The sequence below is a fragment of the Elaeis guineensis genome, chromosome 1, assembly GCF_000442705.2.
Source record: "Elaeis guineensis isolate ETL-2024a chromosome 1, EG11, whole genome shotgun sequence".
Lineage (NCBI taxonomy): Eukaryota > Viridiplantae > Streptophyta > Magnoliopsida > Arecales > Arecaceae > Elaeis > Elaeis guineensis.
In genome coordinates this window covers 175881044-175953132 of record NC_025993.2, presented here as the reverse complement: position 1 = coordinate 175953132, position 72089 = coordinate 175881044, and the positions used below count along the sequence as shown (strand labels likewise).

General features: G+C 36.6%; 1 protein-coding gene and 1 pseudogene across 2 annotated transcripts; both read right to left on the bottom strand.

Moving 5' to 3' along the window:
- Positions 1-17686: 17686 nt before the first annotated feature.
- On the bottom strand, positions 17687-24789 carry LOC140857433 (uncharacterized; annotated as a pseudogene).
- Positions 24790-29988: 5199 nt separating this feature from the next.
- On the bottom strand, positions 29989-64221 carry LOC105039769 (potassium transporter 7). 2 transcript variants are annotated; one of them, XM_010916033.3, is made up of 10 exons: positions 63759-64221; positions 63110-63338; positions 62779-63027; positions 62594-62644; positions 50686-50946; positions 44176-44228; positions 43966-44080; positions 43501-43755; positions 34148-34670; positions 29989-30859 (listed from the first exon to the last, which is right to left on the bottom strand). In XM_010916033.3, the coding sequence occupies exons 1-10, from the start codon at positions 64008-64010 to the stop codon at positions 30334-30336; spliced, it is 2514 nt and encodes an 837-aa protein (XP_010914335.1). In that variant the 5' UTR covers positions 64011-64221; the 3' UTR covers positions 29989-30333. The 2 variants fall into 2 exon arrangements, with proteins under 2 accessions (XP_010914335.1, XP_010914336.1); XM_010916034.3 differs by lacking the exon at positions 43501-43755.
- Positions 64222-72089: the final 7868 nt, after the last annotated feature.

The following is a 72089-nucleotide window of genomic DNA, read 5'->3' as shown; positions in this document are numbered from 1 at the left end:
TGATTTGGGTGGTCAAATAGTGGTGGCGTGAATGTCTAGTTCCCATTAGCAATGAGGTTATCAAAAGCTTCTGCCATAGTTATCTGCTTAAACGGCGACAAAGTATATTGGATAGATAATCTTTCCTTGATTGGCTGATTTAGCAACCAAGTATCATTCCAAAATGAGATTTGATTTTTGTTCCCTACTTTAAATTTCACCATCGTATCCTTTACTTTCTGTACACTTTTTCAAAATTCGGATGACCTCCAATTTTTGACTGACCCTAGCAAGATCAGTTAGTTGTTGTAGTGAGCAGACCTGATTAACAAACTCCATGGTTTTGTATAGCCTGATATTAGTTTCCACAACCATTTACAAAAAAACACCTAATTGAGAATCTTGAGGTTAAAGATGCCCATTCCTCCAACTTCTTTGGGGTGACATACTGAGGACCATTTTATAAGGCTTTGTCCTTGCTTGATCTTGTCTTTACCGCTCCATAAAAATGCTCTACATAATTTATCAATATGATTGATAATACTCATCGATAAAATGAATCTTGACATCCAGAAAATCACCGTTGGTGTGATAACAGCACTAAGTAATAATGCTCTTCCTGCTAAAGAGAGTAATTTGGCTTTCCATCTTGCTAGCTTCTTTGAGATCTTCTCTATCAATGGAGTCCAGTCACATGTTCTGAGTTTTCCTTTGGGCAATGGCATTCCTAGATATTTGAGTAGAAAATCTATAGTTTTGCTTCTAAGGATGCATGCTAATTGATTTCTGATTGATTGTGAGATGCCGATGCCCAAGACTGTGGATTTTTTAAAGTTGATTTTGAGCCCTGATAGTAACTCAAAAGAATAGAGAATAAATTTTAAAGACTTGGTATACCTTTTGTGTGCACCGCAGAAGATGAGCATGTCATCTATGAATTGAAGGTTCGGATAAAGACCTGTAGAGTTCCCTACTCCACTACCTTTTGTTAGTTGATTACTGGAAGCTATTTTTAATATTCAATCTAGGACGTCGACTACAAGGATAAAAAGTTATGGAGATAGTGGATCTCCCTGCCTCAACCCTCGATGGTGCATAATTAGTTTACCAGCTGATTTATTAATCAGAATTGAAGATTTCACAGTAGACACAATATCAAGAATCCATTTACGCCATCTGCTACCAAAACCTCTTGCACTCAAGAGATCCATTAGGAATGACCATTCCACATTATCAAATGCTTTCTTGAAGTCCAATTTGTATATAATCCCTTTTTGTTTCGACCTTGATACCTGTGATACAATCTCCTTTGCAGCTGCAAAATTATCAGCCAGTGTCCTTCCTTTTATGAATGCCGATTGGGAGGGTGAGATCAGACTCTCTAGCTTCCTCACAAGTCTGGATGAAAGGACTTTTGAAATAATCTTCACTATCCCATTCAACTGACTAATAGGGCGGTAGTCTTTTACGGTATAATTGACCTCTTTTTTGGGAATGAGGGTTATGTGAGAAATATTGATTCTGTCCATTGATGTTTGATGATTATAGAAATTTTGAAACACTTTCATTAGGTCCATTTTGATGATTTCCCAGCAATGCAGATAGAAGGCAAATGTGAATCCATCGGGTCTGAGTGATTTTTGAGAAGCAAGATTAAAAACTGCTACTTTGATTTCCTCCTTAGTGAAGGGAGCTTCCAATTCTTCAAGGTTGGGAGGTCCTTCAGGGTATATAACATCTTTCAACTCACAGTAACGCAGGGAGTTTCTGATGTACCGAGCACTCTCTTGAAATATTCTCGAAAATTGTTATGATCAATTGTTGATCAGTTATAACCTGATTCTGATCATGGAGTTCTAGGATCGAGTCCTTCCTCCTTCTATTGCTAGCCCAAGTGTGGAAGAATTTAGTATTTCAATCCTCATCATTGAGCCATTGAACACGTGTTATTTGTCTCCACAATATTTCTTCCTACTCGAGAATCTTGTCAAGCTCATCTTTCCATTGGACTCGATTTTCTAATTCTGCTGGGTAAAGGTTCCTTGATTCCTCTTGGATGTCTAGGAGATCAATCTTTTTCAGCAGTTCCTCCTTTCGCTGAGTGATGTTTCCAACTTCCTTACGATTCCAAGACTTTAGATTAGATTGAAGTTTTCAAAGTTTCAAAACCATAACTTCAATAGCATCTTCTGATTTCGGCCCTCTTTCCCACCATGCTTTGATCTTGTCCTCACATCCTAGGATTTTTAACCAAAAATTTTCAAAACAGAAAGGCTTGTTAGGAGGCTTTCCCTTCATTAGGTTGTTTGTTGGTAATAACAGAGGAATATGATCTGATATATGCCTCGTCCAGGTTTTGAGACTCGCCAGTGGAAATTGATGAAGCCAATCAATGCTCGCGAAGCAACGATCCAAAGTTGCTGGCGATGGTTCGTCCCTTAGATTAGACCATGTGAATTTCTTGTTGGAGAGGCCAATTTCTATCAACGCTTGGGAGTTGACGAAGTAATTTAAACCACTTGATGGTTTACATGTGCTACCGTTATCCTTACGATCTGATGAGAACCTCATGGCATTAAAGTCGCCAATTAAGACCCATGGGAGGATGTTGTTTTCTTGCAAAGAGTTGAGTTCAGCAAAGAGCAAGCAACGATCGTGCTAGTTGTGACATCCTTATACATTTAAAAGCATCGAAGTGAACCCTATGGTCTTACAGATTAGTTTAATTGTTAACGAGAAGCTGTCTCTATTAAGCAAATATCCTTCAAATGCCAAGTGATCCCAACAGGAAAGCAAACCTCCAGCTGAATTAGATGCATCTCTGGATACCTAGCTCTATAGACCTGCCCCACATATTGATTTTTGTAATTTCATATCTATTCTTTCCTGTTTAGTTTCCCGAAGACAAATAATAGAACACTTTGATCTTTTTATTGTGTCCTTGATGGCACGCTTCTTCTTTGGTTTACCAGATTCCCTTGTGTTCCAACTAAGAATCATTTGCATCCATTTCGATAAAAATGGTAATTAGTTGATCCAGGATGCGGATGATAACAAAATAAAATTTGCTTAGTAATCTTTGCAGCATAACAGCATATCTTGACTGTTAGTTTTCAAAATGAATACAAGTGAGAGACCCTTTCAGTCCAAAGTGTAGGGTTAAAATCAAAAGAGAAAAGGATAATTAGAGAGAGCAGTAGATGTTGCTGGCTGCCAAAATTCTCCTAGTTTCTTATGCTATTTTTAACCATATGCTCCTCATGGTAGATTGTATCCAAGACTTGGTGTGCCATCTTCCCACATCGTTGGAGTTCTAGTGACTTTAGTTTCTCCATTGAGTTTGTCGGTCCTCCTGGTCCAAGTAGAAGTCCATAATTCTTTTCCAGTTCATTAATCTGAGATGCCTGAGAGAGTTGATGAAAAGCACGTCTGCTGTAAAAAGAGAGTCTTCCACCAATCCCAGAGATTTTATCTTTTTTGACCACAGCCAGGCACTCCGTTTATAGGGAGAAGGTTCCATGCTTTTATCTTTTTGGATGACTGGAGATATATTTTGAAATTGATTTTTGTTGTACAATCGCTGTTGTAAGTAGTCAAGAATAAAAACCTACTCAAACTATATAGATGGGGTGAGTCGAGATCGTTTTCACAGAGATTTAGGATGATTATTTTTTTTAAGAAGAAATAAAAGAGAATTGATTGTAGAAAAATTAAAAAGAAATAGAATAACAAAAATTAAATTAAAAGTATAAATTAATTTGTGAAAAAAAATAAGATAGAGAAATAATCCAAAAATTTCAAATCCATCATGCAAATTAGATTTTTTTTTTTTATGTTGCAATATTAATTCTTGTGATTAGGGTATTAGTATAGCTTATCTCTAAAGGGTACGAACTGTATCAGTAGATTATGGCTCGTCCTATTAGAGTATAAACTATCTAAATTTAATTACAAGATATAAAGTTTAATCTAACATATCACGATCTATCTCTCCTAAGTACGTACCGTATCCAGGGATCACGGTACGTCAATAGAGGGTATAGTAGCCTAGATCAATACCTCAAAAAAATAAAAAAATATGAAATAAAAATATAATTTTATCATATAAAAATTAAATATAAGAAAAAAAATAAAAATTTATTTACAGGCTTCATCGTATTTCTAGATTGAAGGGATTTAGCCACGCATCAAGATCTCTAACTCTATATTCTCTTTTCTCTTGGATCCCTAAACCTTCCTTATTTTTTTTTAAAATTTTTATTTGCTTTTTCATTATTTTTTTTTTCTCTACTCTTATTTCTGGATCCCTTATTTATAGATAAATTTTTCATCTTTTTTTGATAGCAAAAGGAGTCCCAAAATTCTTAGAATTCGTATAATACCCGTATGATTAATTTCTGACCGTTCGATTATGTTTGGACCGCTCAGATCAGCCCAAAAATTATTAATCAAATCCTTATCAGGGTCATGAACCACCACAGCCGTCCGATCGTACATCTGATGAATTTTTGATCATTGATCAGCACCTGTTATCTCCTATCCACCATCGGAACGAACAACAGCCGTTGGATCAAACTTCGGTTTGAATTTCAACCGTTGGATCGCGCAAACTTTCCTCTTTTTCAACTAGCAACAAACACGGACCGTTGGATCTTGCTCAGAATTAATCTGGACCATCGGATCGTGAAAACTTTTCTTCATCCATCGTAGATCGTGTTGTGCACCACGAAGCTGTTTCGTGAACCGCGCCCTTGAATCCGTGGACCGAGCGGTCGGTCCACCGTGCACCGAAGATAATTTTCAATATTTTTTAGGGTATTTCACTTGATTTTTTACTCCAATTTTTGTATGTAAAATAAAAAAAATATGCATTAGATTCTTCAATAATTCTTCAATATTTTGATGCTTAAATTTGCTCAATTAACTTAATATCTATTTTTCATAAATATGCTCTAATTTTATATCTTTTTAAATTATTTATTTTTATAAAAAAATCTAATTTATTTATAAAATTAAATTTTTAAGAAGATGTTAGCACCATAAAATATCAAAAATATCTATAATAAATATAAAAATATGTCATTTATCACACCCTCCAACTTGAACTTTACTTATCCTAAAGTAAAAAAAAAATTAGAATTAAATATTATTTTACTTAAAGTTTTGAATTTCACCACTCAATTTTCAAAAAGACCACTGATGTTTAGTAGAGCATGAGTGAGATATGTCATTGGGATATTAATACTAATCAATGTGGGAGTTAAGCTAAGAATACTAAATTTTTTCTGAATTTTTCTAAATTATTTCTATCTTTATCTCCAAATCATTAACCTTTATATGAACAAGTATATTGTTACTTTCGTCCTTCATTTATTGATTTTTTTCTTTAATATTGTACCGCTATTGACTGTCTTAACCCCTTAAGCTTTCTGTTTGATCCATGTAGTGAGTTTTCGATCAATGAATCTCGAATCAAATGGCTTTAGGGCACTAGATATAGAATATCCCTCGAACCTACTTGCTCGAATCAAACATGCTACGAGTTAAAACTAGCTTTACAATAAAGCTTCTTTATCCTTCGTACCTTTTGATGTGAAACTTAATATTTGCTTAGGCAAAGAGGCCCGATTACTCAGTATGAAGTATTTAAATTTTTTTTTTAAATATGAAAAAATGTATAGTTACCTACATAAATCTATAGAAAGTAAACTCTTCTTCGATGCTGTTAGAAAAATTTAGAAATACTCAAAGAAAACTGTTTAAGTTCTAAACTTAACTCTTTATTGAGTTTTTTTAATACTTGATCCCTTAATATCTCACAAACTCTCTAATCTATACATCAAGTTTCTTTTAAAAATACTTGGTTTAACTCGATTCTTAAATATAATCAGGTACTTAAATGCTAAATACTTAACTTACTCGAGGATTTTTAAAAAAAAATTATATTATTCTCTCTCCCAATTTAATCGACATTATCCTTAATAGAGTAGACAAAATGAAAGGGTACATAAAAAGAGAAAGAAAAAGAGAGATGTCACCTGATCCAGAAGCCTTTTCAAAATTGGTTCTTCCCCTAACTTAGCCAATATTATCTTCAAATCCCTACAAAAGATACGAAGCAAGACTTGATTAACCTAAATAAAATATAAAAGAAAGCAAAAGCAAAAGCTGAAACTGAGTTGCCTCCCAAAAAGTACTAAGTTTATCATCTTCAGTCAGATCACATTTATTGACAGGTGCTTTCACACAGAGTGATCTATTATTTTAAAAAAAATAAAGATCAATTAAAATAAAATAAAAAAAAATTGGGTTGCCTTCTAAAAAATACTAAGTTTACCATCTTCAGCCAGCCATACTAATTCTACCTCACCTTGTATCAAATATTAGATTGACAAATTCAAATGGATAAGGTGGGTGAGGTGAATCAAGCAGGACATTAACCTCCTGGACTTGAATTTCTTTAATTGGTTCATTCAAAAAATTTATCCTTACAAGTGATTCGATAGATGGTTTTCATTGTGGATGAACTCTCTGATCACTAGATGGAGAAATTTCATAAACTATTTCTAATTCTTGATCTGACCAGAGATTACAGTCAAAATCTTCTTCTCCTAGGTCAATGGTCTCATAGATCTCATCCTAGATCAGGTTTACATCAATAAATTGGTCCCTCTTGTTTTCAAGGTTGAAAATATTAAGATCAATGGTCATGTTTTTAAATGAAAGCTTCATGAGTCCATTGCGGCAATTGATTAGAGCGTTGGTGGTTGCTAAGAATGGTCTTCCTAAGATTACTGAGATGTGACCTTTTAGATTAATCATTGGTTCAATCTCGAGGATCATAAAATCTATAGAATAAATAAAATTGCTGATCTTGATTAACACATCCTCTACAACTCCTTTGGAGACCCTCACTGATCGATCTGCCAATTGCAATATAATTTCGATAGGCTTTAATTCTCCTATCCCCAATTTTTCATAGACCAAATAAGGTAAGATGTTCACACTAGTTCCTAAGTCTAATAAGGCCGTATCAATGATGGTTTCTCCAATGACATAAGAGATTGTCGGCGATCTTGGATCTTTGTACTTAACAGGCATATGGCTCAACAGATATGAGCTCACACTGGCCACCAAGAAGGCTTTTTTGGGAATGTTGGTGATCTTCTTCTTTGTGCATAGGTCTTTGAGAAATTTGACGTATGTGAAAACTTGTTGGATCATATCTAGTAGAAGGATATTTACTTTCACTTATTTAAATATCTCTAAGATTTGATCCATATGGGCTGAGTGTTTGTTGGACCTAAGTCTATTGAGAAAAGGAACTACAAGATTGGTGGGTGATGTCTCGAATTGCTTAAATCTTGAGGTGGATTCTACAAGTGGCTTGGGTAGTTTGTTAATCTCTGTTGGCTCCTTAGATTTATCTGACTCCTTAAACTCGATCTGATCGGTCACTTGCTCATGAGATGGTTTAGACAATGGGTCATCTTGATCTTCAACTATACCGATATGGTTGTTTATTTATTTTTCAGACTTTAAGGTATGAATTACATTTAATTGGTTGATCTGGGCTCCTTGTTGTGGTCCTTGATTGTTCTGAGTTTTAGGATTAGCTTCGAGTTGACTCGATAGTTTATCTTTTTTCTTTCACTCACAGCCATGGCTAATTGACCTAATTGCATCTCTAAACGGGCAATAGCCTGGGTATTAGAAGTTAAAAGCTGGCCCGTGGTCTGTATGAAGTTATTTAGTGTAGTATTGGTGCTAGCAGTCGATTTTGCTAAGATTTCTAGACTCTTTTTTAGCGAGTTAAGCCTTTGATCATTACTGAAACCTGATGGGTTATTTGATGATTGAGTGGATCTGGAGTTGGGCTGAGTGAAGGCAGGTCTATTTGAGTTTGACCCTTGTGATCAAAAAAAATTGGGGTGATTCCTCAATCTTGAATTGTACGTTGGTGTGTAGGGGTCATTTGTGGATCTTTGATAGACTGCATTCATCTGTGCTACTTCGTTCTCGGCTGGACTCATCAAGAAAATACATCCTTCTGTTGTGTGGTCTGTGGCATTACACCCATTGCAGGTGGATGTTGCAACTTGGTTCACTTGGGTGTATCCCTTGAGTTTTAGGGCCTCTATCTTATGGATCAAAGATGCAAATTTAGTCTCTTCAATTAGAAAAGGTTGAACTTGATATACACCCTCTCTTGAAGGTATGAGTCTATCGGGTTTTCTAGTAATCTCCCATTGTAGACTTTTTTCTGCTAGGTTTTCTAGAAATTGTCAGATTTCTATAGGCTCTTTGTTCATGAATTGATCCTGACATATTGATTCTAACATGATTCTAGAGTTTGGGTCTAGTCCTTCATAAATGATTTGGCATAGCCTCCAAGTTTCTATTCCATAGTGTGGATATTGACTCAAAAGGTTCTTAAAACGATCAAAGTACTTTCCAAAAAGACTCATCGGGTAATTAATAAACTTGATTAATTTCATTCCTAAATTTGGCAGTCTTATGGTGTGGAAATTTTTTTTTCAGGAATACTTTAACAAAACTCTCCCATGATGCTATGGGTTGATTAGAAAGACTGTATAACTACTTTTTGACACTATCTTTGAGGGCAAAATTGATCAACCTAAGTTTTACAGCATCCTCAGTGAGCTATTGGAGCCGCATCGTGGTGCATACTTCTTCAAATTTTTTCATAAAAATATATGCATCCTCGATTTCGATGAATTTGGGAAGCATGTTTATGATCTGGAGTTTAATTTCAAAATTAGCATCAATTTGTGGTAGTCGGATACATGAGGGTTAGGTTGACCCAATTGGATAACAAAGGTCTTTAAGGATCCGAGGTTCATGTTCGGGTTCACCCATGGTGGGCTTAAGGTCTAGACTCGATACAAAGTTTGGATCTATTCTCATTAATCGATCAGATATCCTTGTCTTAGAAGAAATTTGAGAATTTTTAATTATTTTTATAAGTTTTTTCTTTAAAGAGAAGAGGAAAGAAAATAGATGAGAAGAGAATTCTAAAGATGAGAGCTTAAAGAGTCTTAAATCTAGAGATGATAGAGATGAGTGTTTTAATTAGGGTTAATATTTGTAGGTTAGTAATCAGGTTATGCAGTCAATCCTCGCTAAAGATAATCCTAGATCTAGATAGCTCCTAATTGCCAAGGTTGCCTTTGAGCACTCTAGGTAAAAGACTGGCCACTCAACTGGCCAGGTAAGTGTAAGGTTGGTGGAGGTCCGTCTGTTGCTTTCCTTAGATACCAATTGAGTTGGTCAGGTAAGCGAACGGAACTAATTAAATAACCATCTTCTTTCAGGATGTAGTCTCTGAACCACTTTTCTAAACACCAGTCAAACTGACTAACCCTAATTCGGTCCAACTCTTAGAAACCCTTGTCCTATTGAGCTCAAGAGTCCTTAGGGGCCAACGTTTAATTGATTTTAGATTAAGGTTTAAGTCAATGCAGTATGCAGGATGATGCTTTATGGGCCAAAGAAGGGTGATGAAATCTCCATCTTATCTTATTTAGAATTTGTGCCCTTAAGATGTTTTATGGAATTATGTAATGCAAGAAGAAAAGGTGGCCAAATTTGGTAGTTAGTCAAGAGTAAATTGATTTGTTTCACTTTTTAGATTTTGTGATTAAGTATCTAATTCCCTAAGTAGATTATGAGGTGTCAATGTAGAGATTTTTTTTTTTTGAAAGAAAGTAAGTATGATCAAGAAACTAAGCAAGTTAGAAAGCAAATAAAAAGAAACTAAGAATAAGACAAAAAAAATTTAATAAAAAAAATAATCATGCCTAAATCTCCAACAACGATGTTAAAATTTGATCACTGTCATAAGTGGTCAAGAATAAAAATCAAATCAAACTATATAGATAGGGTGAGTCGGGATCGTTTCCATAAAAATTTAGGATGATTATCTTTTTTTAAGAAGAAACAAGAGAGAATTAATTGTAGACGGATTAAAAAAAATAAAATAGTAAAAATTAAATTAAAAATATAAATTAATTTATGAAAAAAAATAAGTCAGAGAAATAATTTAGAAATTCTAAATCCATCATGCAAATTAGATTTATTTTATTTTTTATGTTGCAATATTAATTCTCGTGATTAGAGTATTAGTATAGCTTATCTCTAAGGGGTACGGACTGTATCAGTAGATTACGACTTGTCCTATTAGAGTATAACTATCTAAATTTAATTATAAGATATAAGATTTAATCTAACATACCATAATCTATCTCTCTTAGGCACGTACCATATCCAGAGATCACGGCATGTCAGTAGAGGGTATAGGCCGTGTAGGCTAGATCAATACCTCAGAAAAATAAAAAAATATAAAATAAAAATATAATTTTATTGCATAAAAATTAAATACAAAAAAAAAATAAAAATCTATTTACAAGCTTCGTCATATTCCTGAATTGAAGGAATTTAGCTACGCATCAAAATCTCTAGCTCTATATTCTCCTTTCTCTTACATCCCTATACCTCTCTTATTTTTTTTCTAATTTTTTCTTGCTTTTCCACTATTTTTTTTTTCTCTGCTCTTATTCTCTGATCTCCTATTTATAGGTAAATTTTTTATCTTTTTTTGATAGCAAAAGAAGTTTCAAAATCTTTAGAATTCGTATAATATCCGTATGATTAATTTCTGATTGTTAGATTGCGTTTGGACCGCCCAGATCAGCCTAAAAATCATTAATCAAATCCTTATCAGGGTCGAAAACCATCACAGCCGTCTGATCATGCATCTGATGAAATTTCGATGGTTGATCAGTGCCTGTTATCTCCTATCTACCGTCGGAACGAACAGCAGCCGTCAGATCAAACTCCAATATGAATTTCAGTCATTGGATCGCGCAAACTTTCCTCCTTTTCAACCAGCAACGAACACGGACTGTTGGATTTCACTCAAAATTAATCTGGACCGTCGAATTGCGAAAATTTTTTTCTGCCCATCGTAGACTGCATCGTGCACAGCGAAGCTGTTTCGTGGACCGCACCCCTGAATCCATGGACTGAGCGGTCAGTCCACCGTGCACCGAAAGTAATTTTTAATAAATTTTAAGATATTTTGCTTGATTTTTCGCTCCAATTTTTGTCTGAAAATAAAAAAAAATATACATTAAATTTTTCAATAATTTTTCAATATTTTGATGCTTAAATTTGCTCAATTAACTCAACATCTATTTTTTATAAATATACTTTAATTTTATATATTTTTTAAAATTATTTATTTTTATAAAAAAATTTAATTTATTTATGAAATTAGATTTTTAAGAAGATGTTAGTATCATAAAATATCAAAAATATCTATAATAAATATAAAAGTATGTCAGTTATCAACTACCGGGTCATAGCTTTGGGGCCCCTTGCATGCTTTCAGTATCCTTTCAAAAATTTTTTTGATAGGGATAGCCTGTTGTGTTGCCAACATGTTCCAACACTTGACATCTTTTTTTATGCTTGTGGATTTTGAGGTTTGTAGGCGACCGTTGTTGTTGTCTATGGATAATAGATTTTTATCCTGCGGTCTGTCAGCAGTGTAGAACAACAGCACTAAAAAATTCGAATTTGAAATTAGCATGCTTGAAAACCTGCTTCTTTGATGATAGCCATTATAGGGATGAGGAGTAGGGTGGTGACAGGCTTAGACCACGGATCGGACCATAAGAAGAAGCATTTCAGGTCTCCTTTATCCCATCTGCCTGATTGAATCAAGTTGCCAGATTTGTTTCCCCAATGAGAACGTTGGGAGTTTTCAATGGGATCTAGGCTCAGTTCTGAGTTGCATTCCACTCGAGGCCTGGGAGCTTGCCTCCTAAAAGATGAACCTTCAGGCTGGTTTGCTGGTCTTTTCCTACTATCTGATGGTTGGGGGGATAGATCGTTCGATCCAAATCAGCAATCCCAATCCTCGCCCTCTCTATCTAAATCATCGTCATTTGATGACATACCTGACTGGACCTATTCCGAAACAAAATTTATTCTTACCTAAACATTGTATGTGAGAGGTCCCATAGAAATGTTGATTGAATCTGGTATATCTTCAATGTTATCATAGAAGAGCTCTAGATCGAATGATGTAAGGTCTTCCCATTTGAGACAATTTTTACTTGCTCTATGTGATAATCCGAAGCTTAACACTATTGTTTCCACAGCATGCGAGTTCCAACAAATTAAAGGAAGATTAAGTAGACTTGCACTAACCTTAAGTTTAAGCTGATTTGGTACTCCTCCCCTGAACTGATCCCAATGATTAACTTAGAGCATGAAGTCATTTCCTCTGATTCACCCTCCAGTCATAAGCTGATGCACAATGTCCCCTGAAGGACAAACCACAAAGAAAATGTTTGGTTGTGAAATTCTTTGTGTGGTCCAGGAACCAGCAATATTTGCTTTGTGAACTATTGCATTTTGAACATTATCTTCTTTCACTAGCCTTCCATAGGCTTCAACATAAGCCACACAGTCAAGGTAGAGTCCCGTTTCCTCCATATCTGGAGAGATGGGAACAAAAGCTTTGCAGGATCCTGATCTGAATGATGGATGTATTGGTGGGTCAGGATTGGGGTGTACAATTGTTGTGGGGGAGGCACGTTGTTAATGCTGGAGGTTTTCCTTGGCCTACATCCAGGTTTGGTTTTTCCTCCAACTCTTTTCTGAGATTACAGGAGGAAAAAGCTTGCAAGAGCAAGCTCGATGACCGTATCTTCTATAAGCAAAGCATTTTATAGGATTCTGGCATGATTCTCTTGAATGATCTTTATCCCCACACCGAAAACATGATCTTTTGGGGAACGATGTCGAACGACGGTCGGTGATCGACTGACGGCATGGAACATTTCATGTTGACCGAGAAGTGGGCTGCTAAACCTTGGTTAATTCCATACCAGAGTGCATCAGCATAGGTGAGGAATTTATTGATGCGCTCTGGTCCTTTCGTTGATACTTGAGGTCTACTCTGTTCGTCGGCACCGTGCCTTGAGAGTTTACTGTTTGTGGCACCAGAGTTGGCAGCATGCCTGTAAAGTCGCAAAAAAACTGATCGAGCCCAGCGGTGCCTCTCCACGCCGTTTCGTAATGGGGAATATCTGCTCGATAGGACTGCGGATGATAACTTCAACTGTAGTGCGGGGAGCTATCTTCCATGTAGAGTCGTGGATAAATGCGAGAGGCTGGAGGGAGAGGAAAGAGCCACTGAGTTCTGGAGGTGCGTAAATTTTATGCTTGATTTTAAGAAGCGAGTCATTTTTATTCGTGGAGGATCAACGGTATGTTTTGATGGATTCTGTTGTGGTGGGCTCATATGCCCAGAAGAGAGAGTGCTCAAAGCGAAGGCCATGTATTTTTGGTAAGGGGAAGCTTGTCTACATGGTGGATTAGCTCCCATGGCAATGGGGTGTCTCCGCCGTTCCATAAGACTGGTATAGGGAGAATTTAGTTGAGATTGAATGACGGATGGTTCAGAAATACTGTACCTTCTCTCCCAGGGATCCCCTTGCAATTTGGGAAGCTGATGCGCCCGTATGTCTTCTATCCAAGTGGTAGTGGCGCTACTTTACAGAGCCTCAGAGACCATGGAGAAAACTCATATCTAATGCCCACTTTTCAGTGACGCCACCTAGTCAAAGTGCAAAAGAAAAAGGTAGAAAGGCTTCCCCCTCTTTGAGGAGTATCATGAAACTTGGCCATCGGTTCTTTAAAAGCACCAAATTCTCCCAGCAAAAAGGTGATCAAATAGCTTTTTGGTTTGATACCTGGCTCTTAGAGGGGCCTCTAAAGAATTACTTTCCTACTCTCTTTAGATTATTTGATGAATCAAGAGCTTCTATTGCCTCCTTTCTGAAATTTTTTGTTGATAATCATCATAGATTACGTTGCCTAACGACTCAGGATAAAGATGAAATGAAACTCTTTGTTGATTTGATCCATTCAGTGGTCCTCTCCACTTCTGAAGATGAACCTATCTGGAAGTGGTCCACAAATCAAAAGTTCTCGGTTAGAAACTATTATCATTTTTTGAGCCATGGAGGGATCGAGTGCCAGTTCGCACCCATAATCTGGAAGCTTCCGATCCCAGAAAAGATCAAAATCTTCAGCTGGTTATGTTATAATGATAAAATTTTGACAGTAAAAAAACTCGAGCAAACGAAATTGGCCGGCGCCAAAATCATACCCAAACTGTGGGGAAGCTGAAGAAGCTACGGATCACCTCCTCTTATTGTGTCCTTTTGCTACTTTAGTTTAGCAGCATCACTTCAGCTTTCTATCTCTCCCAAGTCTTCCTCAACAGGTTTTTGATCTCTGGACCTCGTGGAGATCAAGGATCCAAGAAAAAGAGAAGAGAATTACGTGGGACTGCTGGTTCTCCGTAATCTCCTGGTTTATTTGGATGGAAAGAAATGGCAGAGTTTTTGAGCTACAGGCCAATTCTCCCACATCCATTTTGCAGAAAGCTGCAGCAATGCTTAAAGAATGCACCCTATTCTACGATAGGATAGCAAAGCCGATGATCCTTCAAACTTGTCAAGTCTTCACAACTCCGACTTCTAATGGGGGATAATTGAAGTAAGTGGAGTTTTGCTTAAATGAACGAATGCCGTAGGGGCATGTAAGTCCCATACTATCTCAGATATATTCTGATAATCCCTGTTGCTGCATCTCTACTCCCTTTTTAGTTTCTGTTTTATTCTTTTTCCTTGGAATTTTCGTTTACTTGGAAACAGTCTGGTTTCCCACTACAGAACTTTGTTTTGGTAGTTGCTAATCTTAGCAACTAATCCCATTGTAAACACTTCTTTTTTTAATCAAGTTCTCGGGTGGGTCTCCCTCCCTTTTCATCAAAAAACTTGTTAAGCAAACTGCCACATCGATCCAAGAAACAGCACAGTTCGTCCTGTTAAGAAGCTATTGATGGGCCCAACGTTGGTACTCAATGTTCCAAGATAATATCTTCAAAAAATTTTATCTCACCTTGCTGACGTTTCTTGCTTCGCAAAAGTAATTCCCCGCCATTCATCGCAACCAGTAACGTACTAGATTGTTAGTTCCAGAGATCAAGCAAGAGAATGTGAGATAAAGAAATACAGAGAGTTGTCCAAATCATGAAGAAACAGCCTCCCCTCCATCACTCAAAAGCCTTGGATATTTCTTGGAAATTGTTTTAATTAACACCAAAAGTTGTCTATATTCTATAGACACCATAAATCGACAATACAAACACCATTACACAACATGAAAAAATTCACCATCAAGACAACATCTAAACATGTCCACCACCTAGAACATCCATCCTGCTCCTGGATAGTTTGTACTGAGTAAGATGTAAACATATCATTGTTGTGTCTGCGTATTATTGTTGTTAGTTCTGCTGCTGCTGTTGTAATGGTTCCATGATGTGGTGGAAGTGGTACATGAGCTATGATTGGGCCTGTCAACTCATGAAAGGTCCGAGGCCACTATGTTCTCAGCACAACAAGTTTATTCTAGCCCACCTTTGTTTCGGCTTTTTAATAATGATTTGTTATCCAGCCACCAGCATCGTTGCTTTCCCAAAAACATTAAATTTGAATTTCAAACTCAGCTTGAACAACATTCATGAAGAAAATAGGAGGAATATGTGGACATAAGGCCTCTAATTAAAGACATTGTTCCTTTATTTTCAACATTCTTGCAGCACACCTTATACTCGAATTCTAGCTAAATATTTGTCCATGCAGGTGTAAATATATTTGCTAATTCAAAAATTATTTTGTTGTCACAGTAAAATTAGCTTTTGATTGTGTTGGATTATGTGAAAATTTTTCATGGTGCAACATGACATGCCATAACCTTGAACTTAAAGATAGAGGACAAAGTGTGCCACCAATTTTAGAACTCTATTGCTGCAATAAGGATCTTTCTTTTCATTGAAAAAAGCCATGCCACATCTATATTTCCCCCTTCATTTTCTACTTGATGGTGCATTATAAAATATAATTAGTATATACAAAATGTCATGAAATATAATTAATGTATACAAAATGTCATGAGGACATATGTGAAACATCTTTATAGATTTCAAAATAATTGATATATCATAGTTATTTTTAACTTTTATTATTATTTTATGAAGAAAATTTGTCAACGACCAGAAGATGTGATGAGATTTTGCTTCATCGATACCGTATCCAATTTGGATATATAATTATAAAAGATAGTTTTCCATTTATATTGATTTAAAAAATGCTAGCATATTATATGATTTTATCTTTAGGAAGGTATATATTTTGTGATTATATATCAACAACTAGCAGGTAACACACATATTGTGTTGGAAAATAATTGCCCATCTATCTGTTTCTATCTGATGATACTAGCTAATAGTTTGGATTTTTGATGCAAAATATCAAAACTATTGAAAATAATCTGAGACATAAGTATGTAAAAATAAGAAGAAAAACTGAGAAAGAAAAAAACTATTATTGTGCTTGTAAAATTACATTTATGCATGTCACTATTGCCTTGCCCCAGTGTTTGTTGATTTTGTTTGGTAAACCCTAATATTTCTTGACTGCTAGTTGACAAAATTACTTAAGCTTCATCATCAATTAAAACAAGAAGTTATCTACAAAGAGAATGCTGTATGGCAAGAAGATTGCACTTGACAAGGGGACAAGCCACTACGCAACCCCCATGCACGCACACGTGTGTGTGTGTGTATATATATATATATATTAGTTTCATTAATCAGATTTCTTTCTTCTATCTTGACAGATTGCAAGGACGTTCAACGAAGAAATAGCTGAAGAGTGTTGACCAGGTTTTGCAGCCATATCCAAAAAAACCATTACCACACTGATCCCAAACCATTTACTGGTGGTGTAGATCTTTAAGGTCGTATATTTATAGAAAAAGCATACATCAATATGTAAAGATATATCTTGCAGTTAATTTTAGTTTAATTATTCATGAATTTGTGTTTTTTTTTAAATTTAAAGAATATTGAATAAAACCAATGTGCAAGGATCCATGCAAACATATACTTAAAATATAATTGGACTCAAAATGAAAGAAAGTTTGCAGCTAGACTCAAAATATAACTGGATTCCTTCCTATAGCTGCACTCTTTAAATAAGCCCGCATATTAAATACTCTTAAAGTATATTTGGACTCCTTCTCATAGCTAGACTCCATAGATGGAGTTGATGTAGGAAAGCATGGAGACATATTGCTGTGTCTCTTGAATTATAATACTCCAATCCAAAATCAAACTAGGCCCGGTCCACTCGACTGGCCCAGCTACTAAGAAAAAAGATCCAAAGAGAAGGTGCACAAATGTTAAAGCATCAACAAAAAGATAAAAAAATGAAAGAGTTTCTTACCTGATAAACTCTCGATCAAAGTTGGAAATCATTGCCAGGAGGGAGTCTAGCTCCTCTCCAGCTCTATTTAAGTGGAAAGAGGCTTTCCCATCCTTCCCATCCAAGATCGGAGTCCCAAGCCAAAGAAGCCAGATTTGCTTGCCTTTGTTGGACAATGTCCATCATACATATTGCAAGATGAGGCATTTAATTGGCATTAGAGACCAAAACACAAATATGAATAAGAAGGAGAGCAACTCACTCAAGGGAGATTTCGAAGGATATTTTATGAACAGTATTTTTCTTAAAGTACAAGGATCACAAAGAGCATGAATTTATTTATCTGAAACAAAAAGAAATGATATTTATAGAATATAAAGCTAAATTTATGGAGCTTGCCAGATTTATTTCAAGGTTGGTCGAGGATAAGTATGATCAAGTGCATAAATTTGAGATGAGATTGAGGATAGAAATTAGAAAATAAGTGATATCATATGAATTAACTATTTATGCCGATGTGGTGAATAAAATATTGATAATTAAAAAAATTCAATGAAAAATTAATATACAGAAAGAAAAAAAAATCAAACAAAGAAAAAAAATCAAATGAATTTCATCGCTAATATTTGCATCGCAAAAAGTAGCGATGAAATGTTTTCATCGCAAAAAGTAGTGACAAAATTTTTTCGTTGCAAATATTAGCTACGAAATTATATATTTCGCCGCTATTTCTTAGCGAGGAAATTCTTTTTCGTCGCTAATGCTCTAAGATCTTTTGCTACGAGGCTTTCTCGACAAATATTTAGCGATGAAATTTTTTATCGCTAATAATTTTGGCGATGAAAATCTGATCTTTAGTGATAAAAAAATTTTATCATAAAAAATCAAATTTCTTATAATGAGCGTAGATACTCAAAAGCAATAAGAAGCTAATTAAGATGCAAATGATATCAGGAGTTTAACCAAATGAGCAGAAAAAGATCAAGCAAGGAAGGGTACCTGTGGGGATTTTGGAGCTATTGAAAATGATGCCAGTTGGGCTTGTGAGGTAGAGAGCAGAGGGGAAGAGAGGGATTGGGGAAGGCCTTGGTGATGTTGGTGACCAAGACACCTCATCCTCCTCCAAACATGGCTGCCATCAGTGTCAGCAACCAAGTCCTATCCTCTTCTTCTCCTTGCTTACACCTTGAGTGTCACACCCCCGATCCGAGATTTGAATCGAGGATCATGGCAACCGCCGCATACTCATAGAAAACTTTTTCCATAAGCATGCAAGGCATCTCATCATGATATCTTACACATAAAGTTAAATAATTTTTCAATTTTTTTAACAATCAAACTTTTAGTTCAAATAACAAATCAAAAACTCAGTGTCCAAAAGAAAAATAATTGTCTGACAAAGTCAACACTTAAAATAAAAGTCTTGAATCAATTCTGAAAAAAATCCTAAATCAAATGAGCTAACTCCATCTCTAATCGCTCTCCCAACCGAAATCCCACATCATGCTAATTTTCTGGATCTGTAAAAAAAATATAAAACTCATCATGAGCTAAATAGCCTAGTAAGCAGTGTATACATTTAACTGAATGAATCAGGCAATAATACTATACATATCGATTTACTGATAATAACAAAATCAATATGTAATTTCATGAAATCATAATCATATTATCAATCATATAAAAAAAAATTAATTCATCATAATTTTAAATTATGTTTATCATCTTAAATTCATCAATTTCTTAGGTTCTTCTTACCAACCATGACTATGACCATATTTTTTCTGTGGCAGGATCATAATACCGCGTATCTGCTTGCGGTAGGCTGCAAATCATCTGGCAGCCAAGTCCTTTGGAACCGCTGGTCTCGCTGGCGGTGTCGCTGGTCTCTCTGACGATATGTCGCTGGTCTCGCTGGCGACATAAATCCTCAGGACAATCAATTGCCAACGTATATAACCCCATTGGCGGGGTCCTTTACATAGTCAGGTTGTCAATTCATATTGTCTTCCAATTCATATATTATTTTCAAAAATAATATAAATAAATGATATTCGAGTCAAATCAATCATATCATTCATTATGATCATACATCATCATAATAATTTTGCAACAAATAACTTCATAAATAATTTCTACAATTAATTTCAATCACAAATAATTTCAACAATTATTTTCAATAAATATTTTCAATCACAAGCATGCCATGAATTTATTTAATTCAGAATTTATAATTTACCAGATAAATTCAATAAAAGTAAACACTACTTACCTCAAAAGAAAATCCAAACTAGGAATTCTAGAAATCTTGAAAATCCTTCTCTGGACCTGATACGTCAAATATCATATTTTGATCAAAATTTTATCAAATTAAAAAAAATTAAAATTTGTTAAAATCCAATGTCCCCACATGGATCAATTTGACGACAGCATCCAGGATTTTCGGATCGATCCATGAAAACTCTTCTTATATTTCTTTTAATTATTATTATTATTTTATTATTTATTTATTTATTTATTTATTATTATTATTATTATTATTATTTATTTCATAAATCCTAAAAAATCTAAGAGAGAGAGAGAGAGCAGAAAGTTTCTTTCTCCCTTTTCTTTTTCTCTCTCTTTTTTTTTCTTTTCTTTTCTTTTCTCTTTTTCTTCTTTTTCTTCTTTTTCTTTTCTCGGGCTTCTTCCTGGCCGAAACAGGGGACCGACAGGTCTCCTCCTTTGCCCTACCATTCAGGCCACGACCGTCATGGCGAACCTGACGGCAGAGGGAGGCCACTCTCCCGAGTTCGGAGAGGCAAGACCGGCGGTCGGTTGTGATCGCCGGCGCCGGAAAACCAAAGGGAAGAAGAGACCAAAATAGGGGTCTCTTCTCCGATCAAAAATCGGCGACACTCGTCGCCAGCAGTCGCGCACAGAGGCACGGGAAGAAGGGGAAAGAAGAGAGGAAGAGAAGAAAAACTTACTTCGACCTCCGATGACCCCACCGGCGAGCAATCACGGCGAGAACGAAACAAGTACCCACGGCTCCAATCGAAGAAATCAGGGAGAAAGAGAGGGGAAGAGGACCGATGATCAGCTTTTAAGGAAGGGGAGGGTCTTTTTATAGAGAGCCCTAGGAATCCTGGGGGTCCTAGGACTCCCGATTGTCGGGGTTTAATCAGAGAAGAAGACTCCTATCGGGAGTCTTCTTCTCGGTTCCCCTGCTTTCTTTTTTTTTTTTTTTTTGGGCTTGGGTCTTGCTGGATGGACTTGGGCTTTGGGCTATAACATTCTTCACCCATAAAAAAAATTTCATCCTCGAAATTTTTCATACCTGTAGTCTCAAAGAGCTGGAAATATTTTTGCTTCATTTCTTCCTCTAGTTCTCAAGTAGCTTCTCTTTTCGAATGTCGACTCCACTGTACCTTGACATAAGGAATGTTACGACATCTCAGCACTTGTTCTTTACGATCCATGATCCGTATCGGATATTCTTCATATGATAACTCCTTTCTAGCTTGCAATGGTTCAAGTTCTACGATGTAACTTGGGTCTGGTAAATATTTCTTTAACATAAAAATATGAAAAATATTATGTACTCCTGCAAGTAAAGGTGGTAAGGCAAGTCTATAAGCCACCTCACCAATTCTTTCCAAAATCTCAAACGGACCCACATATCTAGGATTCAATTTACCACGAATGCCAAATCTTGAAATTTCTTTTGAAGGAGATACTTTGAGAAATACATGGTCACCAATTTAAAATTCTAATTTCTGTCTCCTGTTATCTGCATAACTTTTCTGTCTGCTTTGTACTGTCCGAAGTCATTCTTTAATTAATTGAATCTTCTCGACTGCTTGTTGAACAAGTTCGGGACCCAATATTCTCCGCTCACCAACATCATTCTAGTGAATAGGTGATCAATATCTTCTACCATATAATGCTTCATAAGGTGCCATACCAATACTAGCCTGATAACTGTTATTGTAAGCGAATTCAATCAAAGGTAGATGCTCATCCCATGAACTTTTCATATCCAAAATACAAGTTCTCAACATATCTTCTAAGATCTGAATAGTTCTCTCTGACTGACCATCAGTCTGTGGATGAAAAGCTGTACTGAAGTTCAATTTTGTTCCTAATGCCTTGTGTAAGCTCTTCCAAAACTGTGATACAAATCTGGTATCTCGATCTGATACGATGATTACTGAAATTTCATATAGCCTTACAATTTCTTTCATATATAATTTTGCTAGTCTTTCCAAAGTAAATCCAACTCTAATTGGTAGAAAGTGTGCAGACTTTGTCAATCGGTCCACAATCACCCAGGCTGCATCATTTTTACTTGGAGTCTTCGGTAGTCCGGTTACAAAATCCATAGTGATATGTTCTCACTTCCATACTGGAATATCGGTCCACAGTCACCCAGGCTGCATCATTTTTACTTGGAGTCTTCGGTAGTCCGGTTACAAAATCCATAGTGATATGTTCTCACTTCCATACTGGAATATCAAGAGGTTGAAGTAGTCCCGCAGGTCTCTGATGTTTAGCTTTTACTTGTTGACACATCAAACATTGAGCCACGAATTGAGCAATCTCTCTCTTCATATTATTCCACCAGTACATTTCTTTTAAGTCTCATACATCTTAGTACCTCCCGGATGAATGGTATAACCGATCTGATGTGCTTCTTGAAGTATTTCATGCTTGAGTACTGAATCATTGGGTACGCAAATTCTATTTTCGAACCTCAACAAGCCATCATCATGTATCTTGAATTCAGATTGAACACCAGCTTCCACTGAATTCCTTACTTTCATTAGTTGTGGATCATCATTCTGGGCAACTGTAATTCTTTCAATGAGTGTTGGCTGAACCCTCATGTTGGCTAATCGTACTGTTGAGTCATATATTTGGATGTCTAATTTCAGTTTTCTTATATCCTCCAATAATTGAGTTTGATGTGTGATTAAAACCATCAAATTTTTCATGGATTTTCTACTAAGGGCATCAGCAACGACATTAGCTTTTCTGGGATGATAATGGATTGTTAAATCATAATCTTTCAACAGTTCTAACCACCTTCTCTGCCTCATGTTTAATTTCTTCTGCATAAAAATATACTTCAAACTCTTATGATTAGTAAACACTTCACACTGCGCACCATATAGGTGATGTCTCCAAATTTTTAGGGCAAAAATCACTGCAGCTAATTCCAAATCATGTGTCGGATAATTTTGTTCATATGGTTTCAATTATCTTGAGACGTAGGCCACTATCTTACCATGTTGCATCAATACACAGCCTAGTTCCTTTTTAGATGCATCACTATATATTGTGAATCCTTCATCTCCTGTTGGTATAGTAAGGATAGGGACTGAAACTAATCATTATTTTAACTTTTGAAAACTCTGTTCACAATCTTCGGTCCACTCGAATTTAACTCCTTTTTGAGTAAGACGAGTCAAAGGTGCAGCTATATGGGAGAATCCTTCTACAAATCGTCTGTAATATCCTGTCATTCCCAGAAAGCTTCGAATCTCAAAAATATTTGTAGGTCTGTTCCACTGCATCACAGCTTCCACTTTTGTAGGATCCACAGAAATTTCATCTTGAGACACGATGTGTCCTAAAAAGACTATATTATCCAATCAAAATTCACACTTCTTAAATTTGGCATAAAGCTTTTCTTTCCTCAATATTTGTAGTACACACCGTAAATATTCTTCATGCTCCAATTTGCTCCTTAAATATATCAAGATATCGTCAATACATATGACAACAAACTTATCAAGATAGGATCTGAATATTCTGTTCATTAAATCCATAAAGACCGCTGGAGCATTGGTTAACCCAAATGGCATCACTAGAAATTCATAATATCCATAACGAGTTCTAAATGCAGTCTTTGGTATGTCCTCTATTTTGATTTTTAACTGATGATATTCTGAACGAAGATCAATTTTAGAAAAGATTTGTGCACCTTGCAACTGATCAAACACATCATCGATTCGAGGTAGAGGATACTTATTTCTGATAGTGTTCTTATTCAACTCTCTATAGTCGATACAAAGTCTCATACTACCATCTTTCTTCTTCACAGATAAGACTGAAGCTCCCCAAGAAAATACACTAGGCCTTATAAAACTTTTATCCAACAAATCTTGTAATTTATCTTTTAACTCCTTTAACTCCATAGGGGCCATTCTGTAAGGAGCTTTAGAAATCGGACCAGTATTGGGTGCCAACTCAATGGTAAATTCAATTTCTCTGTCTGGTGGTAGTCCGGTTAAATCATCAATGAATACATCTGAAAATTCATTTATGATAGGAATATCCTGTAACTTCAATTCATCATGTTCTTTATTCTTTATTGATACTAGGTAACCTCTGCATCTCTTTCTTAGCATCTGTCTAGCTTGCACAAATGAAATAATATGTGGAGGGGTGATTCCTGTACTTCCATCAAAACTGAATATCAATTCTTCCGATATATGAAAGTTCACTCTCTTTCCATAACAATCCACAGAGGCATGATAAGTAGCAAGCCAATCCATTCCTAGAATGATATCGAAATCATGCATATCTAGGACCACCAAATCTGTCGGTAATTCTCTTTCTCCTATTCTGATACTACATGACTTGCACACACTTTCGGTACTTAAAATACCATCTACTGGTGTCTCAACATATAATTTGATTTTCATAGGTTCACATACTATATCATGTTGTCTAATACAAGTAGTGGATATAAAGGAGTGTGTAGCACCAGAATCAAATAAAACTGAAGCGTGAATACCAGATACAGGAATGATACCTGTCACCACTGCATTAGAGGCCAGAGCATCCTGTTGTGTGAGTGCATAAATTCTTCCTTGAGTTTTTGGCCTTTGACCTCCATCCTTAGTTTGTGTGGGTCTATTCTCATTCCTTTAAGGGCAATCTGCAATTTTGTGTCCTTTCTGTCCACAGCTAAAACAAGAACCAGTATTCCATGGGCAATTAGCAGACTTATGCTCTCTTCGACCACATCTCGAACATCTAACTGCCTCATTCTCACGATTCTTATCATTTGCTGGCTTCTTTGCTGGATCCTTATTATTTTGATTTCGTCCTTGAGTTTCACCAAACCTATTTCTCCTCTTCTGATTTCGTTCTCTCTCCGCATGTACTTCATTAACTTCCCTCTCAATTATTAGAGCTTTATTCACAACTGAGGCATAAGTAGTTAACTCATAGGGTACAACTTATTTTTTAATTTCTGTCTTCAATCTCATTTTAAATTTATGTACTCTGTCTTGCTCAATCTCAACTAATCTTAGAACAAACTTGGCTAACTCCGTGAATTTAGCTTCATATTCTGCAACGGATCTGTTCCCCTATTTCAGATGAATGAACTCCTGCTCTTTCTGTATTCTGATACTTCGGGGGAAGTACTTGTCAAAGAATTCATCTCGAAATCTCTCCCAAGTGAGTGGTATCCTATCGTGTTCATATTTTTGTTCAAGTATACGCCACCAGTTGTATGCCTCGCCTTGTAACAGATATGCTGTGTAGTGGATCTTCTCTTCATCGTGGCATTCTTGCACGGCGAATGCCTTCTCTATTTCCATAATCCAATTATCTGCTTCCAGTGGCTCGATGATCCCTTTGAAGGCTGGAGGGGCTAGCTTCTTAAACTCGACGATATTGTTTCTCTGCATCGGATGTTCTCCATGTCCAGGTGTCGGTAGAGGATGTTGACATGGCTGTGCATGTTGTTGTTGAAGTAACTGTTGTTGTGTTTGAACTACTCCGATCAGAGTTTGCATTAGTTGAGTCATGTTCGGCTCCTCCTGTACTGTTGGAGTATTTTCGATAGGATCAAGAATTCTCTCCTGCTGAGATGTGCCGCTATTCAATTGGAGAGTATTGTCACCAAGTGGATTTGATGTCCCTCCTACCGCTCCTTGAGTATTTTTCGTTCGTCGTGGAGGCATTTTGTCCTATGACAAATTCGAGATAATAACTTATCCTTAATAAGCTTATAAACTTACTTGAGACAGGTCAGATCATAATCATCATAACTAATCTCTCAAATTTTCTAATATCTACCCATCATATCGCTCATTCTATTCTACATGTCTTTATCTATCTACTTATGCTCTGATACCATATTAATTGTCACGCCCCTGATCCGAGAGTTGAATCGAGGGTCATGGCAACCGCCGCATACTCATAGAAAACTTTTTCTATAAGCATGCAAGGCATCTCATCATAATATCTTACACATAAAGTTAAATAATTTTTTAATTTTTTTAACAATCAAACTTTTAGTTCAAATAACAAATCAAAAACTCAGTGTCCAAAAGAAAAATAATTGTCTGACAAAGTCAACACTTAAAATAAAAGTCTTGAATCAATTCTGAAAAAAATCCTAAATCAAATGAGCTAACTCCATCTCTAATCGCTCTCCTAACCGAAATTCCGCATCATGCTAATTTTCTGGATCTGTAAGAAAAACATAAAACTCATCATGAGCTAAATAGCCCAGTAAGCAGTGTATACCTTTAACTGAATGAATCAGGCAATAATACTATACATATCGATTTACTGATAATAATAAAATCAATATGTAATTTCATAAAATCATAATCATACTATCAATCATATAAAAAAAATTCAATTCATCATAATTTCAAATTATGTTTATCATCTTAAATTCATCAATTTCTTAGGTTCTTCTTACCAACCATGACTATGACCATATTTTCTCTGTGGCAGGATCATAATACCGCATATCTGCTTGCGGTAGACTGCGAATCATCTGGCAGTCAAGTCCTTTGGAACCGCTGGTCTCGCTGACGGTTTGTCGCTGGTCTCTCTGACGACATGTCGCTGGTCTCGCTGGCGACATAAATCCTCAGAACAATCAATTGCCAACATATATGCCCCCATTGACGGGATCCTTTACATAGTCAGGTTGTCAATTCATATTGTCTTCCAATTCATATATTATTTTCAAAAATAATATAAATAAATAATATTCGAGTCAAATCAATCATATCATTCATTATGATCATACATCATCATAATAATTTTGCAACAAATAACTTCATAAATAATTTCTACAATTAATTTCAATCACAAATAATTTTAATAATTATTTTCAATAAATATTTTCAATCACAAGTATGCCATGAATTTATTTAATTCAGAATTTATAATTTACCAGATAAATTCAATAAAAGTAAACACTACTTACCTCAAAAGAAAATCCAAACTAGAAATTCTAGAAATCTTGAAAATCCTTCTCTGGACCTGATACGTCAAATATCATATTTTGACCAAAATTTTATCAAATTAAAAAAAATTAAAATTTGTTAAAATCCAATGTCCCCACATGGATCAATTTGACGACAGCATCCATGATTTTCGGACCGATCCATGGAAACTCTTCTTATATTTCTTTTAATTATTATTATTATTTTATTATTTATTTATTTATTTATTATTATTATTATTATTATTTCATAAATCCTAAAAAATCTAAGAGAGAGAGAGAGCAGAAAGTTTCTCTCTCCCTTTTCTTTTTCTCTCTCTCTTTTTTTTTCTTTTCTTTTCTTTTCTCTTTTTCTTCTTTTTCTTCTTTTTCTTTTCTCTTTTTCTTCTTTTTCTTCTTTTTCTTTTCTCGGGCTTCTTCCTGGCCGAAACAGGGGACCGACAGGTCCCCTCCTTTGCCCGGCCGTTCAGGCCACGGCCGTCACGGTGAACCCAGCGGCAGAGGGGGGCCACTCTCCTGGGTTCAGAGAGGCAAGGCCGGCGGTCGGTTGTGATCGCCGGCGCCGGAAAACCAAAGGGAAGAAGAGATCAAAACAGAAGTCTCTTCTCCGACCAAAAATCGATGATACCCATCGCCGGCAGTCGCACACAGAGGCACGGGAAGAAGGGAAAAGAACAGAGGAAGAGAAGGAAAACTTACTTCGGCCTCCGGTGACCCCACCGGCGAGCAATCATGGCGAGAACGAAATGAGTATCCGCGGCTCCAATCGGGAAAATCAGGAAGAAAGAGAGGGGAAGAGGACCGATGATCGGCTTCTAAGGAAGGGGAGGGTCTTTTTATAGAGAGCCCTAGGACTCCTGGGGGTCCTAGGACTCCCGATTGCCGGGGTTTAATCGGAGAAGAAGACTCCTACCGGGAGTCTTCTTCCCGGTTCCCCTGCTTTTTTTTTTTTTTTTTGGGCTTGGGTGTTGCTAGATGGGCTTGGGCTTTGGGCTATAACATTGAGGTTTGGAGATCCCTTCTTTGCTTGGTACACGCTACAGGGCCGCTACTTATACATGAGCTCGTTGTGAGTAGAAATAGGGAGGTGGAGTTTGATTTAAGGCCAACACGAGGGGTGACACGTTGCATGCATGTTGAGACAAGTCGACACGTGGTGAGAGTAGTTGTCACCGTGCCAGCATCGCATGGTCTAAGTTTACTCTTTTTTTTTTTTGATAAACAAGTTTACTCGTACTCTAAAAGCTTGAAGTAAAATATCAAGTTCAACCATGGTCTAAAATCTAAACAGGAAACTGAGGTTATACAATAATATCTATTCTTTTTGCTGAGCTTCAAAAAATATACTTATTTTTGGTACCAAACATCATGCTGTAGTATCTTCGAGAGTATGTTTTGGTGATAAATCAATGTGATGCACCTGCTGATGTATGTTGAAGCTGAATTATTGTATCAGACTTGCAAATGTGTTTGTGGTGACAAATTTCGTAAGATTGATTTATATATATGTTTGATGCATTGGTGTTTGTTCAAGTTGTGAATTATGACAATGACAATTGCAGTTCTCACAAAAATATGTTATATATATGTACTCCCGAGGATGATGTGGTTGCTGATTGTCTTGCCAAAAGCGGAGCTGGGCTTAAAAGTTTTCAATCATTTTTTGGCAATGAGATGCTTCATTACATGAGTTAGCCAAGTGACAAGAAGTCTATCTTCCTTAGGTTTGGTAACCATAACATCCTCTACAGGAGGTTGACCCCGTGTGCTGTACAATCCAATGTAGTAGGGGCCAAAAAACAAAAAACCTCAGTGGCATATCTAAAATATGGCATCAAGAAACAACGTAGAATGCGATGTGAAGGTTTAAATACTTTGATTCCATTGAACTCTGAATCTTCTAATCAAGCTATATCACATTACTTAGAATAATCATGGCATCGTTTGTAATAGATGTTCTAATAGCTCCTACTAATAGAAATTTTTCTAGTGTTGCAAATGGGTTGCGCTGAATTGAGTTTCGGCTGCATAGGTTGGGCTCAGTCATGAGAGTTCAAGGATTACCTTGGGCTCCTACTTGGCTTAAAGAACTTTACACCCACCACCAAATTCAGTCATGTTAGCTTAAAAAAATAATATTATTATTATAAGCCATTTGATATGATCTGAAAAGCCTAAGATATCTACAGACGAGAAATCATAAAGCCTAAAATATCTACAAAAGAGAAATCATTTATTTTCTAGACTAAGACTGTGTCAAGTCACTTCTAAATCAACATGTTATAACATTCTGTTACAATTATACATTTGAAGTGGCTTGATGCATGAGTCAGAGGATCTCCAGATCATGTAATTTTTATATATAAATGTTTTTGACCTAATAAATCATATTTAGTTACTTATATTTTAATTTTAGACCACTGATATTGAATTTGGTGGTTGGTGTAAAATCTTTTCTTTATTCTCTTATGTATCATAACCATGCCCTCTCTGTGTAGATGCACATGCCAACAACATGGCTCGTGCAATACAGCAATACACATTTGATGGAGGAGAGAAGGAAGACCAAGCGATTAAATCCGACCAATTCAGCAGCCAAGTCCAGCAGTCCAATCCATCTTTTAACTTTTTCACCATTCTGTCAACCATATGCAATTTAAAAGAAAGAGAAAGAACAATTTACAGAAAAATATATAACTTAAAAGAAAAAACAGATCAATTGAATATAACTTTAATGTATAGCGTAGAGAAAGAACAATTTAACCTTCTCACTGTTCTGTTATGCGTCAACCGTCCAACTTTTTATAAAGGAAGTTGGATCTGGTTGACAGAACAGTAAGAAAGTGGGCAAGTAGCATATTTTTCAAGATAAATAGAAGAGATATTCTCTATTTGAAAAATGAGAAAGAATCATATATATATATATATATATATATATATATATATATATATATATTCCCTCATTTCGAACTGTTGTTCATGAGTGTGCATGCATGCGTATGCCCAAAGAAAGAGATAAGTGTGTGCGCACGTGCACCCATGCATGTTGGGAGAGAGAGAACAGACATGTAACCAGATATTTCATTCAGGTGCTTGAATAAACACGCACGATCAGGAACAGTTGCAGTTATTGCTGAACAGCAAAGTATGAAAATAAATAGTAGATACAGGAAAAGGCGCTAGATTTTATCATTATCATGACAGGAGGCGAAGGTGAACAGAAATTTTTAGACATCCACCGTTCCAAAATCATCAGTAACAAGCATAATAAAAAAAACACATGCAAGCAACAAGCTCTCAGCTCTTCAACTGGCCTGCTTTGAGCCAGTTTACAAAAATGATAAGCTTTAAATAGGACAAAAACATGGATATGTTTCTTATAACAAAAAGTTGGCCAAATTGATGTGTTGATATCCTTTATGAAATAATTTCCGACATACAACACAACTGTTGGTTAGTCCAGTATGTTTCTTACAATAGATGTCACATGCAAAACAACAAAACAACAAAAGAAAATCCAGCATCAATAGGTACAATAATCTGTGGACAACATATTTTCTATCTCAACCTGTTCGGCAAATTTACTTCTTGTCAGTTCTCTGTAGATAGCAAAACCCTCCATCAACCGCCTGTACGTCCTGATGGTTCTAGTTATCTGTAAACAGTATGATGTCTGAGTAGGAAAAAAAAAAAAAAAGGTTAACCTTAGACTGGCCAAGGAGCAGTCAATATTCCCTAAACCATGTAAGTCATGCCAACTTGCATTAAATTTGTGTGGGGAACAGTCAATGTTGTTATCGCTCTCCTGCAGTTCTTTTTCAAAAAAGCATAGAAGTAATTTATGACCAGTTTCTTGAAAAACCAAGAGTCCTTTCGGGCCCTAATATCACCATGGCCAAGGAGGTAGACAACTCCTGACTCTTTAGCCTTGTTTATGAATGAAAGCTCCTGCTCAAGACTCTGCCTAGCATCTGGCATGGCTTCATCTCGAGCCTCATGAGATGAAGTGCTTGCTTCCGGGCTTGGCTTCTCAGTACTGTTGTAAGCAGCCAAGAGAGGGACATCAAAGGAATACATACTGCCATTTGGTGCTATAAGAATTCTTGAACGTGATGCCGCTTCTTCCGCATCTGAATCACTATCTCCATCACTCTCTAATAAGCGTTCTTGGGCTTCTCGATGTATGAACTTTTCAAGACTCTCAAGAAGTAGCTGTTCAAATATTTGGTGCTGCTCTTTCCTTACATCCTTGTAGCCGTACCTATACAGAAGCAGTCAAGTGAGAATTACACAAATGCTTGTACAAAATACTAGTCTTTTCCCCTCAACTTATGTGAAAAGGTGCAAGTTAAAAATGTTATGCTACTGAAGGCAGGACTCAGAATCCACTATTTCAAAAAGCCATATCCAAAAAATTGTGTTTATTTGACAAGGCATGGAAGATTATGGCTCTGCCAATCCATGTTCCTTAACCTTTAAAAATTAGAATCACCACCAAGAAAGGTACAGGGAATGGCCCCGATGGTAAATCTATCAGGCAGAAGGCATGGACCTCTACGTGTGTTAGCCAGGTGCATTTATAAGAAAATCACGTCATAACCACTGAATATTATTGGTGGGAATGGTGCCATAGATGCTTCCAGGCATCTAAAAGGCACACATCATCTAAAATTTAGAATATCTCAACTTCTAGCATTTAATGCAGCCAGGGGCTGATTATCATGTCATTCCACCAATTTTTCTGTGAAATTTACATATGAGCAACTTGAACAACAAGAAAGTCCAATACAGCAGCAGTCATTTGGAGAACAGAAACACACATAACTTATCATAGCTGGTAAGCTTCCCATTTAAAATGGATCTGTTTTATGGATCAAATTATTGTCAACCAAGTATAGATTACTTACCCTAGTCTTGTTTTTTTCATTACCTCAACGAAATCCAGTGGAGCTTTGCTCAACCTTTTCCCCTAAAAAAGTATGGGTCACTTGAAAACCAGGTCAAGCTAACGTCAATCCTCTCTGGAATTAGTGTGCAGTTTCTAGACAAGTAAATTGCGGACAACAAAATACAAACATCCTTGGACCAGTTTTAAACAGGAAAAACTATGGAAGTTGCAAATGCAAAACATGTCTTATAAAATATGCAATATAAGCTCTTGTAATTAACTTCTTGAATACTCCTAGACATGAAAAGAGCAAAAAGATGAGGCAAGCTTTTGTACCAGGGAGTGCATTTATCTCGAAGGAACCTTTTGTAAGCTTTGGAGTCAAGTAAAATGCAATTCCACCATAAAAACATATATATCTAAAGAACTCATAACTAGAAAGAAAAATAGTGCAAGTATCTAAACAGTATAGCAATGACAAACAAAGTGACAGATCTCTGTATCTTATAAGCTGTTAAAAGCCTCAGATTATTGCCAATCTGACTGTACATCGATCATTATTACAGCAGATCTAGCTACAATTATGAGGTTACTTATGCCCCAAAGCAAGCAGCAAATTCCTTTTCTTTTAAGCAATGTGATAATAATGGGCCACCACTAGAATTTAAATCAAAGTTTGCAATACCAGTGCATACCACCCATTCTGGGCATACTATATCATACTAGTACTGAATCAAGACTCAGTACAAGGGGCATACCGATACTAAATCATAAGTATTGAACCAAGACTTAGTACAAGGGGCGTACTGACTCTCGATACGCCAAACTGACCCCAATATCAAGTGTGTCGACACTGCATCAATATGGTACTGGTACTGTATCCAATACCGAAATACAAATTTTGGTTTGAATACTGGGCCACCCCTAGGACAAGTCCTTAGGAGAGTGGTACTAACTAGCTGAGCTAACAGCAGTTGTAGCAAGTTCTTGCATTGCAAAAAATTCAATGGTAGTAGCAGAGGAAGATAGAACATTCTTTTGAAGCTTCAAGAGAAAAAATGACTCTCCAAGAAGAACATAATAGTTAATTAGTGTATAATGATTTGTGACAAGTTGACAAAATGGACCTGGTCAGCATCAGCACATGTCCACAACCAAAGTGGGGAGGGGGGATGCAATAAGTGATGTATGATGGTGCCTCTAACAAGGTTTTACATCCCAATGGGACAAGAGGCATCTCAGTCATCCCATCTCGTTCCTATGAAAAAAGGGATTGGGACAGGTTCAAGACTCCGAAACCCATCCATGCGAGGAGAGAAGAAGAAAGAAGAAAGAAGAAAGAGGGAAGAAAGAAAAGATAAAGAAAAAAAAAAAGTGAAACGAAAGAAGAAGAAAAATAAAAAAAAGAAAGGAAAAGGGACGAAGAAGAAGAAAGAAAACAAAAGGGAAAGAGAAGAAGATAGAAGGAAAGACAGAAAAGAAGGAAAGAAAGGGGAAAAAAGATAAAACAAAAGAAGGAAAGGACAGAACAGGAGGATAGAGATGGAGGATATCTACTGGGATGCATGACTGGAACTGCTGTCGGGATAAGATGGGACGAGACAATAGGGTGTGCTGTTTCATAGAAAAACGGGGACACTTTCATCCCACAGGATTTAAAACTTTGGCCTCTAAAATAGTAAATGCTCTGAAGAACACTATGGAGTGGAAAATACAAGAGTCGGTAACAAACTGGCTTATCAGTTGCATAATCTAGGCAGGATCAAGCAAGGAGATCATCTCTAATACCATGATAAAATGTGATATATTTTGAACAATGACGCTTCGTCTTTACTTTCTTACATTCAATCTGCATCAAGAAGGCTGAGAGTCTAAAATGAAATTTCTCTGTATCTGTGTATACTTGTTATAAAAACATCACTTCCTTGCACTAGAGTACAATGGGGCTAGGAGTAGTTTTATTTATTTATTTATTTCTGAAGTTTAGAATTATTTTTGGAGATAATTTTAGTAATTCATAAGCCAAATAGGCTACTTTTGGTTGTCATCTTCCGCCCCCATCTTTCCCATTCTAGTTATGAGCCCTGAAGGCCTAACCACCATGAATGTGCCATACATCTCCTTTACAAGAAATTTAAACTGGCTAGGAATTTTATCAAAACAATGGAAGTTGTAATCTTTTTCCTCCCCTAATAGATGGTGGATTCCATGTAGTTATCTACTTCATGAACAAGGACTTTGCCCAAAATCCTTAGTCTCTAATATCCCTTCTTGTTCACAATCTGAATTTGTGGACCAAGAATGGGCCAGCAGTATCTAAGCTCAATAGCTAAAAACCTTAACAAATAAGGTATAAGCATGATTATGGTGTTTAAGAATTTATGTAGCCGTGCAATAAGCATATGCCATAGAACACCCAGCAAGATAGTTCATAGTTGTACTTGAATTTGAATGTGCACCAATCTGGGGCCAGCGGTAACTAAGCTTGATAGACCACCAACCCAAGAAACATGAAATAAGCATGATTATTGTTTTCAGAATATGACCTCATCAATAAGCATGACCTTGTGTCCAAACTCCAAATACCCTTATGTTTTCACAGACTAATGCTCTAACAAAATTAAATCATACCCATGTCCAAAGCAATGGAATTCATCATACCTAGCAATGCAACGGAACATGTGATAGCTCTTTGGGCAGACACGCCGGAAAAGAAACCTTTCACTCTGAGGAACTACAGGAACCGGCACATATTTTATGCACACTAATATGATCATAGAGTGGATTGCTGGAAGGGTGGTCAGAAAGTGTCCAAATATTGCTGGAATTCCTTTCACTAACTCATTGTAAACTAAGCCAACACCAGGGGCTCTAATGGTCCCAAGGTTGCAGCCCAACTCCATCATCAGATTCATTGAAAGCTTCTGTTTAACTTCAGATTCATACTTTAGCTTGCTCCCATAATTCCATATGTACATTATCATAAACAATATTGCTGCAAAAATCAATAAAACCCAGCTTCCAGCCTCCACACTACCCAAAACAGAAGTGAAGAAAACTAATTCCACCCCCAAAAAGAATATGACAAAGAAAAGCACGATGAAAATGTTAATCTGCCATATTAGAAGCATAATGATGGTTACTAGAATTGTTGTCATCATCATTATTCCAAGCTCTGCAGTGCCTGCAAAAAAAAAGATTCTATATATAAAAGACCCAAACAGGAAAAGAAAAAAGAAGAGCACATGTCAAAATTATAATTTAACTGCATGTAAGATAATAAAAAGAAAAAAAAATCAGTTCTGAAGAAAAAAATCAAAAAAAAAAAAAAAGAAAATTGTGATACCTTATAACTACCTTTCTTCTTTCAATAATCATATTCTAATTTGGCTCTTTGGGTTATATTTATGCGACTTATACATTAGATCTACCAACTTGCCAACCGACCACTTAGACTTCATTGCAAGCCGTCTCTTGCCTGAAGTTGCCTTGGCCTAGAATTTAGCACCAATTAGCCGGTTGCCATCAGGCTAGAAGTTGCCCATAAAATGTTGTAAAATGATGTCCCTGCCTTGTCTGGAAAACTTAACCACAAAGAAGTGAGGAGGCTAGTTAGTTAAGGTTTAAATATTATTTTCATATTTTGTGAATTTCTTCTTGTAGTTTACATCACTCAACTGTTTCAAAGATATATCTACTAATTATAATATGATTTTTGGTGTCAAAGGAGCTCGTGCCAGATGTTAGTCTTATTTCTACTTTCCAACACAAATTCCTTTTGAGCTGGTTCTGGCAAATAGTTTTACTTCCACCTTTACACCCTTTGACCCTTCGTCTCTCCCTTCACATCTCTCTCCAAGCCACCCTCCATGTTTGCTTACAATAAAATAGCAAAATAAACTCTCATCTGCCTGTCCTTGTCCATTCTCTCTGTTTCTCTTTTGAGATCATAAAGACCCATTTGGTCTTTACTTAGCACCGAGTCAATCGAATTGCCATTCCAATTTTTTCATCCAATTCCATTAGTCAATCTTTGATGTAAGCCGATTTATTTTAGATACAAGAACAACATTCCAGCTGTTCATGTTCATCCATGAATGCCTATTAGCATGTCTATTTCACTCCAAGGTATCTGTCAGTGTCTCATTCTAGACATGTGACGCAAGCATCATAGTGATTAGATATACGGATTTGAGGGATCGGATCTGAAAGGGTGCGAAATTGACTTGACAGCACCGATTCCTACAAAGTTCTGACACTGTCGCACTAAAACGGCCATAACTTTATCATCCGATGTCAGAATCCTTATTATGATCCCATTCCAAAAAGCTCTTTTCGAACTCTACGAGGTTGGTGCTTTGCCGCCCCTACAAATTTCGGAGCCTAATTCAATTGTCTAACAGGTCAACAGGAGTGCGCAAGAGTCCTAGTCCAACATGGAGTCTAGTTTTGATTTATTCTTTGTTTTATTTGTTTTGAATTTTTTCTTTTAGTTGACTTTTAGTCTATAAATAAGGCCCCCTGGCCGACGTTGTAAGAAGTTAATTCGAGCTATTGAAATAAAATTCTAGAGAAGAGAGTTTCTTCTCTGTTTCATTTTTTCTTTGTTTCGTGCATCTTCTTCCTCCCCATCGAAATGTGGCCCCAGGCTGCATCAGTTGGCATCAGAGCCCAACAAATCCATAAGCGGAGTTTCTTTCCTACGGTCCAGATGGCGGGTGGTGGTCGCAAGAAAAACCAACCTACGAATCAAGCGGCAGCCCATGATGAAATCACACAACAAAAATAGGACCTGATATTGGAGTGCGACGATTTGGGGAGACAGGTAGCAGATCTGACTGTGCGTCTTACGAGTTAGAAATCCGAGATACGATATCCGAGGCAGAACCTGATGATCACAGATCTGAAGGGGAGCTTTCAGATTTCAAAAATCCCTTTCACAAGGGTCTTCCCACACGCCAGCAAGAAGGTCGTAGTGACTTGTTTGAGCGATCAACCCGTTGGTTCGATTCTATTAGAGTACATCTATTTGAATATTCAGATACTCTACAAACGGAGATATTTCTTAATTGACTGGATCAAATCGAACGCATCTTCGAATACAAGAAGATCCCTGACGGCAAAAAGGTGAAGCTTGTCACTCTCAAATTAACAAGACATGCTTCTACTTGGTGGCAATAGTTGAAGAAAATCCGAAAGCGCAAAGGCAAACCAAAAATCCAGGATTGAAAAAAGATGAAGGCATTGGGAGAGCAGTTTCTACCATTCAACTACACAAGATCTTTGTACCAATGCCTACAAAACTTCGGCAAGGCCCCAAATCCGTAGATGAGTACATGGAAGAATTCTACCAGCTGGTTGCGCGAAACGATCTGGCAAAAAGCAGGGAGTAGATGGTCGCGCGATATCTTGGAGGTCTATGACAGCAGATCTAAGACGCCCTGAGACTACACACCATGTGGACGGTCAAGGAGGCGTACCAACGGGCTATTGTGGCTGAGCAATTGCGGCGAAGACCTCTACCCTGACCCGAACCTCTCCTGCGAAGCAATCGAGCACCAACAACTGACAACCCAAGGGACGTGAGGTGCAACCCAACTCCTGCTCCTGTTCGTGCTGTGGGAGATACGAGGTCCACGAAACCAATCCAGGCATGGTCTTCTACCTTGAGATATTACAACTGTAGTGAGATCGGGCATACGCAGAACAAGTGCTAGAAACCTGCAGGACGACCCGCGAAGCAGTTGTTGATTGAAGAAGACGGACGGATTGATGAAGAATAGGAGCCTGTCTATGATGAAGCAGATAACGGAGAGGATGACTCGTTGTTTAGCTATAGCAGGGAGGCTTTAGTTGTTCGAAAGAGCCTACTCGCTCTCAAAAGGGAGAAAAGAGGACCGGAGGTGGATCAATATTTTTCATACCTGCTGCACGATTGAGAAGAGGGTTTGCAAAGTCATCATTGATGGTGGAAGTTGCAAAAACATCATCTCCCAGGAGGTTGTTACAAAATTGAATCTGACCATCGAGAAGCATCCGCGACTGTACAAATTGTCTTGGTTTCAAAAGGGAAGCGAGGTGATTGTTAATAGTAGCTGCCTCGTTTCGTTTTCTATTAGACAAAAGTACTATGACAAGATATGGTGTGATATTGTTGCAATGGACCCCTGTCACCTGCTCCTGGGAAGGCCATGGCAGTATGACCATGGTGTTATCTATGATGGCCATTAGAACACTTATACATTCTGAAAGGATAATCAAAAGATCATCCTGGCACCAATGAAGAAAGAAGACTTATCCAAACTGAAGGCAGAGGCCAACATCAATCTTCTGACAAAGCACACCTGTTTGAAGGAGCCAATGGAGGCCGATTATCTGCTAGCAGTGGCGGAGAAGGGTGAGTGGGTTGAGCGAGACATCCCGCCCCTGGTACATCCTATACTTCAAAAATTTACTGATATGTTCCCTGAAGACTTGCCTACAGTATTACCATCAAAAAGAGATATTAAACACCACATCGATCTTATTCCTGAGGCGAGTCTACCAAACAAGCCGACGTACCGCATGAGCCCATCTGAACATCAGGAGTTGCAGCAGCAGGTCCAGGAGCTATTGGATAAGGGATACATCCATCCGAGCATGAGTCTGTATGCTATTCCTGCTCGGCTGGTTCCGAAGAAGGATGGTTCGTGATGCATGGGCATCAACAGCCGAGCTATCAATCGGATCACCATCAAATATCAATTTTCAATTCTAAGACTGGATGATATACTTGATCAACTTGCTGAAGCCAAGATATACACCAAGATCGATTTGAATAGTTACCATCACTTGCGCATCAGATCTAGGGACGAATGGAAGACAACCTTCAAAATGAGGAAGGGCCTGTATGAGTGGCTGGTGATGCCATTCGAACTTTTCAATGCACCAAGCACCTTCATGAGACTGATGAACCATGTGCTACAACCATTCATCAGCAAATTCGTAGTTGTTTACTTTGATGATATACTTATTTACAGTACTTCTTTAAAAGATCATTTGCAGCACCTTGCGGAGGTTCTTAGCTCACTTAGGAGAGAAAAGTTATTCACCAATCCCCAAAAGTGCAGTTTTGTGGCAGATAGCCTAATCTTTCTGGGCTATATCGTCTCCTCCGAGGGGCTGCGAGCTGATCCAACAAAGGTTCAGGCTATTCAAAACTGGCTAGTGCCGTGCAGCATCTCTGAAGTCCGAAGTTTTCATGGTCTGACATCCTTTTATCGTAGATTCATTCATGGTTTCTCTTCTGTAATGTCTCCAGTGACTGACTACATGAAAGGAAGGTGATTCCAGTGGACACCCAAGGCACAAGCTGTCTTCAAAGAAATCAAAGTAAAGTCATCTCTACTGATGTCCTTGCCCTTCCAGATTTCTCCAAAATCTTCGAGGTGGAGTGTGATGCGTCATCTACCAGGGTCGGTAGAGTTCTCAGTCAGGAGGGGCGGCCCGTTTGCTTCAACAGTGAAAAATTGTCCAGATCCAAGCTGAATTATTCAACCTATGATGTGAAATTTTATGCAGTGATCAACGCACTTTTGCAGTGGCGTCATTACCTGGTTCAAGAGTTCATCTTATACACTGATCATGAAGCTCTAAAATACATCAATGGACAAGAAAAGCTAAGCCGTAGGCATATCAAGTAGGTGAATTACTTGCAAGAGTTTCACTTTATTCTAAAGCACAAATCTGGTGCTCAGAATCGGATGGCGAATGCACTAAGCCGGACGGCCAAGCTGCTAAAAGTTCTTCGTGTAGAGGTGATTAGATTTGATATCTTGAAAGATCTCTACGCCAATGATCCAGACTTTGGCCAAATTCTATAAGAGGTACATTCTTATGAACAAACTAATTTTCAATTACATGATGGCTTCTTATTTCGAGGTGTACAATTTTGTATTCCTGATTGCTCTTTGCAGGAGAAGATAGTACAGGAGCTTCATGTAGAAGGTCATTTCGACAGAGACGACTCACTAATCTACAGCAAATATTTCTGGCCCAAGATGAAGCGTGATGTCACTCGCCATGTGCAACGATGCTGGATATATCAAGTTTCCAAGGGGACGACGACCAATGCTGGGCTGTGCACTCCTTTGCTTATCCCTAATCATCCCTGGGAGGAAGTTAGCATGGATTTCATGTTGAGATTGCCAGTGACTCAAAGGCGGAGCGATTCGGTGCTCGTGGTTATAGATCAATTCTCCAAGATGGCCCACTTCATTGCCTGTCGCAAGACCATGGATGCTTCAAACATTGCTCAGTTATTTTTCAAAAAAATTATGCAACTCCATAGAGTGCCCAAATCCATTACATCTGACTAAGACACAAAGTTCATGAGTCACTTCTGGAGGAGCCTGTGGAAAAGATTGGGAACCATGTTGCAGTTTAGTTCAACCTATCATCCTCAAACAGATGTCAGACCGTGTCCGTCAATAGAAGCTTAGGAAATTTATTGAGTCTTGCTGGCGAGCGCCTGAAGTAGTGGAACTCATCCTTGGCACAGGCTGAGTTCGCGTTCAACCGTTTGGTGAATTTGGACTACAGGCTACAACCCATTTCAGATTGTCTATGGACTGAATCCGAGCAGCATTCTGAATTTAACTCCCATCACTTCTAGAGGATGACCCAATGCAAAAGCTGAAAATTGGGCTGAAGAAATTCAAGCTATTCATCAGTCAGTTAAAGAACAAATTGAAGCCAGTAATGCCAAGTACAAAGAGGCCGTAGACAAGCATAAAAGGAAGATAACTTTTAAAGTCGGCGACTATGTGTGGGCTGTTTTGACTAAAAACCGATATCCAATGGAAGAATACAACAAATTGAGCCAACGCAAGATGGGTCCCTTTGAAATAATCAAGAAAATCAATGATAATGCTTTTATCAGCTAAAATTATCAAGTCACCTTCGGATCTCTGATGTGTTCAACGTACCGCATCTAATTCCTTATGCAGGTGATTCATCAAATAAGGAGGTTTCCAACTCAAGGACTAGTTCTTTCCAATCAGAAGAGGATGATGCAGACATCATAGCGACCAGATATATGCATTTGAGGGATCGGATCCGAAAGAGTGCGAAATCGACTTAACAACACCAATTCCTGCAGAGTTCTGACACTGTCGAGCTAAAACGGCCATAATTTTATCATCCGATGTCAGAATCCTTATTATGACCCCATTCCGAAAAACTCTTTTCGAGCTCTATGAGGTTGGCCACTTCGCCGCCACTGTGAATTTCGGAGTCTAATTCAATTGTCTGACAGATCAACGAAAGCGTGTAAGAATCCTAGTCCAACATGGAGTCTAATTTTGATTTATTTTTTTTTATTTTTTTTGAATTTTTTCTTTTAGTTGAATCAGGACTTTTAGTCTATAAATAAGGCCCCCTGACCAACGTTGTAAACAGTTAATTCGAGTTATTGAAATAAAATTCTAAAGAAGAGAGTTTCTTCTTCCCTGTTCCATTTTTCCTTTGTTGCGTGCGTCTTCTCTCCCTTCCCATTGAAACGTGGCCCTAGGCTGCGTCAACATGCCCTCTTCTTGAAAATTATTCCTTGCTTGGCTCAGCCTGCTATCTTAAAGGGAAAGAGAGGGGGAAAGTGCGTGAAGCAATAAGGAGTGTATTTACCAATATAGTTAGATTTAGAGGGAAAAAAAAGGCATAAATTAGATGGGATTACATCCATCCATCCTTGTATCATGTACACTGCACATGCCCAAATATTAGTTTGAATGAAGTGTCATGCATGAATATGCAAGTAAAGACATCAGAGCATACATCAATTGGAGCCACTGAGTTGACTATCAGCAGCATATCTGAAAATTATGAATGCATAACCAAAGATGAAAAGATATGCAATACTAACTCATGGAGTATATCATAAGAATTAAGAAGTCTTATTGGACTCCAGTATCTCAACAGAAGGGCTTATTAGCCAGTTAGCGAATAATCTTACATAGCCTATCACAATAATAGATAGGAATCCTAGAAGAAATCAAATAAGCATCAGGCCAGGCTGAAAGGTGCATTTTAGAAGAGCATAATATACATGTAAGTTTGGGTAAAAGAATGTATTCTATATGGTGAAATAATTTCAGATTGCAAGAGTTTTCTTCTCAAACATATTCTTCATCGATTTCTGACTAATCTTTTCTTTAATTATGATGCTTAACAGTATCATCAAAGAAAATTAGAGTGCAAATAAGGTAACGTTGATTGATACAGGAAATCACCATAGTGCCACCGTACAACTAACAGGTGCAGGAAGAAATAATATCTTCCTCACAAGAGAAGGATTTGATTTCCTGTGCAAAGTGTTAGAAACAAAGAGATACATTTCTGGAGTACCTAGATGACATACCTCAGCATGCACAATGCACTAACCATAATCAATTTAAAGCCAAAAGCTTTGCTGGTACTTTGTGGCCCAACGTCAATTTTACTCCACCAAGATGATGGACCATGCAGTCAGGGCTGCAAATGGATTAGATTGACACACTTGCAAGCATGGAATGCCGAACCAAGTGATTCGAGGCATGCTAAACCATACTAGTGGCCAACCCGTGCAGTTAGAACATTCAATTTGAAACACCCATGAAAACGGAGCGAGAGAGAAGAAAAAAGAAGAAGAGAGAGAGAGACGAGAGGAGTGAAGGAGAGGGAAAGGCTAGTGGTGGCCCACCGAAGGGCCGCTGAGACCTGCGGGGTTCTGCAGTCCTCAAAAGAAGATTAAAAAGAGAGATAGAGATGAATAGGGGCGATGTACAAGGGTGGGTCGCCCCTATGTCGAACCCAGAGTGTCCGTGGGGTCGTTTTTGGCCATCCAGCGGCCACCTGACTACGTCCCTGCTGCCTCTCTCCCTCCCTCTCTACCTCTCTCTCTAATCTTCTCTCATGAAGGACCGCAGAGCCCTAGAAGCCTCAGTGGCCCTCCAATGGCCATCACCGATATCTCCGCTAGCCTTCCTTTCTTCCCTCCCTCTCCCTCCCCCCCCCACTCTATCTCTTTTCCTCTCCGGTTCTCCATTGTTTCTGTGTCGATTGGGGGCCTGGAGCAGTCCAGTACGAGGGCATATCGACTCGTACCGCCGGCCGACCGGCACACGGTCTAGTTCTAAGTCAACAAACCTTACTTGCAATCTAAAACTTACACAAAAACAACCCGACCTACTTTCAACCAAAGTCAATTGGACTACACTTGGACCAATAAATATGACCTATCACATATATGGACCAGGTATGGATCACCAAGTGACTTGTCTAGAGCCAAATAGCCCAAAAACTATGTACTATATTTTTCACAACCCACATTTAATTTAAGAAACTGATTTGCATTTAGCACTAAATTTTATGTAGGTCATAATCAATCTGTGTTTTTGATGATAATTTTGGTGACCTATCACATATATGGACCAGGTATGGATCACCAAGTGACTTGTCTAGAGCCAAATAGCCCAAAAACTATGTACTATATTTTTCACAACCCACATTTAATTTAAGAAACTGATTTGCATTTAGCACTAAATTTTATGTAGGTCATAATCAATCTGTGTTTTTGATGATAATTTATAGCCAAGTGGAAGGGGTTATTAATAATGTTTATACGTTGTTTGGTTGTCAGACAACCAACATGCACATGAGTTGAAACCCCGCCCCCCCAGCACAAACACAAAAAAAAAACTGACGGACCAATAAAACAAATATTAAATATGTGGCAAATGAAATGATTTAGACTTGGATTCAAATTTTCACCCGATTAGAAATGTGGATTCGATATCACATGCTTCATATTTATTGAAAAAATAAAGTCATGATTTTTCAAATATAAACCCTCCAAAAGCATCCATTAGTTTCTCAAGGCTGCCTAATTTAGATTTATGTTAAGGGAACTTTGCGAACAAATGTGACAGATAGAAATTTATTTTTTGAGTGGAAAGAAATATCAAGGAAGCAGAATTGAAACAGAATTGATTCTGCCTCACCATACGCATTGCCAATGTCAGTTATGCTTCCAAAGGTGGCAACAAATGCCAAGCAGAAAACCAGCAGAAACCAATTTATGACTGGAATATATATCTGACCCATGAACTTCCGTGATGTGTGAATAATTTTGAGACGAGGAAAACAACCAAGTGCTGTTGATTGTTTTATGCATGAAAATGTTGCTGTTGTCATTGTCCGACTTGCAATCAGTGCAGCAATGTTGGCTATGAGAAGGACTGGCCAAAAAGCTCCACCTGATTACCAAACACAAGCATCATGCAAAACAGGATACAATGAATAACCAAGCAAAATTAAATTAGAAATTATTCATCTGAGATAATTCATCCATAATGTATTATTCTATGCGTAAAACATCAATCCAGAAAAAAAGTAATTACTGAAGCATGATTTATCTACTTGTTAAACATAGAAATACATAAAATTTAAACAAATCTCCAGCTTACTTGGGATAGACGAAAAGAAGACCTGCTCAGATGTAGTTACATTTTCCATGAGGAAAGCAGCTTGGCCAAGGTATCCCAACAGAAGGCAGGGCAGAACCAAAAACACAAAAGTTAGCTGCAATAATTATTTAAAGCAATCAGAATGTAAAAAGTTGTTTAAGAAGCTGCAACAGGAAGAAAGTATCCAAAGAACCGTGTGTAATTCCTTGCCTGAACAGATCTTACAGAGAAATAGCAAAGATCTGCAAACATTGCCTCAGAACCTGCAAAATAATTGGACATAAGTATGGGTGATATTTTATGATCATGAATGCGCATGATGAAACTGTTCTTCCAGAAAGGAAAACACATTAACTACAAAATCTAGCCCCGTTTCCTGGCTGAATCCTGATAAAAAGACCAAAATATCTATTATTTCTGAAAAGTAAGCATCAACAAAGCACTAGAACAGACTAAGTTGTTCCTGAAACTTCTAGTTCAAGAACATTGCTTGATGTACCATAAAGGGTCCATTTAGCTCCAAGAAAATGTATGGCAAAGGCCGGTTAACTGCTTTTTACAAAAAACAGATAAATTGGACGCTTGTTGCTTCAAGAATTTGGTTCAAAGGAATTCTTTTTCCCTTTGTATTCTGAAAGGTGGAAAAGAAAGTGAAAAGATCTCCAAATACCAGAATAAATCAGACCATGATAAAGAAATGAATCTGATCTCATTTTCTCCCTGAAGCAAATTTCAAACTACACTATTTTCAAGCAGACTGTAGAAGTGGCTGTTGGGAGATTATTAGAATCCCACAAATCTCAAGCAAATCTGACAGAATAAGACAAAAATCATCATGATATCATAGAATCAAGCCAAAGAATGATAGAATCAAGCCAAGATCTCAACAATCAAAGGTCAACTATAATCTTAGCAAATAAGGAAATCTAAATAAGAAAATCTATCAAGAAAATTTATCACAACCAGCAGTACTATCTTTGAATATTTTTTCTATGATTTCTCATCTTTTATTATATAGTTGTTTATTATTTTTGTATAGCCATACTTACCTTTTTTTGTGGCTCATTGTATTTAAATTTTGACCCATACATTCGAAGAATAATTTCTGTAATTGAAATTATTTCCTCCATTTTTCCTTCTTCTCAATAGGACCTTTTTCCACATGGTATCAGAGCCGGCCAACCCTAGCCATGCTCCACCATAGCCGCCGGCCACTCTTAAAAAACATCCTGCCCCGCTGACAAGCCCTAAAAGAGGCTCCCTTGCCGCCGGCCAGCCACTGTCTAGCCTCTATCGATTCCTGTTCTGCTACTGATCATCTCCGATCTATTTTTTTCTGTTGCAATCAGATCTTGGTTTAGCAATATTTCTTGATCTAATATGGTGAAGACAGCAATGATGGGATCAATCCGAGACAAAGAAAACTCCACATCCGAAGCCACAATAGAGAGGAGTAATACTGTCACTGGCACACCTCTCGGGATAGATTATTCTGCTGGATTTGCTCTTCCACTTACCATCACACAAAATTGAATGGTACAAATTACTTAGAATGGTCGCAATCGATCCAGTTGGCCGTAAAAGGTCGGGCCAAGTTTCGATATCTGACGGGTAGTGTCAAAGAGCCCGCTGAAACTGATCCCAATTTTCGAACTTGGACGACGGAGAACACAGTGGTTATGGCATGGCTCCTCAATTCCACGGAGCCGACCATTGCAAAGACCTATCTATTTCTCTCAACAGCGAAAGAAATATGGCATGCCGTTAAGGAGACATATTCTGATCGAAAAAATTATTCCCAAATTTTGAGTTGAAGTTCAAGCTATAGCAATCAACACAGGGAGATCGAGATGTTACCACCTACTACAATGAGATGGTAACACTATGGCAGAAATTGGACCTATATCGTACAGTTGAGTTAAAGGATCCCGAGGAATGTGCAAGGCACAAAAAGGATGAAGATGCTGATAGGGTGTATATGTTCTTGGTTGGTGTAAACGAAGAATTTGATGAGGCATAGGGGAGAATCTTGAGTCGGAAGCCACTGCCCTCTATTAGGGAAGTGTTCTCTGAGATCCGACTAGAAGAGAGCCGGAGGAAGGTTATGCTTCATGCATCCTCGTCTCGTGTTACTCCTGGAGCTGAAAGTTCAGCCCTTACAACCTGAAAACCAAAGGCAGAAGGAGAAAAGAAAAAGCGGCCATGGTGTGACCATTATAGGAAGCCGGGGCATCCTCGGGAGACTTGTTGGCACCTTCACGGCAAGTCTCCTAACCAAAAAAAAAAGCCCAATGGGAGAGCTCTTCAAACCACCACTGATAATACTCAGTAGCAATCGATCGAATCTAACTCGGCCAACTTCACGAAGGAACAACCGGAGCAACTGTATCGGTTGTTTAAATCTTCACAATTCTCCACCACTCGTTCTCTAGCCCCCCAAGGTAACTTAATTATGTCATCAATACCTCCCTTGATTTTCAGAATCTTTGGATTATTGACTCTGGGGCAACAGATCATATGACTAGTTGCTCTCAGTTGTTTTCATCTTATAGTCCCTATGCAGGCATTCAAAAAATCAAGATTGCTGATGGATCTTTTTCGGTAATTGCCAGAAAGGGTTCAGTCATGGTCTCACCTACATTGACCCTCCAATGTCTTTCATGTTTCCAAATTATCATGTAATTTATTATCCATCAGTAAACTTACGTATGATCTAAATTGTCGTGCTAATTTTCATCATTCTCATTATGAATTTTAGAATCTGACAATGGAGAGGACGATTGATATTGCTAGAGAAAGAGGACTTTATTTCCTTGAAGATGGACCATGATCTGGTAAACTTATTTAGGGTACCTGTTTAAAGTTTGTTTCTTTTTCTACTGATCATGAAATAATGTTGTGGCACTATAGATTAGGCCATCCAAGTTTTCACTATTTAAAATATTTGTATCCAAATTTATTTTTGAATAAAGATCCATCTTTATTTAAATGTGAAATTTATACTTTGGCAAAATTACATAGGGTTGTTTTTTCCTCACAACCATATAGGCCAACACAACCTTTTTCATTGGTTCACAGTGACGCGTGGGGACCCTTTAAGGATTCCTACAGTTTCATGAAAAAAATAGTTTGTATCTTTCATTGATGACTATACTAGAATTAGTTGGGTGTACCTATTAAAAAAAAAAATCTGAAGTTGCTAAAATTTTTAAAAATTTTTACTCTATGGTTCATACCCAATTTAACAAAAAAATTCAGATTTTTCGGAGTGATAATGGTAGGAAATTTTTTAATTCAACTTTAGGGTAATTTTTCTTGAAAAAGGGTATTGTTCATCAAAGTTCTTGTACTAATACCCCACAACAAAATAGAATCGCAGAAAAAAAATAGATACCTTTTGAAAATTGCTAGAGCCCTTCTTTTTGCAACTAATGTTCCTAACTATCTTTGGGGTGAAGCAATTCTTATAGCCACGCATCTCATTAATCGCATGCCCTCAAAGATTTTGAATTTTAAAACTCCCTTGCATATTTTCACAAAAAATTTTCCTACCTCTCGAATACCCTTTGGTCTGCCTATTTGACTATTTTATTACACGGTTTATGTCCATAATCATGATCAAAATCATGGGAAACTTGACTCAAAGGCCATTAAGTGTGTATTTGTGGAATATGCACCTAACCAAAAAGGGTATAAGTGCTATGACCCTATTTCAAAAAAAAAAAAATTTAACAATGGATGTCTCCTTTGAACAAACTCGATATTTTAATTCTCGTCTTCAGGGAAAGAGAGAAAGATGTGAGAAATTCTAGCATATGTGAAAATAAATTCATTTTTCCCTTTATTCCCCATCATGTGGATGTCCCTACATTTGCATCCGAAAATGAAATTGCTGTTGAAAATAAAAATCCAAATCAGCAAAATGATGCTGAAAGTGAAAATTCTACAACAAACATTGATAAAAATCCTTCACATATTTTAAATAATGAAGCACTTGAAAATTCACCTGTGGTCACACCACATATTCATGATCAAAATGAAAGAGAAGTAAATATAGATAGGTGCTTTAGAAAAATCTACTCTAGAAAGGATGTTCTTCAAGGAAAAGAGTCCGAGGCCTCTCTTCATAGTCATGAGTCTGAACCGGAGCTGGACCGAGATTCTTCAGGTAATTATAATTCTAATTCTGATTCTAATTCCAATTCTCCAATTGTACCTAATGAATTAAATCTTTCTATTGTTGTTCGTAAAGATATTAGAACATGTACTAAATACCCAATGTTCAAATATATCCTATACTAATCTATCACCATCCTTTTCAGTTTTTTTCTCTCACCTCTCTCTTGTGGAGATTCCAACAACTATGCAGGATGCTCTATGAGTTCCAGAGTGAAAGGAAGTCGTGTTAGAAGAGATGCGGGCACTTGATAAGAACAGAACTTGGAAAGTAGTGGATCTTCCTAGAGGGAAGAAGACACTGGTTGTAGGTGGGTGCACACTGTTAAATACAAATCTAATGGCTCTCTTGAAAGATACAAGGCGAGATTAGTGGCAAAGAGATTTACACAAACCTATGGTATTGTCTACATGGAAATCTTTGCAACTATGGCCAAACTAAACACTGTTAGGGTGTTGTTCTCATTAGCCGTTAACCTCGATTGGCCATTACAGCAGCTGGATATAAAAAATGCATTCTTGAATGGGGATTTGGAAGAGAAAGTTTATATGGCTGCACCTCCTGGTTTTGCTATAGAGTTTAGATCCTGAGTTTGTAGATTCAAGAAGTCTTTATATGGCCTTAAACAATCTCCAAGGGCCTGATTCGACAAATTTACTAGATCGATAAAGAATCAGGGATATTGCCAAGCACAATCAGACCATACTATGTTCTATAAGCATGGAGAGAGCAAGAAGATTATTGTTCTCATTGTGTATGTGGATGATATCATCCTAACTGGTGATGATGTTGCTGAGATAAAACGATTGAAGAGTAACTTGGCTAAGGAGTTTAAAATCAAAGACTTGGGGCCGATTAAATATTCTCTTGAAATGGAAGTTGCTTGCTGTCAGAAGGGGTTAGTTGTGAATTAGAGGAAGTATATTCTTAATCTCCTCAAAAAAACTGAAATGAGTGGATGTAGACCTGCAAATACTCTCATTGACTCTAATGTCAAATTGGGAGATAGTGAAAAAGACGAGGCAGTTGAGACTTCCAAATATCAGAGACTAGTGGAGAAGCTGATTTATTTATCTCACACAAGACCTAACATTGCATTTGCTGTGAGTAGAGTAAGTCAGTTTATGCATTCTCCTCGAAAAGCACATCTTGATGCAGTTTATAGGATCTTGCGATACTTGAAGAGTTCCTCTAAGAAGGGTTTGTTTTTTCGAAAATGTTTTTAGAGGAATATAGAGGCTTTTACAGATGCTGATTGGGCAACTTCTTCAACCGATCGAAAATCCACCACTGACAGTACTTATGTTTAGGAGAATCTGGTTACTTGGAGAAGCAAAAAACAGAATGTTGTATCTAAGAGCAGTGCTGAGCTGAATATAGAGCCATGGCAAATGGTGTTTGTGAGTTACTTTGGCTGCAGCAAATTCTAGGTGAATTACATCTTGTAAATGTCTATGAAGTTGTACTGCGATAATAAGACTATAATCAGTATTGTCCATAATTCAACTCAGCATGACAGCACCAAACATGTGGAGATTGACCGACACTTTATCAAGGAGAAGCTTGAAGTTGGAGTTATTTGCATGCCGCTTGTTCCCACTTCGTAACAAACGGCCGACTTACCAAAAGACTATCATCTCATTTTTTCAATTTTCTCATTGGCAAATTGGGCTTACTTGATATCTACGCGCCAACTTAAGGGAGAGTGTTAGAAGATTGTTAGAATCCCACGAATCTCCAGCAAATCTAATAGAATAAGACAAAAATCATAATGATATCATAGAATTAAGCCAAAGAAGGATAGAATCAAGCCAAGATCTCGACAATCAAAGGTCAACTATGATCTCAGCAAATAAGAAAATCTAAATAAAAAAATCTATCAAGAAAATTTGTCACAACCAGCAGTACTATCTTTGAATATTTTTTCTATGATTTCTCATTTTTTATTGTATAGTTGTTTACTATTTTTGTATAGCCATACTTACCTTTTTTTTGTGGCTCATTGTATTTAAATTTTGACCCATACATTGGAAGAATAACTTCTGTAATTGAAATTATTTCCTCCATTTTTTCTTCTCAACAGGACCTTTTTCCACAGTGGCCAACACCAACCACCTTTTGTTTTCTTTTGCTTTTTCCTTAATAACAAATAAACACATTTGGCATTTCTTATTTATCCATTGATTTCTACTTCAAGACAAAAAGATTGTAGGAGTATTTGGCTGAATATTAAGAATAATGAAAACAATAGCAATAAGATATTAACTTCATATGCATCTATTGATCTCATTGAAGATTACCCAGCTTTTAGAATACATTTTTTCCAATAATCTTGAATTGATTTATATGAGAACTAGCAAACTCAAAGACTTACAGTTGACCATCCAAGAACATAAAACCACCCAAAGATTAAATGATTAAGACACTTACTAACATCAAATATAATGTTTCCTTTTTCAGGTTCTAATAAAATACCAAGAGTATTTCAAAAGACATAATAAAGTAACATCCATGTAATCATAGGTCACCAGTTTGCACTTAACCTGTTGCACACAGAAGACAACCACCAAGAGATAACCAAGCCTGAGTTAAATTCCTCTCAAAATAATAATAGATGTGGACAGGATTGAATGCCCTCAAAACTGTTACACCATATTTTATAAGGTTGTAAACTCCAATGCCCCCTAGGGAGCAAAGCCATACAAGTAAAGCAGGGCCAACTGCAAGCCCCACTTTGCTGGTTCCATACTTCTGTACACTGAACAAGATTACAAGAAATGCAACTGAAATCATCACCGCTTCATCTGCAACAAGTTTTAGGAAAATATTAACAGTTAAATATAGTAGTGAAAATGCTAACAGAAAAGTAGATACAATGTCAACAAAGTAGTTCAATTCTATAAAGTCTGTCACCATGAATATTGACTATAGCACACACATAAACATAAAAGTGTACAAGAATCCAACAAACTGGCATGCATTTCAGTTATCCAAAGGATAAGAAAACGCAAAAGTTAACATTACTTCTTTAAAAGTTGAGACACACAGAAATATATATTTAGATTCCGTTGTATTTTTGAAAATTTTATCTACATAATTTTTAAAGCATGTTTTGAAATCCTATTTTAAGTAGGATTGGGTTTGAAGACTCTTACTTTAGGTATATCTTGGGTTGGATAATTCATAGAATTGTTACGATTTGACATTTTTATTGTTTTAAATGTCTTTCTATGTAGTCTTGTATGGGATTCTGAATTTTGTATTTTAGGAACATTTGGTTGTAGAAATTGGTTAATTGATTTCTGAGGGTCCTAGTTTACTTGCAGAATACTAATGAAGACACCATGAAAAAGGCCGATTAAGGCTGGGCCAAAAATGACTGTATGTAGTTTGGTTTGGAAAAAAAAAAAAAGAAAAAGAAAGAATTCTTAAGACCAAGTTTGACACAACTTCTCGTTCCTGGATCAAGAATGATTATACATGGTTTGTTTTGGACAACAAAAAAGAAAGGATTCCTTTGTATCCCCCCCCCAACCCCCCCTCCTGTTTTCTGTTAATTTCAACCTCTAGTGATATTACCCTCGTTTTGCACTCTCCTAAAACTCACTATAACTCTTATTCCCCACATAGATATAAGATTTATGTCTGAACTTTTATTACAGGGTATTAGCGGGAGGACTACTACAGACCACCACCTGTTCACAAATCTCCTTTAAAAAATTATTCTTTGGACCAATACCTCATCTAAAAACCTAAAACAAAAATTTTTAGGGCATTTTAAATTTTATGATAAAAATATATTTTCTACAGTATTATTTGTAGTAGGACCATAAGGTGATTTCTCAATCCAAACCCTTCAAGTCCTTCCATGCGTTGCCGGTCATCCCCAGCTGGTCCTACATAACCAAGTCCGTGTTGAATCATACCAAGCTTTGCATCAGCTGCCACTTCTCCAAGAAGCATGCAGCTGCTCAGTAATTCTTGGGCTTCCATGGGCTTGAATAGCGACAAAATGAACTATATTGTGGAAAAAATCAAAATCCATAAGTGCCTTCCAATAAAGTGGTAATGATCCGGTAGTAGGTAGCAGCACTGTATACAAATGCAGGGGTAGTACAAATTTTAGCTAGTTGCACATCAAAGCCAGAGCGCATAAAAGGCTTAGATACAATCTATCACTGACACAACAATAAAAAGTGAAACAGCAATGAAGAGATCAAAGTCAGCAAATAAGAAGTAACATTAATAGAGGGCAAAGTAATGACACTCGAGAGGAGGGAAAAAATATGAAACCATCTATGTTAGATGAAGGTATGGTAGCAAGCTGGCTAGGTCAAGTACGTAGTGGATTGCATACAAGTACTCTACATTTAAGTGGTTTTAAGGACTTAGTTCAAATGTACACCCACCATGTGTTCTATATGGTTCCACTGAGAAGGTTCCTAATTAGCAAACTTTTTAGAAGAGAATTTTAGTTAATTTTATACTAATTAGTACTGCAAAAATACAATAACCGCAAAATTTGAATACTAAAACCAGATAATTGCTAAAACATAAAAAGTTCATGTTCAAGTCTATCTGAAAAAGATATGTGACTAATGCTTGAACTTGGTAGTGATGAACACTTAAATTAAGTCACTAAAAGCACTAAATATTATAATAATTGATGTTATTTTATTAAAATTTGATGCTCTCTAGTCTATTTTGCAGATGATTGGGAGTTTGGGTTCATACAATTCAAATTGAACTTAATTTGGCTCTGATTTGAGTGAATTAGGCAACCAACTCCCATTCCAGTGTGAACACAATTTAAAGATCAAGGGTCAAAAAGCAACCTCTCCAATCAAAAGCCCAAATTAGAAGATAAATGGAACCAAGTGTGAACACGACTTAAAAATCAAGGGCTAAGAAGGAAATCTTCTTGATCCAAGGGCTATCAAGGCATCTCACCACTAAAACCCTAGAAGAAGAGGCGCCACATTCCAAGTGCCACCCCAACATGATGTGCCGTCCCAATCAAAACCTTTCTCACGTTAAAACATCCTCATGCACGCTCCCTCTCTATTTCTTTCTTTCTTACACATCCTTCATGCTTCCCATGCCCTCTCTTATTTCTTACATGCAAAACACCCTGCCAAAGACTCCATGCGCTAAACCCTAGTGCCGCCCAAGCCTCTCTCTCTTGCGCCCTCACTCTTTCTTCTCTTAACCCACATCACAAACCCTAACACCCTACCTCCCACAATATAAATAGTGCCCTAAGGCCTTCATCTTGGGATCATCAGCCCCCTTGTGGAGATCATCTCTCTATCCTTCCCATAGCCTTAGGTTCCACGCCACAGTCCTTCTTCACGCCAACTCTGTCTTCTCATATTTTTAATCGGCCATAAGTCTAACCTTTTTTCCTCAAACTCTGCCGTCCTAAACCTCCATCAATCCCCTACAAACCATAAAAATCCCACATCCAAAAGCCTCCAAAAAGTTCTCAAAACCTTTCTCCCTTTGCAGCCCTGCAGACTACAGCCTAAAAATTCCAACAACCCTCTTCCACCTTCCAACCTCTTCTAAACCCAGTTCCCTCGACCTATTCTCCACCAAATCTCCTCCTCTTGCTACTGAAGGTCTTCTCCAAGTTTGAGGAAAGAAATCTCCAGAGTCCAGGATGCAGATCATGATGAAGAGCATTCCCATGGCTGGCTAATCGTTAACTCTTAGAAAATCTCTGTAATCTATTCAAACAGTATTTTTTACTTTCAATCTTTTGTATTTTCTTCTTGATATGCAATAAAGATTTACTTTTCATGCTTCATATTTTCATGTCTTTATTTTACTTTGCATAAGAATTTGGATCTAGAATAATTTATGACTCTTGAAACAAACCGTGATCTACGGATACAGTTTGTACTCTTGGGATAGATTATCTTTAGATTATAATTATTCTTTTGTATCTAGATAATTTAGACTAACCTATAACTTTAAGGGATGAGCCGTGATCCAACAAGTACGGACCTTGCTCTCTAAGATAGGCTATATCTTTATTATTTAGATATCAAAGCAAAAGCATGTTAAGAAGGGTACCAACAGTTGAACAAGAAAACAGTTGAGATCCTGAGAACTTCTCTCATATTTGAAGTTAATCTTTAATTAAGCTGTTTATTTTCTTGCTTGCTTATTTAGTAGTCTTCTAATTAATCAACCTCTATTCATCTTTAATTTGAGATTAAAACAACTCAACCGTAACTAACACGATCTCTGTGGATACGAATCTGACTTACACTATCTATATAGTAGTAAGTTAGTGATTTATTTTTGACCGCCTACGACAGCAGTCAGACAGCAGAAAAAACAAGTACTCTGAGAAACAAGAAGAGCTATCAATAATTGTGCAAAGCATTTAAAACCTATCAATGAAGACTAAGTATCATAATAATATTCATAGTTGAGAGTTGTTAGGGTATCAATCATTTGAATGAGCCATTTTTCGCCAACTAAGGCACTTCGGCTTAAAATCGAGATAACCTAAACCACGTCATAAGTCCGACCCAAGAAAAGATAGTACAAGCCAACAACCTCAGGTGTAGGAATGGCAAAATTGACCCGACCCGATGGGTATGTACCCTACCCAAATCCAGTCAAACCCGAAAAATAGGGTTTGACCAGATTTGGATTCGGATTTGGGTAAAACCCGAAAACTATAGCATGAGTATGGATAGGGTATGGGTAGTGCTGTTTTCTATTCGAATCCGATCCGAACCTACGGGTATGGGTAATATCCGAACCCATACCCGAATATATATATATATATATATATATATATATATATGTATATACATATATACATACATATATATACATATATATATAGATGATCTCTCTCTATATATATATATATAATTTATCTTTATATATAAATCTTCAATTTATAGTTAATGTGATAATTATATTAGTTTCAGTAATTATTGAATTGTATTTGTATATTTTTTTCTTCATTCTCATTATCTTTTAGTATCTCAAGCTTCTTTTTCACTAAATATTTTTATTGTAGAATAAGATAATTAATATTTTTATATCTTAAAAATATTATAATTTTGAATTCTTTGTCTTTTTGAACAAGTCCTAATAGAGGTAGTCTTGTTTTATTTAAAAATAATGCCCTTCCATCTCTATAAAATGAGGAATATAAACTTATTCAAAATATCAAAAATAATAATAATAATAACTTTTTTTTTCTTCATTATGGTTTTGTCTTCAAATAGACAATTTCAATTCATCCCATGATAGTGATTTATCTTTAATTCATCCCATAAAAATTAAGTTTAAAATGAAAAAAACACATCAAGTGTATATCAATCAAGCCAATAAAACAATTGAATCTAATAAATAACTATTTCTACACTAGATAATCATTAACATATATTTTATAATAAAAATAATTAGTAGCCTTGGTTGTAAAGTAAAAAATTGAAAGTAAAATGTTCTCACCATATATTGCAGCTAAGTTTATAATAAGTAACTAATATAGGACTTATAAGTGTATATGTGCATTCAATATTTTAATTATATAAGTGTATAATAAGTGTTACATAAACTATAGTAATTTCAATATAGTGAATTTCAATATAATAAGTAATATAAGTGTATTCAATATTGTTATTATATAAGTGTTACATAAATTATAGTAATTTCAATATAGTGAATTTTAATGTAATAAATGACTCATATAAGTATATAATGAGTGTATTTGATATTGTTATCATATAAGTATATAATAAGTGTTACATAAACTATAGTAATTTCAATAATAAGTATACATAAACTATAGTATTTATTTTTATAATATAAGTGTATAATTTAATGTAAAGTGTTATATTAAATTATAGTAATTTCAGTACAGTGAATATTAATGTAATAAATGACTCATATAAGTATATAATGAGTGTATTTGATATTGTTATCATATAAGTATATAATAAGTGTTACATAAACTATAGTAATTTCAATTATAAGTATTACATAAACTATAGTATTTATTTTTATAATATAAGTATATAATTTAATGTAAAGTGTTATATTAAATTATAATAATTTCATAAAATAAGTTTAGTAAGCAAACCATTAACCAACTAATGTCTATTATCCAAATTCAATTAGAAATAAACTCAAAATTATATTATATATTAGTATTATAATGTCTAAATTAATTAGAATAAACTCAAAATTATTAATTATAATATTTAAACTCTAAATTAATAATTATAATATATATTTTTTGATAAAACATATTGTAATATATTAAATACGCTAACCAGTAACCCTAAACCTAAATCCCTAACATTTCTTAATTTTCTTCTGCCTTCTAAATCTTGATCGCCGTCCCACCGTGCCGCCTCGCCGTCTAGCCATGCCGTCCAACCGTCCCCTGCTCACCTCGCGTCCAGTCGTGTCATCTCACCGTCTAGCCATGCCTCCGCACCATCCAGCCGTCCCCTGCTCGCCTCGCGTCAAGCTTGAAGCCTACTCACCGCCTCACGACTTGCTCACAATCATCGCCACTCCACCGCCCTTGCTCGTCGCCTCGCGTGAAGCCCCGTAGCCGCGCCCTCACTGCCTTGCATCCAGCCCTGTCATGCCTCGCATCAAGCCCCACAGGCCCTGCTCGTCGCCACTCCGCCGCCTCACGACTTGCTCACAGTCGCCGCCACTCCGCCGCCCTTGCTCGCCGCCTCGCATGAAGCCCCGTAGTCGCGCCCTCACCGCCTCGCATCAGCCCTGCCATGCCTCGCATCAAGCCCCACAAGCCCTGCTCGCCGCCCCTGCTCATCACCCCCGTCCAACCCCGCCACCCTTGCTCATCGCCTCCATCCAACCCCACCGCCCCTCCTCACCTCGTGTCCAGCCCCGCCACCCTTGCTCGCCTTACATCCAGCCTTGCAGGCCCTGCTCGCCGCCACTCCGCCGCCTCCGCTCGTCGCCTCATGTGAAGCCCCGTAGCTGTGTCGCCTTTGCTCGCCACCTCGGGTCCAATCCTGCCACCCTTGCTCGAAAACGCAGGGAACAAAAAAGGTGAAAAAAACTTGGGACGAAGGAGGTGCTCTCAGTTTTTATTTTACTGTCTCTACTGTGATTGTCATACATCACATATGATAATTTGAAAGAGAAATAAAAAATTATTAAAGTTATCTGTTCCATTGATAAGTACTCCATAGATATTACCAATCCTACTATTCATTTGTTTTCCTGACTTAATATTAAAAAATTATATTATGATCTTTTACTATCTGCATATCTTTGAAGCTGCATAGGTATATAAAATGCTATAAATTTACAGAGTAGTTGCTTATTTGTGTCTTGTGCATAATTTTTCTCATGGCAGTTTATTAATGACGTCGGAAGAAATATTTAGCTCTTATGATCCCAAAAATGGAGGTTTTTCTCAAGGATTAGAGGAAGGATCTAATCCTTCAATGCCACAAGGAACTTTCACTTTTAGTACAACTTTTACATCTACATCGAATGCCGTGGGTGCTTCATCTGAACCGATTTCTGTGGCAGATGCACATGACTCAACTGTAAAGCATGGAAAGCAAAGAAGCGTGGTTTGAAATCACTTTACAAAGAAAAAAATCAATGGAATGGATAAAGCAGAATGCAATTATTGTCACAAGTTACTTGGAGGGTCTTTGAAGCATGGAACAAATCATTTACATCAACACATGAAATCTTGTCCGAAAAGAAGCACAAAGGACATAAGACAAATACTGTTAAGTACGGATGTTAAAAGAGACAGTTAATCATGCTTTTGATCAAGCAAATGCAAGGAGAGACTTGACATCTATGATTAAAGTACATGAATATCCTCTTTTAATGGTGGATCATGATCTGTTTAGAAAATTTCTCAATACACTTCAACCACTTTTCAAGTGTCCATCTCACAACACTATAAAAAGTGATATTTTTAAGATCTATGACTTTGAAAGAAACAAGATGATGAAGATCTTAGAGAATAATGGTAGTAGAATTGCCATAACAACGGACATGTGGGCAGTTTTAACCCAAAAAAAGGGATTTATGGCCGTCACAGCACATTTTATTGATAACTCATGAGCTTTACAAAGCCAACTTTTGAGATACCGAACTCTTTAATATTTTCTTAGTGCTGTTTTATAATATTTTATACTTATGTGATTGTTTTTTAATTATGAATTATTAAATTTTTAATAAGTTTATCTATGTGCCTTGTCCGCAAACTAGTAATGTTCTTGCTAAAGTATTGGTTGATTGTTTATTGGATTAAAATGTGGATACAAAGTTGTCAACTATTACTTTGGATAACTGTTCAACAAATGATGCTTTGATTGGTATTGTGAAAGATAAATTACAAGTTGATTACTTATTGCAATCTGGTTCCATGTTACACATACGTTGTTGTACCCATATTTTGAATTTGATTGTCAAAGATGGTTTGGATGTGATAAAAAATAATCTTGAGAATATAAGAGATAGTGTAGCATATTGGACTGCAACTCCTAAAAGAGTTGAAAAGTTCGAAGAAACTGTTAGACAATTACGGATTTTTTTTAGTAAAAAATTATGTTTGGATTGTCCAACAAGGTGGAACTCTACTTAATTGATGCTTCAAACTGCTATTCAATATAAGGGTGTTTTTGCTCGATTGAGACAATGTGAATCTCAATATAAGTATTCACCTAGTGAGAGTGATTGGGAGTTGGCTCGAAAAGTTTGTGAAAAATTGGAGATTTTTTATATTGTTACTGAGTTATTTTCAGGGACAAACTATCCTACTACCAACTTGTATTTTAGAAAAATTTGTCAAATTAAGTTGGCTTTAGGAGAATGGTTGTTTGAGGATGAAGTAATACATGAAATGGTAATGAAGATGTTGGATAAATATGATAAATATGATAAATATTGGAGTGTTGTGCATGAGATAATAGGTGTTGCTTTAATTTTAGACCCAAGATATAAGATGAGTTTGGTTGAGTTTTATTTTGAACAAGTCTTTAGGAAGGAAGAAGCTCCCAAGTATGTTGATAAAATTCGGACATTGTTAAATAATTTGCTGAAGAGTTACAAGTCAGGTAACATTTCAAATGCAGAAAATATTAAAGATAGTGAGGGACAATCAACCATTAAGTCAAAGCTTGATTATGATGATAGTGCTTTACTTTCTTTTATTTAAAGTAAAAAAAAGCTAAAGTAACAATTATGACTGAGTTGGATCATTATTTAGAGGATGATGTGTTGTCTTGGTCTGATGATTTTGATATTTTGGTGTGGTGGAAGCAAAATGGACTAAAGTATCCTACATTACAAATTATTGCTAAAGATGTACTTGCTATTCCTGTATCTACAGTTGCTTCTGAATCTGCTTTTAGTACAAGTGGCAGACTTGTGAGTCCTCATCGAAGCCGACTCCATACAAAAACAATTGAGGCATTGATGTGTGCTCAAACTTGGTTATTGGCTTGTAGAAGGAAAGATAAATTAAATTTAACATTGTCTATTAGTTTATGTACTTTCATTATATTAATGTGTTTATCTTATTTTGAATCATCAATAGATGAATCATTAGCTACAAATAATTATGATGATGATGATGATGGTCATTTCGATTGTTCAGGTAATAATATTTTCACTTTATGATTGTTTTTCTAACTTTGTTACATATATTTACTTAATTACATATTCATTTCTTTTAATTACTTGTTGCAGAGCCTACTATTTGCCTTGAATGATTTGTGGAGTTGCAGTTGTCATTTCGTGAAATTATTTAGAAGTTTGATATTCAAATTCACTACTTTTTCAGTAGTATACTAAATTTTCATGGATGAAATAATGGACTTAATGGTTATGTTCTATGTTGAATGGTAGTTCTATTTCTATGTTTGATTTCTATAAATCTGGACTTATAAATTATATTCTATGTTGAATTGATAATTCTGTTTTGATTGATAATATGCAGAAAATTATTTTGATTGTTTATATGTTCTATATTGAAATATAATTCTATTTCTATGTTTGATTTCTATAAATCTAGACTTATAAATTATGTTCTATGTTGAATTGGTAATTCTATTTTTGATTGATAATATGCATAAAATTATTTTACTTATTTATTTTTGGATATGGGATGGGTATGGAGCGGGTACGGATTGGGTATGGAGAAATGGATTGCCCATGAATATCCCCGAATCCATTGGATATGGGGATGGGTATCTTTTTTCTTATCCGATCGGATATTGAGTAGGATTTGAGTATAGGATATTAAGTTCGAATTTGGAGATGGATAATACAATATCCGACCCAAATCCTATCCGTTGCCATCCCTACTCAAGTGACAACCGACCCCATCACCAACTAAATGCTAATTTGGTGAATACCAACCCTAACATCTAACAATACCGCCTTGAAGATTATGACTTCTTATGCATTCAATCAACCTCGGATCCAAATCAAGGGTGCACCCCGCTGCCATACCAACCTCAGGCCACCAACCATCCCGATGGCAGGGTTAGGTCGTCGGAATCTTCCAATGATTTTCAGAATGTGGACAACTGTCGCAATGACAAAAACCATGATCAGTAGGTTAGTGGATAGATTTCCTATCCTAACATCCTACCCTATTAAGGCCTAACAATCTATAATACTAGGATCTAATAGCCTTCCGAATCTAGGCATAACAGCCTACAGCTCCGTCTCTATATAAATAAACAACCAACACCAAGGTAAACAGGCAAACACGGCCATAGAGAACAGTATCTACACTCTCTCCACATCTTTCTCTCTTCTTTCTTTCTTGTTCTCAAGCTCCGGCTAACTTAAGCATCGAAGGGTCCCCCATCGGAGCACCTTCGGCATGAGTGGCCTTCCATTGCAGGTTTCCTCGAGAGGAAGTGCCCCACCGACCGGACCCAAGCTTCACGTCGATGGACAACCAACATCAACCCGGAGACTTGCAGCACTAGGAGTAATTTCAGTAACCAATCTTAAAATCTCGCATTGCACTGATACTCTCAAAATTTGACTAAAAAACTCATCTAATTGACACATGTAGGACAAGTCATACAATTAAACATCATTTCTGTTTGTGCATTACATCTTTGCCTATATTTATTTTTACATAACATATGGTTGGATGTACATGAGCAGAAAGAAAAATCTTGCAACATACTAGGAGCACCAATGAATATAGGTAGAAAAGAGGTATCGTTACTTAACAACCTAATTCTATTAAAAATCAAGCAAATTAGGTTCTTCAGTTGAAGATTAAGCTGCAGAGATAATCAAAATTTCTATAAAAGAAAATGTTAAAACAATATACAACCTTCACAAATAACCAATAAAGAAACAAGGTTAGTGACCATGTAATCACAGTTAGGGTTGAAGATCGCATGCATAAGTGGATGGAACCCTGTCAGCAAAAATATCATGTCCGCTGACCCTGTTTCTTCAGGGCTGTTTCTGAAAATTGTATGTTATTTTAGCATTACTATTCTATGAATTATTGACTCAACCTATCTCTGAGGGTTAATCTTGTTTCTTCAGGTTGTTTCAGAAATTGAATGTTAGTTTACCATTGGTAATCTATAAAAGATTCACTCAACCCATACTGGTTTGCTTCTTAATGTATATCAAAACATGTTATTTAGCATTGATCTTCTACAAACTATTCGCTTGCCTCCACCAACTTGCTTCTTAATGTATGCATGCATGCAAGCATATATAGGCAATTGCAGTATGTCAAAGAAATTGATGCAACCACCATCATGACTACCAGCAAGTCTAAAAGACTTGAATAAGGATTAAAGTCAAGCAGCATTAAATACATAACTTTCATTGACCTTGGTTAGGCTCTAAATTTCTTTATTGCAAATGGTAGGTCAACAAAATATGATATTGAGAAAGGATCATGAGGCCATCAAAGTTGATCTTCATAATTCAGAGCGACTCATTTTAAATATTTGGTCTGTAATTTAGTCTGAAGAATGCCTTGCAACTGAAGGGAGGTTCTATGTGTATAGGCCTAGAACAGAAAACCTTATAAGTCACAATCTTCTTGCATAAATTTGATATCAAACACCAATTAATAAACCATCAAGGGAAAAAATTAAGTGCTTTGTCGGAAGGGTGAGGGATACCTGAACTACCTTACAAGATTTGCTGTATTAAAGAGCTAATGGACTATGCCTGATTTTCTTCATCACTAAATATTGTAATCTAATAATAAAGTTGAATTTTCTTAGTTCCAGTCATACTAAGGCAAAATTTCCATGTGTTCTTGCAATAATTTCTGTGAGTTATATTCAAATTTCACAATGACTAATGTTTCTTCATACTCCACAAGTTGGTAATCAACAATATGCTGAAGAAAAGATATCCATGTATATTTCTATAGCTGGAGTCAAATGTAGCAAAAATTTAGAGGATCACCTTTTTCAAAGCTAGCTATTCCAACCTTCAGACCACCCACAGCTGACAATACTGTGTTTCAAAGAAAAAAATACATATATATAAAAATCAATAAAGAGCAATGCAAAATCAAATACGCTTTAATAATACATACATACATCAGGAGTATCTAATAATAAGTAAGGCAAAATGAAATCTATGTGAACCTGACATTGCTGGGGTGACAACTCCATCCGCTATGACCATGGAAGTGCCAAAAAGCACCAAAATAAGAAGCAGTTTCTTCAGCATCAATGAAGACTCAAGATGCTCCTTAACTTTTAGAGACCTCTCTAGCTCCGGTGATGGAACCTTGAGGCGGAAACTTGATATGTGGGTATCAGAACGCAATTGGTTTGGTAGAAGACTTACCTTTGCATGTCTACATATCAATGAATACAAAGCAAATGTGCCACCTGCAAAATTGTGGCATAATTTACAAATTACAACAGCTATTCCATCCAGCATAAATGACCTCATTCACAATCTCCAACCTACCTTCACCATCGTCATTGCCCCAAATGACCACCAACACATACTTCACCAGCGGTATCAGAATCAAAGTATATAGAACTAAAGACAGCGCTCCGATGACATCCTCCTTCACACGAACTGGTGATTGATGAAGCATAACATCAAAAGTATACAATGGACTCGTTCCCACATCCCCAAACACAATACCAAGAGTCTGAAGAGCAAGTATGAAGTTCTTGCGCAAGTCAAGTTCCTGCAATTATGTATACAAGAACCAGGAACAACTTGCACGTTAAACCAAATCAGAAATCAGAATATTATACAGTTATTAGTTAAAAGGCTCATGAAATAAAAGATGAACTCAGACACTACTCTCTTGTAAACAAAAGCAGAGTTTTGGATGATATGGTAGAATAACAATCACCTAGTTGATAGTTCATTTCAAAGTGACCTTAGAAATCCAAATTCTCGATAAACAAAAAGAACTGGCTATTTCTACCCAAATTAACAGACTCAGTATGCAAAATCCAATCTTTCCTCAAAACTCAACCAATATTTTAGAACTTTATCCTTCCGGTACGATAACTGAACAAATTTTTGCATCCAAATAAAAACGGTCCGTGAAAATTCACGAAACAGACCAAAAAAGATTAACTTGGAGATCAGACTCTACCTCGACCTCATTCCTCTGAACTCCGGGGACGTCGAGCGCCTCGACATCGAAGGAATCGAGCCGGGGGGCGGTCCTAATCAACCTCCGGGTCCCGCTGTCCTCTTCCTCCGACTCGAAAACAGCCCGGCGAACCAACTCTTCCTCTTCTTCCTCTTCCTCGCTAGAATATTCCTCACCTTGAGAGACCCACCTCGATTCGGAGGAATCCATCTTCGCCAACCACCCATTCGCCCTCCCCGAGCTTTCCGCCATGGAGAACTCAACCAGAATTGATCTAAAATTGGAACTTTTTACGACATAGATGAAGAACAAAGGAACTTCCGATGGAAAGTGGAAAGGAATCGGCCGCAAACCGACGAAGCTTAGATCGAGGAGAGATCGACCTGATGGAGAAAGCTGAGAAAAACCGTGAGATTTTAGGACAGTTTTCTCGAAAGCCCATAGATGGCGAAGCAGGGAGAAAACCGTAAACCACTGGGGCCAGCGCGCTGTTTCGGAACAAGCGGTTCGAAATCCGATTCGGCCTGGTAAATGCAAGGCTTTTGATTTGGGTCAAGGCTGAACCGGTTTGACTGTTGTGGTCCAGGTTGCTGATGGAAAATGACTCGTGGTACTGGTCCGCACGTAGCTTCAAAACTTGGTTTGATGGAAATTGGTAATTAATGGTGGATGAAGGTGGGTGCTTAGCTTCAAAAAGAAGTTGCTACCGTCGGGTGGTAAATCAATGTACGTAGGCAGACAAATTTGATGGGTTAACAGTTAGTCATCAAGATTTTCTTCTTGAGCATGACATGAAACAATTGGACTTTGGACGGTGGTTTGAAAAAAAATATTCATTGCAATGATGATATCATGTCAAATTTATAATAAATTAATAAAAATTTTTATATTTCATTGATTATCGTGTATTACATTGATTTTCATAGATAATATCCCATACTATCCCGTGTATTTTATTTATTTTTAACTTTTTATTAATTTATTACAACGGTGACATGATATCACCATTGCAACGAATATTTTATCGTGTTTACCTAGTTTTTGATCCGTGGCTGTATTATATTTTTTATGTTTTTAGGTCTCAGGTTCTGATTGGGGTGACAATTTTTTGACCAATTTAGGTAACTCAGTATGATCTTATCAGGTTCGACTATACATTGATCTGTAATTTTTATCTCACATTGAATTTGATTTCATTGTCCTAATTTAGCTCTAGCACAATTGCAAGCTCGAGTTAATTCAAATCTTGTATATAGTTAGAAATAATAGGGTGGTCGGATTGGTAATCAAACAAACAAATTATATAGAGTATACTATATGCCGCCAGGGAGCTCAATAATTAAAATAACTTTTTATATCTTGGATATTGCATCTCAAACATTTGAACTCCGATAATTATATCATGGTGAGTCAAATTCCCTAACTATGAAAATAAATAAAATCTATCAAATCTATTAGATTTTATTGATTAATATGTAATACAAATTTAGCTATTGAAGTCTTCTATTTATTATAATTTATTATATTATTATATTATATTCCACAAATAGTTGAAAAAAGAGAAAAAGATCGTGCATTAGATTGGTATTAATGATGTCAATATTAATAACAAAAATTTCTTCATAAGAGTTTTCTATTAACCATCCAACATTTATAACATGAGTTTCTACATGGAGCCTTAATTTGTAAAGAGTTCTTCCCTCATCATATGGATTCTAAAATTAATAACACCAGTACAAATGATGAGAGCTTATGCTCAACCATCATAAAAGTTCATGACATGCAATAGAAATTGGATCATTAAAATATTTTATTTATTATAATTTATTATATTATTATATTGCATTTCAAAAGTAGATGAAAAATATAAAACAAAATTGTATCCACACTAAATCAACATTAATAAGATCAGTTTTAATGATAGGCACAAAGACCTAGCTTGTATAAATTCTTTATTCAATATATGGATGTGGATGATGATATTGATGACAAGAGTTCATACTTGACTATCAGTAAAGTTCATTGTTTAACACGCAATAAAAATTTGGCCACTAAAATTTTTAATTTATTATAATTTATTATATTATTTTATTGTGTTTTAAAAATAATAGAAAAAAAGGATACCATGCGTATTATAGGTTATATTCTAGCTACAATGAATCTTATGGTCTTCGAAAAATCAAGGTGTTCAATGAACTTTCAGTAACCAAACATAAAATTGGTTGCAACTTGAATGACTTGAAATAGAAATATGTAAATATAACTTTCTATATTTTGTTTCATATCTAGTTTATACATAATTATAAGTAAGAAAAAATAAGAAAACATGGATCCCAATGCATAGTTGAAAAAAGAAAATCTAGATAAAACACTGTTACATCCATATAGCTTTTAAATTAATTCATGATATGGAATGATAATCATAATTCCAATTTTTAATGCTAGTTTCAAAGATAATGTTTAATTCTAAGAGATGTGACATCGCCAAAAATCATTTTATTTTTTAAATTATTACTTTTATTTCCTCTGGATGATCGCTCCAAGAGATGCGCTCATAATCCCTAGTAACCCAATTAGAAATTCGATTGGGTAGAATTAGCTGCTGTTTTTTTTTTTTAAAGTATATAAGGGTTTCATAGCGGATTCATATTAATTTATTGTCTAGAACAAGGCAAAATCATCGTGAACCGATATCAAATTGGTGACTGAAGATGACCATAAAGCATCAAAATAAACATTGCTGTCATCGCATCATGTAGGTTTCCCAGGATGGTTATAACATTCTCACACACTAATCTTTGATCAAGCATATGTTCCTCTTAAATGGGGAATGGGTTACATCAAAACATTATGATAGGGGACAGGGACATAGTAGATAAATGATAGCTTCTTGGCCTTGCTATGATTTGTTTGCACAAGACTAACGTTTGCTCTAAGTCTGGTTGTTGGCTGCAAATGACCCAATATGATTAGACTAAGTGTGGACCCTTTTTTTTCTTGAGTTAAAAGGAAAGTAATGGGAGTTCTCCACATTACTTACCAAATTTTATTAAAAAAAAAAAGAACTATACAAAAATATACCAAAATAAAGGGATCCTAAGTGAATCCTAGTCGGACAAAAATATGCAACAGAGGGGGAAAAGGAGAGTCAAAAGAACGGTTAGCAAAAAAAAGAGCGGCTCAGAGAAAGTATCTATTCCATTAATGGAATGCAAGCGACAAGATCTTGTTACTGATCACTAAATTGCCTAAAGGAATCCGAATGAAAGAACAAAGCCGAAGAGGACTGAGTGAGCGACCAACTCATTAGAACTTGCATTTAAAAAAAACTACCAACCAGCCAAAAGAAAGACATAAACCTCAAGAAGTCATGAGGAGCAACAACAGGCATAGTCAGAAGCAACCACGGTAGAAGATGACTCAAGTAATTGAAGGTGTCGTAAGAGAATCGAACAAATTTCAAAATTTACAGAAACCAGCCAAATATTTATGCTTACACAGTATGGACCAATTATTAAGCAAGTGTGTGATCTTGAAAAGAATAGATCGGAGGTCAAAAGATTTATGAAAAAAAACTCGATGATTTTTTTTCCACCAGCAGTATCAGATGACTGCTGCAATAAGCATGAATACAGGATGGTGAAGTTCTTTAAGAAAGTATCTATATCTCCACTTGGTACAAGGCTCCCAAAGATTAGAATGAGGTAGAGATACCCGGAGGCAGTGACATAGAGCCCTCCATAATGAGGCCACAAAAGAGCAATGGGCAAATAGATGATTAATATTTTTCACTGAATGATCACACAAAGAACAACCGCCAAGGTCAACAGTCATTTTTTTCAACAAGATTTTTCTGGTATTAAGCTTATTAAGAAGGCATAGCCAAATACAATATTTCACCTTAGAGGGAGCACTAATGTTCTACAAGGCCTTGGCAAGCTCTCATTTGACCTATCTAGAGTTTAGGAAGTGATATAGAGAGCCTAAAGAAAAATTATCAGATGACAAAAGTTTTCATCGGACGCCGTAACCATCCCCATTAAGCTAAAATCTGAAAAGCAATTGTAGTAGACTATTATTTTCAGCAAGAGCAACCTGAGAAAGATTGGCCGGGACTCTTAGATTCCACACATTAGGCCTGTTAGAGAAGAATTTTGCAATAACATTAGATTTTAGCCTTGAGGCCTGATAAATATTAAGAAAGATATCACAAAGAGGTGCCTCAAGGGCCCAAGCATCCTTCCAGATAACACATTTAGTCTATTTCCAACCACAAACTCAAGCTGGTTCCAAAATGGAGGAAGACTCTTGAAGACATCCTCCCAAATGCTAGAACAAATCCATTTGGGCTTCCAAAAGATAAAGATCTTTATCTTTTTAAAATAAAAGCATCTCATGATATGCTTCCAAGAGCTACAACCAGAATTGAGAAGTCTCCAACCCCATTTAGCTAAAAGGGTTTGATTGAGATCAGACAAGTCTTTAGCATCTAATCCTCCCTCTTGTTTGTTAAGACAAACTTTGGGCCAACTCACCTTATATGAGACACCGCCTGCCTTATCAAAACCATTCCAGAGGAATGATCGATGAATGCAGTCAATCTTCTTTCTAAGCTATGAAGGAAGCTTAAAAAGAGACATATAGCAGAGAGAAGTAGAGAAAAGAATCGAATTGATAAGAACAAGCCGACCACCAAAAGAGAGGAGCTTGTCCTTCCAAGAAGCAAGCCTCTTTTCTATTTTAAGAAGTAATGGCATCCAATCAGATTTGTTGAGCTTTGCATCTTTCAAGGAGAGACTAAGATATGGGATAGGCAGCAAGGAAAAGTTGTAATTCAGCTAAGAGGCATATTGTGTAATATGAGCAGTATCCCTTCCAATTAGTGATATAGTACTCTTAAGAAAATTGATAGGGAGCCCAGAGATAAGTTCATAACAGTAGAGAATGAGCTTAAAGATGAGAATAGAAGTCTTTTCAGCAATGAAAAATACTAAAATATCATCAGCAAATTGCAATATATTTAATCTTTCGGGAATTCATGGTACACCCAAGCCATAAAAAAGATTAGAGGAAGCAGCAAAATTAAGAACTTGAGCAAGAGAATTAACTGTCAAGATAAAGATAAAAAACGACAAAGGGTTTTCTTGATGAATACCACACTTGCACTTGATCCAAGGTCCTACTTCACCATTAATACACGCCGCTACCTTTGAAGAAAAGAGAATATTTTCCATCCATAAGAGCTACATGGTTGGGAAGCCATGATGCTTAAGAAGCCTAATCAAATAGTTAAGATCAAGCTTGTTGAATGCATTGCTGATATCAAACTTACATAGAATGCCTTTGCGAGGAGAATGTCTAGCATGATAAAGAATCTGATGAACACAAAAAATATTATCGATGATAGACCTACACTTGATACAAGCCGATTGAGCTGGATCTATCAATGAGTCCATAAGAGGTTGAAGCCGATTAGCTAGCACCTTGGATATGATTTTTGTACAGCTGTGAATAAGACTAATCGACCTAAAATTAGATGGATAAGTTGCAGCTTCCTTCTTAGGAATAAGTGACAGTAGTGCATAGTTGAGTCTAGAGAGGTCTATATTTCTTTCAAATAGCTGCTGGAAGAGAGTAAAAAGATCAAATGAGATGAGATCCCAAAAAGTCTGAAAGAAGCGCATGGTAAAATCGTCAGGGCAGGGCTTTTATCCAACTTAAAACTAAAAACAGCAGTCTTGGTTTCATCAAGAGTGAAAGGAATAACAAGAGATTCTATGTTAGAATGAGAAGAAGGATATATCTGAGACCAGTTTAAATCAAGGAGTCTCCTATTCTTATTGGAGAAGAGTTCTTTGAAATAAGAAGTAAATGCCTTGGTAACAGCCTCGTGGTCTAAAAAGTTCTGATCATTATAGGAGATATTGGTAACAAGATCGTATATCTTTCTAACAGAAGCCTCTATGGAAAAATGAGGCATTGTTGTCTCCCTCCTTGAGCCTATCATCACAGGTAAGCACATCCAGATGAAAAAATTCTCGACATCATGTTTGCAAGTGCAGTCGACAAATAAAATGAAGACAGGATAGCAGCCATCATCTAAAGAGCAACACGTCAGTTCCGCTAGAGCTAAGGATAAGATCCATAGCATGAGAGGCCAACTGACTGCAATAGACTGTCACATATCGGGACCTCAATCTGACAACTTCAATAAATAAGTAGATGAAATGGGCACAAATGCAGAAGCAACCACTTGAATGCTGATTCCTGAAACTTACAGCTATGATCAAAAGTGTGAACCTATAAATGCACAGGACTTCAGTAATAGCATATTGCTGTGAAGATGAAGAATTATGTACTATGATCCCATCCCATGTCCAAATTGAAATAGTGTGTTAATGCAATAGAATGAAATAAGAAACAGCAGCTTGAAACACAATAAACAAAGGCATCTGTCCAGGTAACAACAAACAAGAGCAAAACAGAAACACTAACACCAACATATGAGCATCTGAATAACAACAGCATAAAACTTAGTCCCCTAACACCAAGAATAAAACAGCTATAGTAAAGGTGGGCATCCAAAAAGCAACAGTATGATAAGGCAAAATAGAAGCACCAGTAGGAGCAATAACCAAGAAGCAATATGAAACCCATAATCAATAGGCTCCATGAGAAATAAAAACTTCCCATCAGCAACATAAAGTTAGGAATGATGCATAAAAGCATCCCATAATCATCTACCTGAGGAAAGCATCTACAATGAGAATCCAAATCAGACACAGTAGAACAAAAAATAGTCGCCCTGTAAAGCCATGGTAGCTAAGTAGTCAATCCCCTGATTTGCTTCATGATAAATATGTGAAACAGTCATAGTAGGTATTAGTACTGGTCACCCATGAAGGGTTGACTGGTCCAGCAAATCGAAATTAAAAAAACTGCATTAGCAGTTTGCACAGGTGGTTACCAAAACCACCTATAACTCCCTTCTAAGGGAACTGTGCTACTCTCTGCAAAAACACATATATAGAGGAGAAAAGGAGGGTTAAAATAAGTGAGGCATTTATCACTTCCATCTTTGAGTGTAAACTTGCATGAGAGCACTTGAAACGTAAAGATTATATGTATTCCGATTTGTGAAGCACACTGAACCTTGCGAAGGGATTTAATACATTGAATATCAGTGAAATGATCCTTGGGATGAGATATTAGAATTCGAAATTTTGATATGTTGATTTTTTTTTTTTTTTTACATTGGTATCAAAGCATATTTACTAGTATTTGCATGTTGTAATTTGTTCCAACATGTCCAATATGCCTTATAGAATTTATATTTTGTGGCTTAACATGCTAGGATATGGGTTTCGCTTTTAGAATTCGAAATTAATGCGAACATGAAAACTCGACGTAGAAGGCATGTTAGGCTCCCTTTTGTTTTTTTATTTTCAGTATGTTATAATCCTGGAATAGGGTAATGTTCCTGCAAAATTTGATAAAATTCCGATGGCTAGTTTTTGTGTTATGATAAAAAAAAAAAAAAAATGTTTCGGACAAAGTTGATAATCGACATATGTTTGAAGTTTTTTTTTTTTATGATGATAATGTATGATTTCAGGTCTCTAATTATTTTCAACATGGAGTGCTGTTTGCATGCTTTCCAACGAGCCATTATTTGTTAAATCTGGACTTCGTATGAGAGAGAATCGAAGGCCTGAAGTTGACATTTTGACCACATCTTGTAACCCGAAACTTTGGATTCCTAAGGTTGAAGATGACGAATCTGGTGCATGCGCGCCCATGATATTATGGTATGCGCACACCTCTTCAATGAATAAGAATGTGCCACATCATCAAGCGGGCATAATCCCATGTGGCCACACCTATGTTACATTCCATGAGTGCAAAATTTTGGGCCTCACGATCACATCAATCAGACGACGCAAAAAGTGCCACGTGGCCACTGGGAGAACGTTTCGGTGCTGCGCACCTACATGAATTCACACGCAGACTCAGTGCTTGGGTGCAATGGTAGCCTGACACGTGGCAATTTTATGTTGTTTTTGTCCCTGTGGGCCACCCAACTGAGTTTTGAGATGGAATTTTTTTTAAAATTTCATCATTGTTTTTATTTTTGATTTAATGGTAATTAATAAAAGAAAATTTTTTGGAATTCATTATTTGTTATTAAATATTTTTGATGTGTCCAAAAATTTGTGGTATAATTATGGCTCATTATTATCATTTAATTGAGTATATATATGTGTTTATAATAATGTGATTATCCTTCATATTTTTTAGGATACACAAGGTACAAATGATGAAGACTAGACA

Excerpts from the sequence above, each read along its gene's own strand:
- LOC105039769 (XM_010916033.3), bottom strand. The coding sequence starts at position 64,010 with ATGGCGGAAAGCTCGGGGAGGGCGAATGGGTGGTTGGCGAAGATGGAT. Across the intron at positions 63,028-63,109 it reads GGGCAATGACGATGGTGAAG|GTGGCACATTTGCTTTGTAT; the intron begins GTAGGTTGGAGA and ends ACAATTTTGCAG. Across the intron at positions 30,860-34,147 it reads ATGTTCCGTTGCATTGCTAG|GTACGGCTACAAGGATGTAA; the intron begins GTATGATGAATT and ends GCTTCTGTATAG.